Source organism: Engystomops pustulosus, chromosome 5 (genome assembly GCF_040894005.1).
Source record: "Engystomops pustulosus chromosome 5, aEngPut4.maternal, whole genome shotgun sequence".
In the NCBI taxonomy this organism is placed as follows: domain Eukaryota; kingdom Metazoa; phylum Chordata; class Amphibia; order Anura; family Leptodactylidae; genus Engystomops; species Engystomops pustulosus.
In genome coordinates this window covers 156,894,810-156,950,235 of record NC_092415.1, presented here as the reverse complement: position 1 = coordinate 156,950,235, position 55,426 = coordinate 156,894,810, and the positions used below count along the sequence as shown (strand labels likewise).

General features: G+C 41.0%; 1 protein-coding gene across 5 annotated transcripts; it reads left to right on the top strand.

Annotated features, from left to right (window-relative positions):
* Positions 1-236: 236 nt before the first annotated feature.
* On the top strand, positions 237-54,845 carry CNOT10 (CCR4-NOT transcription complex subunit 10). 5 transcript variants are annotated; one of them, XM_072153556.1, is made up of 21 exons: positions 237-386; positions 1,622-1,726; positions 2,301-2,395; positions 2,680-2,841; positions 3,590-3,740; positions 4,470-4,538; positions 11,436-11,581; positions 11,660-11,749; positions 13,342-13,425; positions 13,773-13,890; positions 16,470-16,616; positions 19,496-19,698; positions 21,320-21,441; positions 25,011-25,187; positions 26,357-26,437; positions 40,942-41,055; positions 47,295-47,425; positions 48,967-49,002; positions 50,496-50,623; positions 51,663-51,738; positions 54,627-54,845. In XM_072153556.1, exons 2-21 carry the CDS (start codon positions 1,705-1,707, stop codon positions 54,779-54,781), a joined length of 2,307 nt encoding a protein of 768 aa, XP_072009657.1. In that variant the 5' UTR covers positions 237-386; positions 1,622-1,704; the 3' UTR covers positions 54,782-54,845. The 5 variants fall into 5 exon arrangements, with proteins under 5 accessions (XP_072009657.1, XP_072009661.1, XP_072009658.1 ...); XM_072153557.1 differs by lacking the exon at positions 237-386 and adding an exon at positions 397-525 and having other exon boundaries at positions 1,618-1,726; XM_072153559.1 differs by lacking the exon at positions 237-386 and adding an exon at positions 543-632 and having other exon boundaries at positions 1,618-1,726.
* The last annotated feature ends 581 nt before the right edge of the window (positions 54,846-55,426 follow it).

The window sequence follows — 55,426 nt, the reverse complement described above, 5'->3', positions numbered from 1 at the left end:
CCAAGTTTGCGGGTGGGTTAAGGGGCTGGAAAAAGGGTGTGGTTTAAGAAAGAAACGGAACGTTTAAGAAAAAGATAGATGTATAGTAGGAGGATTATGGCTCAACACATAACACACATACGATTTTTTTTTAACACACACATATATATGTACATACATATACATACACATATACATATACACACACACCCTCGCATACATTCATTTACATTTTTGGGCTTCACAAAAATGGCTACTAAAAGGAGACGTATCATGTATGTGTTCGGGAGCACGGAAGTGACGTTTTGAAGTCGGAAACGCAGAATTTGTACGTCAGCTCGGGCAGCAGAGAGCGCAGGCGCGGAGTCACAGCTGTGGGGCCGCTCGGCGGGTTGTCTTACTGGTAGGTTATGGCTATATTCTTGTTGTGGTCAGTGAGCGGGCGAGCAGTTTGTCGTGTTCGGCTTAGGGTTGTCCCGGGGGACGACGAGTATTGGCAGTTATGTCGTGTAAACGCCCTCGTTAGTTGAGCTATAACGATATACGGTGGGTGACAGCAGCTTCCTGCATGTGCACATAGCTGGTCTTCTGTGTGCACGGGGCTCCGTTATATGTATTGTGCCCATACTGCCCTGTGTACTGCTGGGGCATTGGTGAGGGGAGGATGTGTCTCATTATATGTTCTGTGTATGTACTGCTCATACTGAGGTTTCTTCCACTTCCCTGCATGGACAGGACTTATGGGACACTGATGTCTCTGCCTCATATTATCTGTAACCTTCACTTTGTTATGGTGGTAGTGATACTTATGGATAGTTTTCAGAACATATATATGTATGTATGCATTGTAGAGGTCACACTGTAACTGAAGGATAGAAACATGGATTTGTATAAGAAAGAATTCCCTTCATCCACATTTCTGTATTTTTGCTCATCAGCAGAGCAGTGAAAGAAAGGCAGGCAGCCTACAGACATCTTATGCAGATTCCCAGTTTTCTTATAAGAAACCAATTGGTTCATTAAGCAAGGAAAGCATAATCTGATTGCCTAGCATGTAACAGCATGAGGAACCTCTCCATTGCCACATCGCAAAGCACACATGGATAAATCTTCCTCTGTTGTCCATTGGTACTAAAGTATGCAAGCTGTAGCGTCCACCAAGTCATACTACTAACCCTGCATCTATTGCTGTGCAGTCCATAATTTAGGAAAGCCTTGTATGTCCAGTCTGTACTCTGAATCAACATATATACTTTAACTAAAGAAGCTGTGTTTTAGTGAACCCTCAGCTTTCGAAAGTTTAAGATTTACATAATATCTTAAACTTAGCTTAGAGCCATTAGAATGAATGGGACTATTGTCTTCCGGCACAGCCATTGCCAAATGTACAGAGCTGTCCCTGGGGAACATGTGCATGATGATCATTGGAGATTACTAGAGTTATTTCACAAGTTCTTTCAGGATTGTCATCCCTTCTGGGACCTAAACTTCTGCCTGGTGATATGAACAATGAAAGCTGTATGTATGTAGCCACCTATACCTTCACTTTGTAGTGACTAAATTTCAGACTGCCAAGATCCATGAAGCAGGAAATGTCTAAGATACTACTATACCTTATTGTTTTATTTTCATTTGCAGGTAGCAAAAATAATATTGTGTGCTGACCTGAATCAAATATTGCATCAGATCATTTACCACAAACTGACAATCTGGATTCGGTAAAAAATGGCTGCCGATAAAGCAGGAGGTAAGCCAATGTCTTTAAAAAATAGGATGGAAGAGGGTGTAATAAAAATTACAAATGTTCTGTACATACCTCTCTCTAGTTCAGCATGTTAGCATGGGGAGGTCACATCCACAGGGGTGTAAATGTTACAGCAGCAGTTGAAGGCTGTAGCAGGTGGGTGACTGACAAGCTTCTTTATATAAATGGGGATCGGTGCCTTTTCTCTAAACCTTAGCGCTGGAGAGGAGTAATTATAACACATTTTGTTATATTTATATTAGATTGTTATATTTATACTCCTTCCTCTTACAATTTAAAATTCCTGCTCATGAGCAAGTATTTATATCTGCTTATTTTGGTTACTGGTGGAGTATTTAAGCTCACACAAGCCTTTTATTTGTGTATATTTTCATTGAGTTTTAAGATTTTATAATAATGAGAAATAATTGAAATCCAGTCACTTGTTTGTCACCTTTATCTGTTTGAGAAAATTTCACTTATGCTGGAGCAAGGCCGACACACACACAGCCACTTGTACATGTGGGCTGCTACCTTGTATTTATAGCTTTATAATGTGATTTCTATTTACCCATAGAACAAGGTAGCGAAAAGAATGAGGGATCTGCTAACTGCTCTGGTATTTCTGATCAAGAGAAGGAGCTGTCTAGGTGTTCTTTCCAGGCATTCACGGTAATTTCTTTTATGTATTTTTTTTTTTTTTTTTTATCACAAACTGCTCCTTTATATGTAATGAACGATGGTTTTTTTCATGTTAAGGGTTAACATATATACTTTATCTTTTGTGTGTCTGATACCTTTTATAGAAACTAGAAGAATAAATAACTCGCCGTGCAATAGTCATTTGGAGTCTATTTTTCTTGTGATGCGATATACGAAGTATTAGTGATCAGTTTAAAGACCCTGCATATTTTTGCGTTGTCTCCTTTGTAATGGCAGCATTTTGTGTATATCAGGCAGGAAGCTATGAAACATGTCTTCAGCATCTCGGAGAGCTGAAAGAAATCAACAAAGATGATTATAAAATAATGCTGAATATGGCCGTCACTGAGTTTTATAAAAGTAACCAGACTACAACAGACCAATTAAAGCAGACACTAAATCAACTCAGAAATGAGGTAAGTGATGCAGTCCTGTTCATTGTTATATACATTTAACATTTCACATCTAAGCCTTCAGTTATTGTGAGCCAAAACCTAGTGTGGTTGAACACCCAGAACATGTGCAAGTCTTACCAGTTACTACAAAGCTACAAGGACCTGCACCTGTTTTGTATTTTTGAGCACACCTGTTTGTGGAGCAAAATAACTGAATAACCTAATGGAGATGGGAGCTGTCCCTAACTTGGTTGACTAGGTTGGGAATAGCTTGGGTTGGCTTTGTACGGCAGACTGCAGAAAGAAGTATTGTTATTGATAATTGCTAATACAATGTATATATTTGAGTGTGAGCTGAATAACCACCACTTGAGTATATAAAAGAATAAACTTAGTACTCAACTTTCCGATGCCCTTCATCTCTACCGGCAGCAACTGGCCGTGCACACACTATGTCAGCAAGCATCTAAAGTCATAGTCTGTGCTTCACCAGCATGCACAGATCTGCCCCTGTCAGTAGGAAGGGATAAAGAAGATGACCTGCGGGGGGGATCGGAAATGTGAGTTCAGGGTTTATTATTTTTATGTGCCTGGCACGGGGGTGACTGGCTATATTCTTGGTGGAGGCTGTGACCATGGCATTTCCTACCCCAGGCTTATACTTAAGTCTATACATTTTTTATTTTTTATTTTTTTGTGGTTAAATCGGGGCCCGCAGCTTATATTTGGGTCGGCTTATACTCTAATATGTACATTTAATTGTATATAGGTCCATTCGGCTGTTGATGAGATGGACAGCTTAGATGATGTGGAGAACAGCATGCTTTATTACAACCAGGCTGTCATCCTTTATTACCTGCGCCAGCACATGGAGGCCATTGCTATTGGAGAAAAGCTCTATCAGTTCATTGAGCCGTTTGGTGAGTTACTTATGTAAAATGTCTTTAGATTATTTGCTTCTCTCTTTTATTGCATCTTTTGAAACAGATTCATTATTGTGTTCCTGTCACACTTCTGAAGTGATAGGTATTACTTCCCACTGTCCTCTCAACTGTGTAATTGGATCTAATGCGTTGTGGGATTTTTATACACAAGCGCAGCTAAGTGCACACCACGGTTAGTGGAGCCCTACACTAAGTTTCCTTTATTTATACTGGCAAAAATAAAATTGGCTGAAGTGCTATTTTTGCCGTTATAAATAATGGTTACATGTCTTAAAGAAAACTTGGATACTTGCCAGTCAATGGTAACAGATTGTAAGCAGAGCGGCTTCAATTTACTGTTTATCTTTTATGTCCATTATTTTATTCCATAGTGTAGAATGGACCTGCTAGGGGTGGTGTGAACTTGGCTTAATACAAGTCGGGTTCCCATTAAAGCGGACCTATCAGCTTTCCACAAATTCCTGTTTAAATAATTGTAGTATGCACAACACCTTCACTTTGTCGTTCTATTTTTTTTTTTTACGCCATGGGCTGTACCTAAAATCTTTAAGCCAACACTACCAAACAAATACTGTAAGAGCAGCTGTGCCTAAGTGAGAATAATAATTTTTAGTTTTATTTTTACAATCAATTTTCTATCAAGACGATCATAACATCGCAACACCCTTTTTCCCATCTTGCTTTTCTACCACTAATATATTTTAGGTAGGCCTCTGAAAATGCCCAGAACTTCGCCCCAAAGCTCTAAAGGACCATGTACACCATGCAGACGAGGTGAAGACTCTCACTAATTTAACGTTTCAATGTTTTATCTTTCTTCCCTCTAAGGTCCAGTAGAAACTGGAAGTAAATCATTGCATGCTGTTTATAGGTCCAGTGAGAATCCTTTTTTTTTTTTTTTTTTTTTTCAGGATTTAAGTATATATTTTAGTGTTTATAGTTTATCACTATAATCACTTGTTCTTTATGTATATTTGTAATGTTAACATATAATTAATAGATTATGTCTTAAAATGTATGAAAGATGGTTCCATGGTGTAGCATGCCTGCAATCGAGAGAAAAAGGGACTGTAAGGTTAGAGTCGGTGTCTGCATAATTACAGTTTGATTCTGCAGTTTTGCAGGGATAATTTGGGTCCCTTCTTTAGCAGTATGATTGGCCTGTAAAATCTGGCCTGCTTGCAGTCTTTGAATCAATGGCGTTCCTCTCTTGTGTGCAATGACCCAGGCACAGAGTTCACTAGAGATAGAGAACAGTCAACGGCGAGTCAAGATATGCTGCTATTTTAAAGCAACACATCTTTAGCATTGGGATTGCAGGAACATGTGGAAAGGGCTGAAGGTGTTTCTGCTGGCCTCACATTTCTTCTTGGGCACTGGAGAGAAGGTACAGTGATTTGCCCTACTTTCAACGGTATCGGTGTCTTCAAGAGACAGGTAGCAATAACTTAAAGGTGTATTCTCATCTGGGCATTCGCATTCAGTTTCATTAATATGCCATATATAAACATTTCTTCAATTAGATGTTATTAAATAAAATGTTCCTGTGTGAAAATAATTTCTCATAAATGTAGTCATGTTGTCCCTTAGAAACGAGATGGCTTCCTCGGATACGGCCACCTCTGCTGGATTGAGTGCACAAAGAAACAAAAGGTTATTGTATATATAATGTCCGGGAGTTATTATATGTCGCACAGCCGTCCTGTGGTAATGATTACTGAATCCTGGTGTTCCGGCAGGGCTCAATAGCGCATGTCTGGCCACTGCTGCCAGAGTGTGAAATGGTCGTATCCGAGGAGGCTATCTGGTTTCTAAGGGACAACATGACTACATTTACGAGAAATTATCTTCACACAGGAACATTTTTTTTAATAACATCCAATTGAAGAAATGTTTACATATGGCAAATGAATTTAATTAAATGTAAATGCCCAGATGGGAACACCCCTTTAATGATTAAAGGATATTCCCATTTCAGTAAATGTTATAGTTTGATTAAAGTTATCAATTTTCCGATATATTTTCCGTATCAATTCATCACATATTAATGGATCTCTGCTTGCTGTAATTCTCTAGGAAGCTTCATTGTTTATTTCCAGTGGATAGAAATCTGTCCATTATGCTCTGCTTGTTAAATCACACAGCCCTGATTCCTCTACACTCACCGGCCACTTTATTAGGTACACCTGTCCAACTGCTCGTTAACACTTAATTTCTAGTCAGCCAATCACATTGCGGCAACTCAGTGCATGTAGACATGGTAAAGACAATCTCCTGCAGTTCAAACCAAGCATCAGTATGGGGAAGAAAGGTGATTTGAGTGCCTTTGAACGTGGCATGGTTGTTGGTGCCAGAAGGGCTGGTCTGAGTATTTCAGAAACTGCTGATCTACTGGGATTTTCACGCACAACCATCTCTAGGGTTTACAGAGAATGGTCCGAAAAAGAAAAAACATCCAGTGAGCGGTAGTTCTGTGGGCGGAAATGCCTTGTTGATACCAGAGGTCAGAGGAGAATGGGCAGACTGGTTCGAGCTGATAGAAAGGCAACAGTGACTCAAATCGCCACCTGTTACAACCAAGGTAGGCAGAAGAGCATCTCTGAATGTACAGTACGTCGAACTTTGAGGCAGATGGGCTACAGCAGCAGAAGACCACACCGGGTGCCACTCCTTTCAGCTAAGAACAGGAAACTGAGGATACAATTTGCACAAGCTCATCGGAGTTGGACAGTAGAAGATTGGAAAAACATTGCCTGGTCTGATGAGTCTCGATTTCTGCTGCGACATTCGGATGGTAGGGTCAGAATTTGGCGTCAACAACATGAAAGCATGGATCCATCCTGCCTTGTATCAACGGTTCAGGCTGGTGGTGGTGGTGTCATGGTGTGGGGAATATTTTCTTGTAACTCTTTGGGCCCCTTGGTACCAATTGAGCATCGTTGCAACGCCACAGCCTACCTGAGTATTGTTGCTGACCATGTCCATCCCTTTATGACTACAATGTACCCAACATCTGATGGCTACTTTCAGCAGGATAATGCGCCATGTCATAAAGCTGGAATCATCTCGGACTGGTTTCTTGAACATGACAATGAGTTCACTGTACTCAAATGGCCTCCACAGTCACCAGATCTCAATCCAATAGAGCATCTTTGGGATGTGGTGGAACGGGAGATTCGCATCATGGATGTGCAGCCGACAAATCTGCGGCAACTGTGTGATGCCATCATGTCAATATGGACCAAAATCTCTGAGGAATGCTTCCAGCACCTTTTTGAATCTATGCTACGAAGAATTGAGGCAGTTCTGAAGGCAAAAGGGGGTCCAACCCGTTACTAGCATGGTGTACCTAATAAAGTGGCCGGTGAGTGTATAAGATACCAACAAGCTGTGCACCTGTGTGACCATTGGAAATAAACATAGCTTTTTTTTACAAAATGGCAGCAAGCAGAGATCTAGAAAACAGTTAGGATATGATGCAGAAGGTATTTTGGAATATTGTATAATTTTTCATCATACAAACAATAACATTAATTTGCCAAAATGGGAATACGCCTCTAATGCTCTGTTGGGACTTTTGTAATAAATAAGTTGGTTTTGCTGTTTGGTTGCTCGTCTCCGAAAGGTTTGTTATCACAGTGATGGTGCCTTAACATATTCTACTGTAACCGGATGGAAATATTGCTTATATGACAAATGGTGTGTACTTGGTGCTTGCATATTTATTTCCAGGGAACCCAGAATCCTGTGTTAATGGATCAGAAGTGCCCATCCAGAACCACCATTTCATAAACGTCTAAGACTGATAAAGCTTTCTACTTGGCTGTCTCTGTCCATCCTATAGAAGTAAATTAAGAGGTTGTCTTGCATGCATACTAACGTGCTATTCACAAGGGAAAATTAGATCACTATTTTCATGATTGCAGCTACCTGCATGTGTTAAAACACATTACAGTTTGTAACTTGGGCATAAAAGCACAACACCTTAAAGATCATTGTAGCACCATTGATGAGTGCAAATGCTGTCACTGAGAGAAGAGGAGCAAGGCCTCTGCAGCATCACTATGCAGAGGATTAAATTGCCCTTATTTCTTCCAAAAATGGTGCGGTACCTGACCAAGGTTTTTGCTGTTGCAGTTGAAATGAATGGCACTTGGGTGCATTACCAAGCACTAACCATGGTCGAGAGAGGAGCTGAACTATTCCAAATGTTTAGACTGAAAATACTAAACAAAAAAGTAATTGTAAAGGAACTGTAGAGAGGAAGACCTCTTTATAGGGACTGCTGAAGACTGTCCAGCACTTGTTTTTATTTTCTCAGTTGCAAATGCTGAATTATTTAAGAATTCTGAGAATATTGCAAAAACCACCATTGCCTACAACTTGGGCAATTTATCCTCTATCCATATGTGAACCAGAGAGACCCAAATGAATTGGGAAAACAAGTTCAATGGCAGCCTCTCGATTTAGTACTATCAGGCTGTATCAGTTTAAGATATTCTTTGGTCAGTAGAGTTCTGTGTGAGTCATGAGTTGAATATAAAGTATATGGATAGCAGAGTATTTTCTACTAAATTACCCTTTTTGTTTTGTATACAGTTTATTGCACTTCGTTGCTTTCATCTGGCAATTGATTACACAATGCAGAGCTGTTATGATGATCAGTCAAAGCTGTAGATGCATAATTCATTTGTTGCTGTATTAGGTGATAAAGAGATATTTTACATTGTCCAAAAAGGATTTTTTTTTCTACAGTAAAAATTTAAACCAAAACCTGTTAATGGCAGGTCCACGTTGGCTTGAAGACCATTTTAAAACTATTTACACAAGTAACAGAATAGGTGCTGAATTTTAATTGCAGTGGCTTAATTTGGCATTGGGATCCATGGCAGATATATGACATGCTGTGGTATATTACATTTTGTAGCAGCAGTGTGTGTTGTGGTCTGGAAATTCTTCATAGATAATATGCTTGTAGTAAAGAAGGAGGCATCAAATAATCTATATTTAGCACCATCATATTCCGTAGCACTTTACAACTCTTAAGGGACATTTACAAACAAAATAAGACCTTACAGAGTACAGTCATATGGAACAATAGGAGTGAGGGCCCTGCTCACATGAGCTTTTAGTCTATGCGGATGAAGGCGTGACACATGGCGGGAGGTATAATGGTTCTGCCATTCTTTTCAGGGGAGCAGACTAAAATAGTTTAATAAAGAAAGATGCTGCTGCTTGAACCAGCTGTCAGCCGCCATCTAAAAAAGTCCAAGGTCAATGGGATTGCAGAGAAGCCTGTAGCTTGGTATCTGGTGTTTGCCGGATTAAACATGGGACAATGATAGGTTAGTAAAGAGAGAGCTGAAATCTCATGCAGTTAGCGAGTGTTATAGGATTTCTTAAAGAGGTGGGTGCAACCAGTGCAGTGACTCAAACTGGAGGCATCCATATAGTGTTTTGGTCTGAAGGACAAGCCTGGCTGCTGCATCAAGAATAGATAGGAGTACAGACAGTTTGGTCTGTTAAAGACCAACTACTAGCGAGTTACAGTAGTCTAGTTGTGAGTGAATAAGAGCGACAATTAGCGCTTTAGAGGTTTCATGTATAAGAAATGGGCGGATTCTAGAGATGTTTTTGAAATGCATGCCGCAAAAGCTAGCAACTGATTGATTATTCAGGCCTGCTGCCTCAGGTTTATGTTAAAACCACAGACAAGATGGAGAAGTCCGGGTTGGGGATGTTAGAAGATGGGGAAAAGGCTAAAATTCAGTCTTAGAAAGATTAAGCTTCAAGAAGAGAGAGGACATGATGTTAGAGACAGCAGAGAGACATTCGCTAGTGTTCTGGAGTAAGGCAGCGGTGATGTTACTTGCAGAAGTATATAGTTGGGTGTCGCCAGCATAAAGATGATACAGGGGACCAAATCTGCTGCTTGTTTGTCCGATTGGGGCAGCATAGCGGGTAAAAAGTGGTTCTAGGACGGAGCCCTGAGGAAGCCTAACAGTGAGAGGAAGAGGAAAAGCTAGAGATCCAGAAAAGGGGACACTGAAGGTGCGGTCAGAGAGGTAGAAAGAGTGCAGTGTCCTTTAGGTCAATGCTTCCAAGAGATTAAGAATGAGGAGAGAATGGTCACCTTTGGATTTAGCAGTGAGGAGATCAAGGCATGGTTTAACATTGTTTAGCACGGTAGACTCCTCCTCCTGCAGCCAATTTTCTTGCAACAGGTAGAAATTTTCATACAATTCTTTTCATACCCTATTTTCCATTTTTCTTCACAATTTTGTTAAAGGGGTATTCCAGGAATCAGCATAATTCATATACAAGTGGGCACTCAAAATATAAGCTTATGTGTAATTAGTTATTTAAAATTTTGCTCCCCTTAGCAGAAAATGCTGGTGACATAGACTGTAATGAAGAATTAAAATGCTACCGGCCCTTTAATCAGTCCGTTAATTTCCTCCGCGCGGTCCGTCGCAGAAAAGAACATGGCCGCTGGTCACATGTCCACATCACATGTCCTGTACCTGCCTGGGCAGGGTCATGTGATCACCACTACGTTTGGCTGTAGTCGGTTGGTTGCAGTGCATCCAGTATGATCAGTGTTGTGGTGATGGCAGTTACACATCATTACTATGGTAACAGAGCAAGAAAACCTGTTACATCATCACTGTTAGCAGAGCATAAGTGGTAGGAGGAGTTACTGAGAACTAAAGGATCATGGAACTTGTAGTTTCCAGTGGCGGCCATCTTAGTGATAACTCCACCTACTTTAGAGAGGCCATAAATTTTGTAAATCATAAAATCATATTATTTTAGCTCCGTTTTGTGACTAATGACATTGAGTATTGTTGTATTTATTTATTTATATCATTAAGGATTTTTGTGTCAGACGTTCATATTCCCGGAATACCCCTTTAAGTATGTCTTAAAGGATTATAGATTGTTCATGCAGCCAGTGTAATGACTACATTTAATGACCAACTGCAGCTAGCTGAACTGGACTGTTCCATGCAAAGTGTTGTTTTAAATAATCTACCATCAAAATCAATTCTGATAAGCCCGGGACACTTGTTCATAGATCCAGGAACTGTGACTAGTAATAATGCCTCTGGGGGGCATTAAGAGTCTCTCAGTGCTGCACGCTCATTGTACCAGGCTGTTATAATGAGCAGAACATGTCTTCCTCAACCTCCTTCCTCTGCCTGTGTAATTATTCTAGCAGCAGCAGGAAGTACAGGGGGAGGAGAGACCTGCTCATTAGAACAGCCTGTGAAGCTACCAAACTGATGGGCTTTGGAAACGCCCCCTCCACAGAGCGCTTCAGGCTCATTATTATTAAAGTTGATTTTAGAAGGAAGGAGGCTATGGATAACACATATAAGATTACAGTCACAATGCCTGGATCTATGGGTAAGTGTCCCTGGTTTATCCATCCTTGATTTTGATAGATTACTTTTATACAATGCTTCAAGTGCAGGAAGGTTGATTTGAATGAGTGCACCATTATATGTGATTTCAGTACAGCCAAGCCATTGGTTAGGGAATACTGCTGTCACACAAGACTTATTGCTAGATTGTTCATTACTGTCTGAAAAGTTATCCAAGTTATCTTCTTGTGTATTTTATTGCTTATGTGGTCAACTGCTGAATTTTTTTTTTCTTTTTTTCCAGAAGAGAGATTTGCACATGCTGTATGCTTCTTGCTAGTTGATCTATACCTTCTGACTTACCAAACTGAAAAAGCCTTACACCTTCTAGTGGTACTGGAGAAGATGATCTTACAGGGCAACAACAACAATAAAAATGGTAAAAATGAGGTAAGCATTACCTGCTGCACAATCCCAGTCACGGTGTGGAAAAGTGTATATATGTTTAGATTTGTTTTATATTTGCAGACAAACAATAACAGCAACAATAAAGAAGTCCTACACACAAAAAACGAAGGAGGTCCACAGTTAGAAGCTGCAAAGTCCAAAATCCATCAGGTACAAACAATTTTGTGTTTTTAAATCTATAGTGTTTCATTTCACAAAGCTTTCTCATTTGGACGTTCACATTTAATTGAATTCATCTGCCATATACATACATTTCTTCAATTGGATGTTATTAAAGAAATGTACCTATGTGAAGATAATTTCCCATAAATGTAGTCATATGGTCCATTTAGCTGTCTTTAGATACAACCGCCACTGCTGGAGTAATTGCAAAAAGAAGCAAATTGTTTTTGAATATGCGTTAGTGCGTGTCTGACAGCCATTCTGTGGTAATGAATGCTGAATCCATGTGTTTGGACTCCTCAATAGCACACGTCACATCTGCTCGAAGAGTGTGTTGGTGATCATATTAAAGGAGAATAATCTTTTTCTAAGTGATAACATGGCTACATTTATGGGAAATTATCTTATCACGGGTAGATTTTTTTTAAATAACATAAAATTGAAGAAATGTATGTATTGGCAGATGAATTAAAGGGAACCTGTCACCACATTTTCAGTTAGTGAAAGTTTCCTATAGAGCCTTAACCCTTCTTTTAGCTAAAAATTGTTTCCCTTAACTCCCCATTTATCAACTTCACCTTTTTTTTACCTCGAATCAGAGGGCGAGTGTCCTACTTGGCCGGCCCCTCCGATCTGCTGCTCCTCATGTCCCATGCCACTTCTCAACATGTTATGTGACCAGGGTGACATCAAGTCCTGTAACCTGTGCAACGTCTGCCCCATGTATGTATCTGATCACATAAATCACATCATGTGTCCGTGGAACTCTCCTCTCCCCACCCTCTCTGGATTTCTACCGCTCCCAACCCTCCACGGAGACACACTGTGATTTCATGTGATCATATACATACACGGCGTAGACGTTGGGGAATGTAACTGGACCTTAGATGACTGTATCCTGGTCACATGACTTTAAGTGCCCAATTATGTAACAGAGCTCTCTCAATGTTCCATACAACAGAATATCATAGTACTTAAACCTGTCAATTGGGAACAAGGAGGCAGGACCGTGCAAGTAAATTTTAAAATGCGTGGCTCGCTTATTGTATGACTTAGGTGAGTTGCATATAAGTTTAAAAACCTGATTTTTGTATCATGGCAGCCATGGAAAGGAACCATAAAGGCAATGCTTTTTAATCATAGTCTTTACTTTGGCTATATTAATGTGCATGGCAGGTACTCTTTAAATTAAATTTGATTCTCTCAGAGAATACCCCTTTAATATATGACAGAATAAAATATATAATAAACCAGTAGACTTTTCAGTTTCTCACCCCTCCCCCAACTTGTACTATACCTCTGTAACTGCTGCTAAATTACTAAATGAGTAAGGTATCATGGGGCAGAGAATTGGACTCCGTTTCAGGGCAAATACAGGAAGAAGTTAGTCTCCGTCCACTTCACCTCCAGTGAGAGAGATTTTTGTCAAGCAGCATCAGAACAGAAAATCCTATAACAAAAGCTGCATTCACACTGCCGCAAGGGGGACATAAATATGTTAACAAATTAAATTGCGCTTTAAGACTTGTTGGTACTTTTTTGTGGAGGCTGGAACTGAACTTTTGTGTTTTCACTTTCAGTATAAAGTGAGGGCATATATTCAGATGAAGTCTCTTAAAGCCTGCAAAAGGGAGATAAAGTCTGTCATGAACACATCTGGAAATGTGAGTATATTTGCAAAATTGTCCAACTAAAATGTTTTATTGTATTAAAATGACAAAATATTCGTCAAGAATATTCTTGTGTTTTTAATTATGTTAAAGGGAATCGGTCATCAGTTTTGACCTTTAATAAAATGCTCCAGGTTGTGGACATTTATGCATCCATACCTGTATTTTTGTAGCTGGCAGCAGAAGAACGAAGGTAAAAAGTTCCATCATGTTATTTATGTTGGGAGGGGATATGCATGCTGCTGCACTATTTTTCCTGGAAGTTGGTCTTACAAGGTTTCAGTTTGTGTTTTTCATCCCAGTGTTTTTACCATACACTGATATTTATTTTCTTTTTCCAGTCTGCTCCCTCACTATTCTTAAAGAGTAATTTTGAATACCTCAGAGGCAACTATCGAAAAGCTGTAAAATTACTAAACTCTTCAAATATCTCAGAATATCCAGGATTCATGAAAACTGGTAAGAAGTTTAAATATTTCTTTTTTTAATTCTTTATTTTTGAATTTTTCTTTAAACCAGCAAAGAGTGCATATCATCATACAAGAACATAAATAAAGTAAATTAGACTACAGTATCATGCTTACAGAAGATTAGATAGTTGGTAATAATTACAGCAAGTTCAAATACACACAAGACCAAATGAGCTTGAACTTCTGTAGGCACTTCTTATTGATATACACTGAATGATAGTGGGGGATGGCGCTATTAATTAGCACAATCAATCGCTTCAGGGGAGGGGGGTTCCTGATGTCTCCAGGACCTAATCACTACCTTGCGAGCATAGTAACAACTAGCAAGACAAAACAGAAAAAAAACTTATCATGGTAGACCGGGGGGGGGGGGGGGGGGATACAACGAAAGGGAAATTAAAATGCCTGTTATGGAAGTTCAACACCTCATGCCAAAGGGCACTAACCCAGTGACAGGCCTAAACGCAATGCAAGATGGAGCTGGTAGAAGCCTTGTAGCGGTAGCAGAAATCACCCGACATCGCTCTCATACGGTGGTGTCTCACAGGTGTGTAATAAATGCGGTGTAGAAATTTGGATTGAATAAGGAGGTCCCTTGCACTCAAGTTTTCAAGCTTGGAGAACTCCACCATCAGGGAAGTGGAGCCAAACTGTTCCCTGATGTATGTCTCATTTGGGAATAGCAAATGAAGGCCATGGCTGATGGGGAGAATTTTTCACCTTGCTGGTCGAGAGAGCAGTTCGGTAGTGGGGAACAAGACCTGACCCAGAAATTTGACCCCTGCAGTCCCCCATAATGTCAATGCCGGTAGAGAGATGAAATGCTAGAGCTATGGGTTAAGCCATAAGGGATTTCGGGAGGACAGAGGCAGGCAGTCTGGGCCGTCTTCTGGTATTGGGCCGTACGCCAGCACATTGCAACCAGTTAGTAGGTGCAGCGGGACAGAGGATGGGGTATTATATTGGTACAGCATGCTGGCGAGAGCCTCATATGATCCCATGAGGGCCCCCACAAGTGCTGTGGCCACATAACCCCTGCTCCACATCGATCCATCCGGGGTGCATATACCAGCTCCAATGCTAGGTAATATAGGTACAGATTTACCATGCACGTAGATGAGATTTGGTTGTGGAGTATCTTTAACTTGGGGTATACTTGTATCTTACAAGAGACCTGAAACCGAGTTGAAGGCCTTGCAGTTATCAAACTACAGGATAAAGCCATCAGACATTGCAGAAATAGCCAGTGTATGTTGATGCCAGTGCCTTTACCAGACATGAAGCCTGTCTCATACCAATGAATGAGTGCCAAAATAACCTTATTCAGTCGCAGGGCCAGAATTTTTGCAAGTATTTTAATATCCAAATTTAGGAGTCAGATGGGGCAATAAGAGTCAGGGAAAACTCCGCTTAAAAGGGACAACAATCAGTGCCTCTCGCATAGTCATAGAGAGAGCCACGCTCCAAGGCAGTATAGAAGAGCTCTTGCAAGAAATTTAAATATTTCTCTAGCTAACTTTAAAGTGGTATACCCAAAGTATATTTCTAGGATATGCCATAAATTGCTGGCAGCACCACCCTCTGCCCTTGTTTGCTGCTGGTGCTCCTCTCATACTTGAAAGTAGTGCCAAGTTTTATTGGTACAGGAGAGAGTATTACAGATTTAAATGGTGGGCATCCAACAGCTCAAATCCTCAAAGATGGAGCTCCCGTTCTCATTAATTGGTAAAGGACCATGTCGAAAATCACCAGCGTCCTACCACCCTCCTTGCACCATTAGTTATTTGAGAACACGATCTCGTTCTCATAATCGGTGGGGTTTCAAGAATTTGAACCCACACTTGTCCAATTCATGTCCCCTATTGACATGAACTAGACAAACAAATAGCTGGTCCCAAAGTATTACTTCAGTTGTAAACTAGACCAGATGCATCATCGATATAAGTATGACTGTGGATCTGATGCTGCCCTTTTCTATTCACTGACACTTTAAAGGGAACCTATCACCCAGACCCCTTTTTTTATCCTCCCCCCATCTCCCCATAGGCACTTGTATGCACATTCCCAAACCATTTTTTTATAAATTCATTTAAAACTTTACAACTAAAAAAGTAACAATCATGCTTGTTTTTTATACACTCCGCTCAGCTCCCTTATTTTCCCCCTCCCTTAGGAATGAGGTATTTCAGGGAAGTGTTGCTGTGTGACTCGCTGAAGAGAAATCTTCTCCCTTATTCCCCCTTCCCCCTGTTGGTGGGCTTGGCACTGACGAAGATGCAGATTGGACTTGCATTGGGTGGTTTGCATACATTAGGAGATAACTTTAGGAACTGAATATGAAAGTATATATGCATGAGGAAAGAACAAGTTCAAATAGCAGTTTTTAAACATGTTTATTTAGGGGTGATTAAATTTACTCAGTTCCCCTTTAAGCAATGAGCTCTCATTTATTTTTTAATGTTTCTGTGGTTTGTAATTAACCACATTTTTGTGATGTTTCCTTTGCACTGATTTTCCTCACATCATATTTGGAAGTATTTGATCTCATTTTAGGTTTTCTAATTTTAGGTGAATGCGTTCGCTGCATGTTTTGGAATAATCTTGGCTGCATTCATTTTGCTATGGGAAAGCATAATTTAGGACTTTTCTACTTCAAAAAGGCTATCCAGGAAAATGATAATGCTTGTGCCCAGTTATCATCCACCTCAGAGCAAGGTAGTCTTATATGTTATGTTGCTTATGGAATATGGGACATATATATAGGTATATGTGTGTGTAATATATTTATATTTTTAGTTTAATATACTAAATATATTTTCATTATATATATATATATATATACAGGCGGTCCCCTACTTAAGGACACCCGACTTACAGACAACCCATAGTTACAGACGGACCCCTCTGCCCACTGTGACCTCTGGTGAAGCTCTCTGGATGCTTTACTATAGTCCCAGACTGCAATGATCAGCTGTAAGGTGTCTGTTATGAAGCTTTATTGATAATTCTTGGTCCTAATTTTGAAACTCCAATTGTCACTGGGGCAAAAGAAAAAAAATTGTCTAGAACTTCCATTATAAAATATACAGTTTCGACTTACATACAAATTCAACTTAAGAACAAACCTCCAGACCCTATCTTGTATGTAACCCGGGGACTGCCTATATATATATATATATATATATATATATATATATATATATATATATATATATATATATTATTATATTTGTGTGTGTGTGTAGACACAGACACGCTCTATCTTTTTTGCGGTGTTCTGCCCATATCTGCGGTGTGCCGCTATTGCTGTCTATGGGGACGGACATGCAGCCGCATGTACGCCCACGCAGATGGCCATGTGAATGAACCCTGTGTGTATGCATGTACGTGTGTACGTAGTGCTGCACAAAGCATATCAAATTGGTCCCTGTCCCCATGGGGCTCACAATCTAAACAACCTAACAGTATGAGTGTGGGAGGAAACCGGAGGACCCACACAAACACTGAGAGAACATGCTCTTTGCAGATGTTGATCTGGGTGGGATTGGAACCCAGGATCCCAGTGCTGCAAGGCAGAAGTGCTACCCACTCAGTCACCGTGCCGCCCTGTGTGCGCTATATAAATAATTATTATTAATTATTAAATATTATTATTTACGTGTGTATGTATGTACGTGTGGTTTTCCCACAAATTCAAGTTAGGCCCTGTCCACAGGATAGGCCCCAACTTGCTGGTCAGTGGGGGTCTCAGTGATGACACCCCCAAAGATCACAAAAACGAGGAGTTCAATGGGTTCCCACGTGCCTCAGTCGGACTCCTTGTCGCTTCATGAGAGTAATGGAACACGGCCGTCTGCTCCATTACTCACTTGGGTACGTGGGACCCCATCTGACCCCTCGTTTTCGTAGGGCCTAACTTGAATTTGTGAGAGAACGCCTTTAAGTACACTGTCTAACATGACCTTGAGGACACAGAACTTTTAAATTCCAAAAGACATAATTTTTTTTTTTATATGCGTTAATATTTTTATTTTTCCAATGGATTAATGTTTATGGTAAAAATAGTGTGATGATTCAAATTTATTAACTCTTTCCTGCAACGGAGGAGAATTAAAGCGCAGTTTATTTTTTTTTTTAATTTAAACTTTTACATGGTTCACCGTCCAGTATAATATAAATGATAAAATGATACAATATGTTAGTACGATTAAGGAGACGCCAACACTTCCAGGTTTTCTTATGGTTTCTTACTTTAGCAAATAAAAACTACTTTATGACAAAATTACATTTGCCTATATGTCGCCGTTTTCTGAGAGCCATAACGTTTTTATCAAAAAGAGAATTCTTGGGGCTTGTTTATTGAGTGAAAAGTGTGTGGTCAGAATGGTATTATGGGGTAAGAACAGGATGCAGCTGCTGCAGAAATAAACTTTAATCAGTGTGTATACACATTTATTTCAGAGGCTACTGAGGGCATAGAGTAGCCTCGTTCAGCTTCGAGGGCGAAGGATACTCCATGTCAGTGTTGTTCAACCTTTTTTGAGCCGCGGCACACTTTTTATACTTAGAAAATCCTGGGGCACACCACCAACCAAAATAGCACAAAATGACACTAAAACAGTCATATTATACATATAGTTAATAATATATATTCTAAATTTATTTTACTCCCTCAGTGAATGAGTGTGAAACCTCTTCCTCAACAGTTCTCAGTTTCTCCCTGTTTTTAGTATATGCTGCTGATTATTATGTGGCTCATATACTGCAAAATAAAGGGGTACAATGAGAAGTACTATGGCCATGAGACCAGAGTACAAGTGCCAGCTCATATACTCAGCATATCAGCTGGTACTTGTAGTACTTCAGCCTCATGACTATAGTATTTCTCATTTTACATCGCTGCGAATTGCCGGGAAACAAAACACAGGGGGCACCATAGTTTAGGGAACTTCCCCGCGGCACACCCGACCATGTGTCGCGGCACACTAGTGTGCCACGGCACACTGGTTGAAAATCACTGCTCCATGTCCCCAGTCGCCACTGCCTAGCCGGTTGTCGAATCTCCGGCAGCACACAAGCTCTGCATAAGTGCTTGTGGGGGTGCCATGGACGCGGATAGGGGGGTGTGGAGTAGTCTTTGTCCCCGAAGCTGTATAAGGCATCTTCACACCCCCAGTAGCCTCTGATATAAATTTGCATATACACAGATTAAAGTTTTTCTGCTGCAGCTGCTTCCCAGGATTGGGTGAAAAAAAATTGGGATGCAGCTGTTGCAGGGAGAGGAAATCTTTCAGAAAGTAGATTCCCCATGGTAGATTTCCTTTAAGCTAGAAAACTGGTGGTTTTACTACTGTTTTAGTGTTTTTAAACTATAAGCTTTCATATGCCTGTTGTTATTCTGGAGCTATATAAAGACTATTAATATTATTATTACAAGCCATGATGATTTCCCCCAATGTCTTTTAAATATTGTCTCTACTATGATTCCGATGACACTTGTGCCAAAAAGGCTTTCCATAGGCTTCTTATCACTACCTTTTATTGCTTTTGGTTTTTAACCTTTTATACTGAATTGAATTTGTTGCATTTTACAGGAAAGAAATTTTCTGGTAGACCGATGTGTACGCTATTGACCAACAAACGTTACGAGTTGCTGCATAACTGTGGCATTCAGCTTTTGCACATTGGCAGACCACTGGCAGCCTTTGAATGTTTGATAGAAGCTGTTCAGGTGTATCACTCAAACCCTCGACTCTGGCTAAGGTTGGCAGAGTGTTGCATAGCAGCCAACAAAGGGGTAAGTTAAAAAAAAATTTGATTCATCATGTTTTCAAGTTTGAATTGCTTTATCACAGGGATCTTTACAGAAAAGTAGAACAATTGCCACCTAAAGGGGCTCTCCCAATTTTCTTTTTTAAACTGGAGCCACAGTTAGGCACTATAATGAGAAGTAGTGCTCAGTTGACTTAATATGGTCACCTTTAATGTCATCTCCTGTACTTCAAGCTGATCATAAGAACTGGACTCCAATTGCAAGGCAGTGTCTGAGATAGCTGAGTGCACTGCACCTCAATCTCCAACACTGCCTTTCAAATGAATGGACCAATGATAAGAGGACCCCGATTCTGCAGATAGCAGGGGATCTCATTCTTGTTGAACGTTGAGGTGTCCCAGCAGTTGTACACCCCTTGTAACACGGGATGTGTTACTTTAATAGCTGGTACAAGCCCTTTCAGCCTTCCCATTTATGATGTAATGAGGAGGCTTGTTTACACTGCATAGTCTTTGCTTCTTGTCAGGGAGCAAGTGCAATCACTGACAAGCAGAGATGTTACATCAGTGGAGTTGTCACTTTATCAGCACTTTTCCTTTTCCAGAGGAAACGTCTCTTTATGGAAAATTGTTGTATTTTGGTTATTACTTCATCAACTGGAGCCCTTTTTCAGTGATTTAGTTCTAGTTATTATCTTTTAGTAAAATGACAATTATGATTGTGTCTTAAGGGTAAAAAATGTATTGGTTTTCATGACTGTGATATCACTGTTTGGTTGAAGATGACCGTTTCCTCATGCTTCAGCCGTGTATTGGGCAAGAAACAAATCATTTCTATCGTATACGGGAAGCTCAAGACAGAGGCACATGGAGTAGTGCTAGGACTGCAAGAGAGGAGAGGGATGGATGTGTTGTGGAAGATGGGATAAAAAGAAATTATTCAGTCTGGGGGGTGTGTGTGTTTTTTTTTTTTTCTTTTTTCTTGAATGCAGAGTGACCAGCCAAGTACAAATGTAGTCTTTTAGGATGTTTTTCCTCCTTGCAGTTCCTCAACACAATAAGATGTTATAAAATTCCCTCCTTCAGGCCCCTCTGTGCTATTCAAGTGCACCGTGGCCTCCTATCCCCATATGAACCTTATTCTCTCTGTGGGGTTAAGGGTGCAATCTCTTTGTAATTCCTGGGCCCGGTAGCTATTCCATTGATGACATGAGGCATTTCATGGTGAACTTGGTCTCCTAAGGATTACATAGAAGGAAAATAACTGCAGCAGCGCCTGTTTTTATTATTGTCTCCTATAATCATTCCTTGATTTTTTTTTTTTTTAATCTTTTTCATTGTTTTTGCCTCCCATGTTTTTGGGCATAGCTTATACTTCTGAGATTTTACTTGGTCATTTATAATCAGCAGGGGAATCTCCATTGTCAGTCTTTCTACTGACCTTAATAATAACCAATTTTAATAAACAACCGAGTCAGAAGTGTAGAGTTTATCTTTTTAAATATAAAGCGCATGATTGGTTTAGTATGGTTTTTATTATACATGATCCAGACCACTATAATCATTTTCATCATCTCTTATGTCTTCATAGGCCATATTCAGAATGTGTTTGCAGAAATAGATTCTTAATTTTATTTTTCTTTCAGACACCTGAACAGGAAGCTAAAGGTCTTCCAAGTAAGAAAGGCATAGTGCAATCTGTTGTGGGCCAGGGTTATCATCGGAAAATCGTTCTAGCTTCACAGTCCGTTCAGAATCTGCTATACAAGTAAGATTTTTTTTTTTCCTGTCAACAGAAACATTAAACAGATCCTTTTTTATTTCAGTTTCTTTTGCCTGATCTAAAAAAAGAGACATTTAAGAGAACCGGGCACAAAATATTCACAAATGCAGCTAATGACAAGTTCCTATGGATCCCTCTTAAAGGACACCGTTTTTATTAGCTAGAGATTGTTTGTTTTGTTTGTTTGTTTCCCTTACATCTACATAAATCAACTTTGTTAGATTTCCTGGCATCAGAGAAGGCTTATCCTGCTCGGCTGGCCACTCCCATTTACTGCTTCCTATATCCTAAGCCTCTTCTCAGCATATCATCTGACCAGTGTGACAACATCACAGGTCCTTTAGCCGCCTCACACTAGCAAACTGTACACCGTGCATATATCTGATCACATTAAATCACAGCAGCCTCCATGGACTTTTACTCCTCTTCATCCTCCATCAATTACTACTTCTCGCCATCCACCATGGAACAATGCTGTGATTTCATGTGATCAGATACATAGATGGGGTAGACGATGGAGGTGTAACAGGTCCTTTAATCGGATCATCCTGGTCACGTGATGGCTCATTTTTGGGAAAAGCAGGCCATAAAATTGAACTATGAACTTGGTTGATTTCCTTTTAATGGCATATAGGATGCAAATTGAAAGCTTTAAAGTGTGTGTGTGTGCTCCAATGCCTCAGTCTGCCACTATAAGTGTTAAGCACATTTATCGTGTACGCTGTGAGTCTATCTGGCACACTTGCAAAACGTATGATGATTGTCATGTGAACACAGCCAAATATGAAAAGCCTCATCAACATGAGTGCTGCCTGGTAAGGGCTTTTTCAATAGCTTGTATTTCAGGATTGATTTTTGTATTTTTTTTGGATTATTGACCTGCATGTTTTTGTTGGGCTGAGTTGTATTTTCAATTTTCCCTTTTTTAGATGACCTGAATCTTACTGAAAACCACTTACTTGGAATAGGGGAAAAAAAAAAATCTCATGTTCACATTTTAAATTTTGTGCCATATAAATGTGTTCTCATTATGCCTCTTATGATTGTTAATTTTCATCATCCTTTATATACTTTATGTATTTACCATATACACTCGAGTATAAGCTGAGTTTTTCAGCACAAAAAAATGTTCTGAAAAACCTCACCTCGGCTTATACTGGAGTCGGGGGGGGGGGGGGGGGGGATTGTGTACTCCCAGTCCGACGCCCAACCCCCCCCCCCCCCGGTCCTCCATTATTCAGCGATTCTCCGGCATTGGCTCATTGTACTGCGCCGTCTGTCGCAGGGGTCGTGAAAGCGAGCGGCTGATGTAATGGTGCCTGCGATGGACGGCGTGTGGACACTGAGCAGATGCTGTAGAATCGCTGTATAGAAAAGGACCTGCTGGGAGGGCGGATTCAGAAGGTGAGTTTTTTTTTTTTTTTTCCTCTTACAGGTATTATATTGGGAGCAGGGGCTGCAGACTATATACTAGTGGGCTGTCATGCTATATATACTAGGGGGCTGGCTGGCTGTACACTGCAGTGGGCTGGCTGTACACTACAGTGGGCTGGCTGTCTGGCTGCACACTACAGTGGGCTGGCTGTCTGGCTGCACACTACAGTCGGCTGGCTGTCTGGCTGCACACTACAGTGGGCTGGCTGTCTGGCTGCACACTACAGTGGGCTGGCTGTCTGGCTGCACACTACAGTGGGCTGGCTGTCTGGCTGCACACTACAGTGGGCTGGCTGTCTGGCTGCACACTACAGTGGGCTGGCTGTCTGGCTGCACACTACAGTGGGCTGGCTGTCTGGCTGCACACTACAGTGGGCTGGCTGTCTGGCTGCACACTACAGTGGGCTGGCTGGCTGGCTGCACACTACAGTGGGCTGGCTGGCTGGCTGCACACTACAGTGGGCTGGCTGGCTGGCTGCACACTACAGTGGGCTGGCTGGCTGGCTGCACACTACAGTGGGCTGGCTGGCTGGCTGCACACTACAGTGGGCTGGCTGGCTGGCTGCACACTACAGTGGGCTGGCTGGCTGGCTGCACACTACAGTGGGCTGGCTGGCTGGCTGCACACTACAGTGGGCTGGCTGGCTGGCTGCACACTACAGTGGGCTGGCTGGCTGGCTGCACACTACAGTGGGCTGGCTGGCTGGCTGCACACTACAGTGGGCTGGCTGGCTGGCTGCACACTACAGTGGGCTGGCTGGCTGGCTGCACACTACAGTGGGCTGGCTGGCTGGCTGCACACTACAGTGGGCTGGCTGGCTGGCTGCACACTACAGTGGGCTGGCTGGCTGGCTGCACACTACAGTGGGCTGGCTGGCTGGCTGCACACTACAGTGGGCTGGCTGGCTGGCTGCACACTACAGTGGGCTGGCTGGCTGGCTGCACACTACAGTGGGCTGGCTGGCTGGCTGCACACTACAGTGGGCTGGCTGGCTGGCTGCACACTACAGTGGGCTGGCTGGCTGGCTGCACACTACAGTGGGCTGGCTGGCTGGCTGCACACTACAGTGGGCTGGCTGGCTGGCTGCACACTACAGTGGGCTGGCTGGCTGGCTGCACACTACAGTGGGCTGGCTGGCTGGCTGCACACTACAGTGGGCTGGCTGGCTGGCTGCACACTACAGTGGGCTGGCTGGCTGGCTGCACACTACAGTGGGCTGGCTGGCTGGCTGCACACTACAGTGGGCTGGCTGGCTGGCTGCACACTACAGTGGGCTGGCTGGCTGGCTGCACACTACAGTGGGCTGGCTGGCTGGCTGCACACTACAGTGGGCTGGCTGGCTGGCTGCACACTACAGTGGGCTGGCTGGCTGGCTGCACACTACAGTGGGCTGGCTGGCTGGCTGCACACTACAGTGGGCTGGCTGGCTGGCTGCACACTACAGTGGGCTGGCTGGCTGGCTGCACACTACAGTGGGCTGGCTGGCTGGCTGCACACTACAGTGGGCTGGCTGGCTGGCTGCACACTACAGTGGGCTGGCTGGCTGGCTGCACACTACAGTGGGCTGGCTGGCTGGCTGCACACTACAGTGGGCTGGCTGGCTGGCTGCACACTACAGTGGGCTGGCTGGCTGGCTGCACACTACAGTGGGCTGGCTGGCTGGCTGCACACTACAGTGGGCTGGCTGGCTGGCTGCACACTACAGTGGGCTGGCTGGCTGGCTGCACACTACAGTGGGCTGGCTGGCTGGCTGCACACTACAGTGGGCTGGCTGGCTGGCTGCACACTACAGTGGGCTGGCTGGCTGGCTGCACACTACAGTGGGCTGGCTGGCTGGCTGCACACTACAGTGGGCTGGCTGGCTGGCTGCACACTACAGTGGGCTGGCTGGCTGGCTGCACACTACAGTGGGCTGGCTGGCTGGCTGCACACTACAGTGGGCGATTTGACCAATGCATTTCCCCCCCTCGGCTTATACTCGAATATATATATATATATACGATATGTAATCTCTTAAGAATGACTTGCCTATTTGTCGGGTTAAATTTGTTAATGTCTGTTAAACATTAAGATAATTAGTGGTTCTTTCATAACTTATAGAATTTTTTTTGTGTGTTAGTGATGGAGAATCTTCCGCCATTCCAGTAGCCAGTATGGAGTTTGCAGCTATTTGTTTAAGAAATGCTTTACTTCTGTTACCTGAGGACCAGCAAGATGGCAGTAAAGAAAATGGTGCAAAGAATAACAGTCAGATGGGCAACACAGACTCCAGTGGGGAAGGCACAGAAGCCTGCAGGTACGTGGTATGAACATTGGCAGATGTTACAGAAAGGCTGTATATATACCGAAAATGGAATATCCTGTGGAAAAAAAAGAGCAACAATTTCTTACTACTGAGCCAACTCAGATATTTCTTTATTGTTTTAATACAATACAGTAGCAAAAAAAGGAAAGACAAATAAACCCCATCCTCCCACCTACTATCTTCCCATCAGTGTCTGGATTTTTATAAACCTCCTTTTAATATGTGTTGCTGTCAACTGCTTGAAAATTGAGGTGTGGAGTCCTTTGCATTGTTGCTTCACTTTTTAGTCAAAGTTTTGTGGGCGACAAAATGAAGACGTCCTAGAGGTCCCAAATGGTATCCATGAAAACATCAGCTGCTAATGAAAAAAAGTTTTACTTTTTTTTAACGTGTTAAAGAGACACCAAATTTTATATATTTTTTTTTTCTTTAGCATAATGACCCAAAGAATAAAGTAGATGTGGCAATTGGAGCGCAGTGTGGAGGCTGTATAGACAAAGCCTTTTTGTGTGTGTGTGTAGGGGCAGGGGGGGGGATTTTTTTTTTTCCAGCTTCCCAGTACATTGGATATTAAATTTCACCACAAAAAAATTGTTTGTCCCACATATAATAAGCCCTCATGTGTCTCTGTTAATGGAACATGAAAAAGTTTTAAAAGGACGGACTAAAAAAACAAAAAAAACCTTAGAAATGAAAATAATTACATTGAAGGCAAAGTAAAAATAAGCAGTCTTCAAGTTTACTTTAGAAAACTTGAGCCGTGAACAGGTCATGTAAGAGAAAACTAGGTACCCGTATTTTTTGGCTATAAGGCGCACCATCAATAAATGCCTGCTAAAACATCTAGGTTCATATATAAGGCGCACCTTATTATAAGGATGAATGACCAGCAGGTGGCAGACCTGTGCACTGTTCAAGGCAGCTGTTGTCTGTAAGTACGGTTCATATATAAGGCGCACTGGACTATAAGGTGCATCTTTGATTTCTGAAAAAAAAATCAAAGTAATTTTTGTGCGCCATTATTTACTTCAATTAGGTCCTGTTCACATGTCAGGCCAATCCTCCAGTAATCGTCTTCCTTTTTTTCTAGCGATGACCCCTTCTGCTAAAGTGTAAAGTTTTATTTTCTTTCTTGTAAATTCTGGTTGTTTTTGTTTCAGCAATAAAAGTCATGAAGGTGATAAATTTCTTCCTGCGCCGCCTTCTTCACCTTTAAAACGGCAAGAACTTGAAAATCTAAGGTAAAAAATTCATTCATTTCATGCATTTTGAATATCTGTACCATATGTCTGTTTGGTGTTTTTTGTTACAGATTTCTTCAACCCTTTCCAAAAAACATTAGAGATTTATTTATTTTTTTAAATAACAAACTGCATCGTTACATATAAATATAGACGGTCACCTACACCCGACTTGCAGATGACCCGCTAGTTGCAGACGGACCCCTCTGCCCCCTGTGACCTTTGGTGAAGTTCTCTGGATGCTTTTTTACATTCGTCCCAGGCTGAAAAGTTCTCCTGTAAGGCATCTGTAATGAAGTTTAATTGATAATCCTTGGTCCCATTACAGCAAAAAATTCTGAAAATCCAATTGTAACTGAAACAAAATTTTTTTGTCTGGAGCTAAAATGATAAAATAAAAAATTCTGACTTGCATACAAATTCAACTTAAGTACAAACCCAAGGAACCTATCTTGTACATAACCCGGGGACTGCCTGTATACCCTTAGGGTTCCTGCATTAAAATCCCTGTGAAATCCATACCATGTATGTGTATACCCTTATGTTTCCATCTGGCAGTTATTCAAGTGATGTATAAAATAATTTTTCGATAGTGTCCCTCAGGCCACAAATAAGCAGCCTCCTCATTTCATAGTGGGAACAGAATTTCTGGGACATAACTTGTCCTGTAGATGTAACATTAAAGGCCAGTTTAGCACTGCCTAAAGGAGTGTTGTACAATTTGACAGTCTCAAAAAAACTATTCTGGTAGATCCGTTCCAGATTACATTAGGATTCAATTACCTTCAATGGGGTAAATACTGCTGAAAGGTTCCCTTTAACTTCCAGCCTACTCAGGTATGAATGTCCTTTCTAGAATTCACTCTTTTATGTGAAATTTTCTCTTAGTGAATTTACCTATATAAATAAAGTTGCTCCAAAGTGATATGCAGATGAACAGAGAAGGGTCATCTTTTGCCTCAGCGGAGTCAAGCTTAATTGTATCTTAAAGAATGTGACACCAAAAGCATGTTTCTGGAAACTATAGAACTGAAGAGAGGGGCGTCTGAACTGGCACTCACCCGTCGGCCTCTAAATTTCTTTCTTCTCGGGCAGAAGACGACTTCAGGCTCTGGGGGAGATTTATAATTGGTTTTGCTGGGCTTTCTGACGTTAAAAAGTTGCATAGGGGGGTTTTGCTACTTTTCATTCCTTAAGATTTGTACAGGACTATTTCTGCCACTTTACTATACTGGTGTAAACCTAGAAATACTGCTAGTGCAATGCCGTGCAAAGCCAGATTCATGACTTACTTTAAAAAGTTGCATAGTCACTCCAGCCCCCTGGTGGTGTATGTGCTGGGACTTGTGATGCATTTTGCACCTGTTTGCGAATTCATATGTTATTGTTCCCATGTTCCTGTGTAGAGCATAGGAACATTTATTAAAGGGCCAAAGCCACTATAAGCCTTATGAATCTAATGGAAAGCGAAACTCCAAAGACAGACATAGAACTGCCCCAAGGAGCCGCCTAATGATCCCCCCCCCATCATCCCTAGTGTGTCTGCTACTGGATGATCAATCTTGCTTAGTACAACACTCTCAAGTCGGACTTTGCACCTCCTATTTGTTGTTCTAGCGAACCAGCATAATTTTTGAAGTAGGGACTTTTCCCCCGCACAATCCCGCCCCCCTTGTCAGAGGCCCCACCCCTTTTGTTATATTGGTCATAAGGTTTAAGACCCTTGATCATTCTGGTTCTGTTTAAATCTTACTATACAATTCTAGTATATTCAGTTGGACTCCATAGAATGTATCCTTGGGTCTATTTCTTAATAATAATAATAATTCTTTATATAGCGCACACAGATTACGCAGCGCTGCACAAGCATGTCAATTGGTCCCTGTCCCCATGGGGCTCATTATTTCTTCAGTCTTCTATTTAGCAATATGATTACACGCTATGGGACGTAGCTGTACATAGTCTTTTGCATGCATTTACATTATAGTAGTGAGGTTTGTTGTTTTTAGGAGGGGTTAGTATATGCATACGGACTTTGACCCAAGATGCTTTAGGTTTGGTGGTGTGTTCCTCTGCTGATTCATTTCCCTGTGATGCCTGTGGCTCTGTCTGGTAGTCTTTCCTACCTTTGTGTCTGCTCTGTGCTGCCTATAACAGTGGGGGCCCTAGTATAGGAGCAAGGAAATATTCCCACATGGACTGTCCCCGCCTCAGTAGCTGCCAGATCTTTTCCATTCCTCTTGGGCAACGGTTCAATAAGTCTTTGCATCACCTGGCTGCACTTTGAGATTCCATACGTTTTAAAGTGTGAGAACAAGCGAGTCTTGTTTGAATAGGTCATGACCAAGTGATCTGATCATGGCAGCCATGGGGCGATGAAGGGGGGAGTACAAGTCTATTTTGTTTGCAAGTGGAAGTTCAGTGTAATCCCTTTCTTGCCTGGGAGGCCTGTAGTGCGCTGCAGACTTAAGCAGTAAGCTGCAGGCTCCCGGTGGGGAAATTGCGCTTTCAAGGATAGAAATTCTCCTGCATGGTTTTGAGAAGATCGGCACACTGCATTGTCTGGAGATCTAAATCTGCTTGAAAAACCTCTGCGTCCCCAGATGTTTTAAATTCTTAAAGCCTATTTAAAATAATATGATATCAACTAATGTTTTAGAAGCACAGGCTGAAGGTCTGTAAGCACAGTTCATGGAAAGAAGTTGGGTGTCAGCTACAGTTTTCTAGATTGTGAAGGATAGCTTTCAGTTTTCATTTGCGGTTAGAGTAGGAGGAACTAAACAGGTTGACAGTTTTGTGGGGAGATATTCAACATAACTTGTATTATGTCAAGTTTCTGCATTTTGCATGTTGAGAATCATAGAGGTACTTGCATTCTTATATGGAATTCCCCTTTGAGTATGTATACAGAGGTTTCTATCTATCACAGAGCAAGATCACACACTGGCCTCCGAAAGCTTGAATAACGTGGAATTAAAGTGGTCTTCCAATAATAATCAACATTGTTTATGTAGCACCATCATATTCCATAGCGCTTTACAAATCATGGAGGACATATACATATAAAATAAGACATTACAGGGTACAAACAGTCATAATGAATAATAGTAGTGAGGGATCTGCTCGCAAGAGATTACAGTCTGAGGATGAAGGGGGCGACACAATATGTATAAGAGCTTGTATATTGCTCCAGGCAGTCTTGTCAAGGAAGCCGAATAAACTAGTTCAATAAATTTTGCTGCTTGAACCAGTTATTTACCAGCTGCCTTCATGTATACAAAGTCAGTAGAACTGCAGAGAGGCCTGTTACATGGGATTTGATGTCTACTGGATAACAGACGGAAGGAGTACACAGGATGGGTTAATAAAAGGAGAGATTGCAGTTTCTTGCAGACAGGGAATGTGATGGACTTGCCTAAAGAGATGGGTTTTAATAGCATGCTTGAAGCTTTGGAGGTTGGGCATCAGTCTGATAGTCTGGGGTAGAGCATTCCAGAGAATTGGTGCAGCTTGGGAAGAATTTGTAGAACTTATTGGTGGCCAATACTGTGATGCTCCAGTATGTCTGTTTTTAGCCCATGTTCCTGATGGGAATTTCTGTGGGTCATGGGACCCACTTTATCCAATGGCTGACTGGCCCAGATGTGGGCTGCACTTAAGTTTTGCAGGGGGTCTCACATCCTGTGTTGTTACCTGGTCCAAGGCGGCTAGGTCTTGTGACACACTCTGAAATTCCGGTCTGAACCAAAAGTAGCAGAGTGACACAGAAGCCATTGTGGGGCATGTGTGTACTTTTGGGTTTCGTCAGTAGTGTGACCATATGGTTTTACCCTATAGCCCCTGACTTTCTTCATCCATTAGTATACTATGTTCTTTGTACAAGGCAGAAGGGCACATAATCCGCTTAGTTCAGATTTCCCTGCAGACTACAATGCTAAGCTATAATGGTAATATTCTGCCCACTGTATTGGGGGCTATCTATATACATTAATAAGAAGTGAGAACAGGAGTCTGATGGCCTCTGTCCTTCATCCAGGCCGAATGGAGTCTATGGGCTGTGGCTATTTTTGTAGCTTTGTTTTGACTGGCTAAGAGCATATCTCATATCGGGGAACATTATAGAGAGCAGAGCCTAACAGGGGGAATAGACTACAGGTATTTAGAATTTAGCAGGTATTTAGCATATTTAGAAGCAATATGAGGAATGATGGACTGTATCTTCCAGTACATCCAGGTTTTTCTATAGAATTATATTTTTCTAGAAGGTATCAAAGGAGAGAACCTTAACTTTCAGAATATCCACATTGTTATTTTGGGTTATACATGACCAGTATGGAAAATGGGTATAACGGGGAACTACATTTACCAGCATGCTGAGGCAGTATTGGGAGTGGATGCATAATAGGGTGAACAATAACTCCCAGATTGTCAAGGCTAATATTATGGACTCTAATAGAACCTTACATGGAGCAATGTAAGTGGAGAAAAAAAATATAACTCCAAGAACTTGATGTATGATGGCTTAGCCTTGACGTCATCACAGATCTTGTAGTCACCGCACTATTTAGCTCCCAACACAAGAGGTCAGAAGTGGTGGCTTCTGCTAAGTTATCCAGCCTCCCCCGACCCTACTGAACCCCCACGCAGTGGACATGCTGTGCCTAGAGCCAAATGGTCATCTGCCCGGCTCTGTAATCACGGGAATGTTCCTGATGTGAAATGCAGCTTAATATCAACAATTAAAAGTTTTTGGTATCCAAATACTTTATAATGAATAGGATCAGCAAAGTATTGTTAAGTTGATGTGTTGTGCTCCGTGTACCCACCCAGCTTTGCAGTAGCCCAGATATTCTGTCATTCCTCATGTCTTTCAGTAATTCCTGGGGCTTGGGGTGGTTATGAATATAATAGGCAGCAGGATATATGAGTACCATGGCACTGTGCATATGTAGTAGTGTAGAGGGTCTGGCTATTGTATGGTCGGAGGCTTGTTTTGCTCTGTTTGCCGGCCACAGTGTGGTGTTACCTAGCAGCACTACGTAAAACCCTGCATTCTCTCTGTGGCATGTCAGCAGGAGGAGAGCTGCTCAACATTCAAAGTATTTTCCCTTTGATACCTCAAGTGGAATTTTTTTCCCCTCTTCTCCCATCCACTTTTCTTCTTCCTCTCATACCTCTATTAACTCTTGTTTTGTATTAGATTGAAAAGAAAATGGGGCACTTTATTGGAATCTGAACAAACTATTGCATTCAATTCAGATTGAAATTGGTATTCACAATAAGTGTACATTATGATGGGATAACAGACATTCTATCAGCTGAATAGCTGATCTACATTCTCCTTGATAAATATATGTAACATAATATTGAGATTGGAAAAAGGAGGGGAAAAAAATGGGCTAGATGTTGTACTACACAGGACTAAATAATTTTGAGGTGAGGAACAATTGGTCTGCGTTTCAATGTTTTCGTCTAGGAAAAACTTGCTTTGAAATACGAGCAACGATTACAAGCATGTACCCTCAATGAATTATGCCCGCAATCCAAGATATCAGTCTGTGTGTGTGTGTCTTTTTCTAAAACTTTCTGTCTTATCTAAATTAACTTGAGTCTATTGGGGAGCGGAATATTCAGCCCATTCCCACACACTCACAGTAACTTGACTTACTGCAGACAAGATCCAGAGGTTACTGCGCATGTGTGGACACAGGCTGTGCGGGGTGAGACTTTAATGGCTAAAGGGACCTGGTGTAAGCTTAGCCCCTGGCGCTCGGACGGCCGGCTTCTCGCCCCACTTGCCTCTGAATTTAATTTTCATAAAAGACTATGGGGATTAGAAATATCTCAGTTGGTGTATTCCTGATCAAATGTGTCCTTAAGGAAAAAAATGATACAATAAAGATAATTTTTAACCCCTTACTTTACAGTTGTACTTTACTTTCTGTTGCGGTTTTTGGTCCTATTAACCAGTCATTGTCAGTGTGGACACTTAATGATTCATCTGTGCTATGAGATGCTGTGTGCTGATAATATGCTTAGATTATCAGGGTACAGAGAATATCTTCATTTTCATTTAGCTACTGAAGATTCTACTAATATCTGACAAACAGAAAAAGAGAAAAACAGATCAAAGTAATGTATGTTCAACACAAAGAAACACTTGGTTTTGCTATCTCACCTATAAGTTGGCTCGGCTATGCCTCTCTCTCTCTGGTCTTGTAATACAGGGGGGAGAGGCAGAGAGCACTGCAGCATGTAGACAAGAAAAAGTATTCCTGAGAAGAATCCAACCAAATTGTAAACACCAGGACTGGTGGAATTAAATCTGAGAAATGTAACACCCGCAATCGGAGTGACAAAAGCTGACTGAGCTAATGCCCTGTAATAATTATTGCAGGGTATTATCATGAACAAGCAATCCGGTGATTGCTTGTTCATGACCCATGCTGGAAGAAATAAAAAAAGTAAAAATAAAATGTTATTCACTATAAAATAAATTGATAATCAAATGACTTATGATGTGATAAAGGTCAAAATCATAACACATATTGGAAAAAATACGTCACTCGATGTTTCGGAGTATATGGGTGCAAAAGTAGGTTACTACTCCATATATACAGAGAAAAGATAACTTAGCACTCCTTATAGGTCAAAAATTAAGGAGAATTTATTTAATTCAGAGTAAACAGTATAGCAATCCAACAAAAATTATTATTTTGCAACGTTTCGGTCTTATACCTTGCAATCCGTGCCTGAGGAATGTCTGATTTTATAAGTAGAAATGGAGATGAGATGCGGTGCTATGACCGCTGGAGCACAGGTGGAAAGGAGGAAAAGCGGGTGCTCCTGCTGGATCCGATCCCTCCTGCCGCAGCCCTGGGGTCCAGCGAGTGCCCTGAGGCTGCCAGCTCCTCTTTCTGCCGGGTTCCGCCTGGCACTTGTATTGCAGTGTAAAGGCTTGAACAAGCGATCGGATGAATGCTTGTTAAAGCCAAAGGGTAGAAAATGTAAAAAAAAGTAAAATATAAAAAAAAATCAAATCATTTTGTAATTAAATAAAATAAAAGTCCCATAATCTCCCCAGTTACACATAAAATGCAAATAAAGTATATAAAACACAAAAAAGTACATATTTGGTATCACCGCGTCCGGATTAATCTGTACAATAAATCTAAATCAATATATTGAACCCGCTCGCTGAGCATCGTAAAAAACATAAAAATTTCCTGTAATATACTATTTTTTTTTATCTAACACCATCACAAAAAATGTTCTAAAAAGTGATTAAAAAAAAGTTATGTTCCCACATGATACAACTGAAAAGAACAACTCAAGATCTGACAACAGAAAAATACAGAAGTTATGGCCCTAAAAATTTGTCGATAGTAATAAAAATTCGATTTTCTCCAATATTGCTTTTGCTGAGTAAAATTGAGCAAAGAAAAGCTATATAAAAGAGGTATCACCGCAATGGTAGTCAACCAGAGAACAAAGATAAAATATTATTTTTACGTTACGGTGAGTGGGGGAATTAAAAAAGGGCTAAAAATAGTTAATAAAATCTCATGAATAAGCTATAGACCCCCAAAATAAATTATCTATACATTGTATCTCATCCCACAAATGATAAGCCTCATATGTTCACATTACCAAAATAATTAAAATGTATAGCCTATACATTGTGACAATACAAATCTGTGAATGGCGCTGCTTTCATTCTATGCCCGGCCGTGCGGCCATACAGCAGTTTACCACCACATATGGTATATCGGTACACTCGGGAGAAATTGGGCATCAAATGTTGCCGAGAGCTTCATCATTTAATTTATTATGAAACTGTCAGTTTTGGCCTAAATGAATGTATTTTCCCAAAAAATTCAAAAGTTTCTAAATCGCAGGTCCATATTGTTTTAACTCTTTTAAAACACTTAAAGGGTTAATAGACTTAATAGAAGTTTTTTAATATAAAATGAGAGGACGCCTAAAATATAATCGCAACATAAAGCAGACATTCCGGAAATGTTAATTATCAAGCTTTTTGGGTAGTTTTACTTCCTGTCTGGAAAGCAGAACATTTCAAACTTGGAAAATGAAGAATTTTTACGAATTTTTGCCAAATTTTCAAGTTTTTCAGAACGAAACACAAAACTTATCACTTAAATTTTACAACTAACATGAAGTACAATGTGTCATGAGAAAACACTCTCAAAATCACCGGGATATGTTAAAGCGTTCCGAAGTTATAACCAATTATCGTGACACATGTCAGATTTGAAAAAACGTGTCTGGTCATTAAACTGAAAACTAGTGTCGGTGATAAGGGGTTAAGAATCTTGTCTTACTGAGAATACCCCTTTTAAGGTGACCTGGAATGGATTTGCTTATATTTTTTTTCCTTCAAATTTTTCTGCTTTGAGAATTCCTAAATCTGTTGTTTTATGCTGCTGTCGCTAAGCCCCGCTTACTTTTTCTCTTGCCTTTTGTGTAGATGGTTAGTAAATTACCTGTAAGGTAACAGATTGTACAAAAATCTTTTTACAGCTGACAATGTTACAGGTGCTTCAGATGCCAATATCAAAATTAATTTTACCTTGTCAAAGAGCCTGTCTACGTTGAAAATGGAGGGGGAATTCTAGAGGCTGTAATCTATAATTTTTTTAATGTATATTGTTTTTATGATAATAAGTTGCCTTGTGTGTAAAGGAGTCCATGGAGGAAGTGCAAGGTTTAGGATTAAGTGATTTGCCTGTGTTGCCTGTGCTTAGGCTTCTTCTGCTCCAGAAGTCTGTCTAACTTGGTTAAGCAAACACTTAGCTGATGTGACATTTCATCTTGGAAATGCTGTTACTTAGAATTAATGGCAAACTCCCTCAGACACGTGGCACAGTTTTCTCATAAGAATTTTCTGTATATTTGTGTGGTCCTGGAAAAGACTAGCATAATCCAGGACTTTTTGAGGAATTGTGTGACTTAAAAAAGAAGTGGATTTAGATTGATGGGCAGACTTAAAACTTGAAAGTCATAAGTGTATTATATAGTTAGAAGCTAAATCAAATTTCATGGGATACAATTGGAATTGATATTATATGGATTGGCGGGGTCTGCAGATTCTTGATCTTAGGGGCTATATTGTCAGTATGGTATCATATGTTCTTGGTTAGTCGGTTAGTAGTGCATGTACATTGCATGTCTCTCCATCTGTAGTGGAGATGTGTACATGCATTTTTGTAAAGAACACAGCTCCTGGCAGAACTGGAATGAACTTGCTTCATTACTGAGGAGCTTTTGTGTGTGTTCATATTGGATGTGACATCTGGGAAGGGACACAACAGTACTTGCACGAATGGGCTTGGGGACCTGTTTTGGAGCATAATTAAAGTGTGTGTCTCCTGGGAATGGAGGAATAAAGACGCCCCAGGCCTTGCCATGAAATATATGGCTTGTTGCTAGACCAGGAGTGGGCTTGACAGTTACCAGAAGGTTGCACAGTTACCAGAAGGTTGCAGCTGTAATGGCCCACCTACCTTTAGGGAAGTCGTTTTCTGTGTTCTCACGATTCTACTTGCTAGCTCCACATGAAGCCTACAAAACGTGATCCCCTCAGCTTCCTAAAAGTCACCTCCACAGCCTCATATTTCATTCTGTAGCTTGAAGTCTCTACTTGCTAGAAAGAGAAGAGCTGTTTAAAGAGGTGAAATAATAGAAACCTACCGTTTTAAGTGCACATTACTACTCTACACTTTCATTTAAAGTGGGGAACAAGATCCTTCCAGCTGTAATAGCACTGCAATTTGACTGTTTTGGGGCTGAAATTTTGTTTAGAAGATCGAGCAAAAATTGGAAAGGAAGACTTTGATTATAATCTTGATATTCATCTGCAGGGATTTCAAGAAAATACTCCAAAGAAATGGTAAAAAAAAAAAAATATATATATATATATATATATATTATTCATGGTTCCCATTTTAATTAACTCTACCCCCCCCCCCCCCTCCTCCACACTGTTCTGCTTCATGGTCTCTCTTAGGATGGTTGCCCATTGTGGATTGGGTCTGAGAAAAACGCTCTGCACGCTGGAAGGATTTCTCAGACCGAACCTCCTATCTTCTATCCTGGACAAAACTTGAGTTTTGTCCAGGATGTCCCGCCAATGCTTGGAGACATGCTTACTAGAAACCTATTTCCTATCTCAGCCAGCGATTGACCAAGTGTCAAGAGACCAGTAGGAGACCAAGTGGTAGTAATTGGGATGATATTTTTAGCACATTATTTTTACATGCTCAGTTCAATTTCCCAGATATGGTATATTATAGTAAAATATGTATGGTGTTTTCCTAGTTATAACATGGATTAAAATATTAAATCTGAAAATTGCACACCAAACACTTGGGTTTATTTCTGGGGTGGGGGCTTTTAACTTTCTTCAGTATTTGTATGGATGCTGAGACTACAAATCCTATACTGCCTTGCATAGCAGGCTGTGTAATGATCTCCTCCTTCCCTCTCAGCTATTGCAATATAGCCTAGTCAATTAACACAATTTTCTATGCAACCTACTTCATATCCTCATAAGCATAACCCTTATCCACAGCATAGTCCCCACTCTCCTAGCCCTGCATGATATACACTAATTGGAGATTACATAAAGTAAATGTTAATGTTTTAGCCTATTTTCAAGTGAGATCATAGCTTCCTTGCTGTCATAACTGTAGTTGTCACGGAAAAGATGACATACAAGTCTCCCATTTGGTTCAAGCAGCGAGGGAATAAATAGATTTCTTCATTATAGGAATGTATTTTCTTTACTGTTGTCTTATTTTATTTGTGATTTAGCATACTATTTGTTATTTTCTCTTACTGTGAGCCTTACATGAAATAGAATTAGCATTTTAAATGCATCCCAGCCCTCCAATTAGTGCTGAATCCAGTAAATGAAGGGGTGCCTGTTGGGAGAGTCCAGTGCAGAAGTCACTGGCTTAACTTAATATGCTCATATCCTGTTGTGTGATTGTTTGAAGGGGTAAATGTGTGGCTCGGATTTCCTTGCAGGAATGTTTTCTGTGTGATCCAGGAAGAGGACGTGGTAAATCTCAGGTCTTATCACCTTGGGCTCTGCACAAGGCATTTGTTTCTCGCATGTTTCCAAGTCAGCGGTGCGCTTACAAAACAATTTATTTATTAGGTGCCAACATACGCCACAGCAGAGCATTGTGGTAGCAGCGGACAAGCGTGCGGGATGTCTGAATGTACAATGTGGAGTTGTATGGTGTAAACCAAAAATGTGTTCCAATAGAAGTCGCAATTAATGTTTGAGGGAAAAGCCGTCGTGTACATAGGCTGCTAGTGGTGACTAATCTTCTGAAACGTATGTAAGGGTTTCAGTTTACTGATGGATCTTTGAAATGTACAGTTTACTTTGGAAAGGTAGGCAGCTCCGTTTGGTAACACCTCAGTTTCCTGCATCCCAATGGAGAACACAGATTGACAGTAGTTTTCATTAGTTGTAAGTTAAACGGTCGGTGAGTTATTGTTGGCTTACTAATATTGCCGCCTTAATTGTGTGTTTTTAGCTTCTCCGTAATCTTGCTGGAGGTCATGAGATGCAGAATATCTGATGGTGTTCTGCCCTGCTGATTATTCATCATGATAGTCCTATCTCCTATAGGATCCATAAAGGCATCTACAAAAATAATCTCCTTGTTGTAAAATACTATTCATAGCACAATGATTGTGTATTTAGGCGAGGTTATGGCATCACATAGCTGACCCATAATATTTAGAGGATTTTTCAGCTAACATGGTGTTATAAACGCCAAGCATCTAAGGTTGTGTTAACTTTTTATTTACTTGCAATGCTGATCGAGGCAGCCCTTTATTTCATGTATTATGTCACCTTAAAGGAAATCTACCATCAAAATCATGCAAATTCAGAAGGAGGGCAAATTCAAACTATCGTAGCTTATTTCCAGGGTCTCTCTGTACAGGAAGTATGGTGGGTCCAGCAGGAGGACCTCCAAAGATAATGCAGTTCTGTCAACACCTTACTTCCCCGCAGTTCCAAACAGCCAATAGTGTCACTTTAAAAAAGCGCTGAGAGCAGCATCTGTTAAATTGAAGATTAAGTATTTGGTGAACTCTATCCTTGGACAATGGCCTGAGTGCCTGCAGAAAGGGCTCAGGGTGCCACCTCTGGCACCCATGCCATAGGTTCGCCACCACTGACCTAGACTATACTATGATAAAAATTTCACAGCAGTATTCTACTACTTATTCTATGCACACCTATGTGAAGAAAGCTGCCAGGCCATATGAAGCTCAGTGGATTTACTTATTGAAACCTCTACGGCATTGAAACTGTTACTTGACAGGAGAATACAAAGTATCATGGGAAATGTGGGCAGGATGGAATAGATTTTTAAATAGGGCAAAGAAAATTACTATGTTAGAAGTTAGAAATTACTATGCTAATCTTCTTATATTTCCATGGCCTCTTTCCTTCTAAAATGTTATAGAATTTTTTTGTACTTCTTGTCTGATATCAGTGAGCGGAGACCAGGATAATATAACTCTGGAAAGTAAAAGGCGAGCTGCACAATATGTTTGTTTTAAAATGGGGAAGTGGATATTCCAGTTCATTAAAAATCATTTTGAAACAGCTTTTATATAGTCCATTGATAGACTTGACTCCTTACAGTGCTAGAATATTAAGCTAAATATTCTCCAGGTTGTAAGGGGTTAATTTTCCTTTTCTCCTCAGTTTGCTATGTACCGACTTCGGTACAGTTTTCAGATACACCTCTGACAAAAAGGGAAGGAGAATTAATTAATGGAAAATGTATTAAAGGAAACCTACCATCAGAAGTCTACCTATACAGGTAGATCTGATGGTAGTTGGCTGGTAACATGTTAATCTGTTTTACCTAATCCTAAAATCATTCCTAAAGTAAATTGCAGTTTATCTAGCTAATATGCTAAGTATCTGCAGAGGCTGCTGTGGTTTGGATTAGCCTCTCCAGGCAATGAGAGCAAAGGCTAATACATACCCCAGTAGCCTCTGCCAATAATTAGCATATTAGCTAGATAAAGTGTAGTTTAGGAATAGGTAATAATGGATTTGTGCTTAGCATGTTACTAGCCATCTACCACCAGATCTAACTTTTTTCTTTTAAGACTGGTGTTGTCTTCCGCTGTTTTACTGCACGCCGGATTTACTTAGAGGCTCTGGTCTAGTAGAAAGAAGGAAAGGCACACTGCTATTCACAATAAGTGATATTGTGAATATCTCTGGGCTATGTGGCTGAATATATCCAATTGCTATCAACAGCAGCCTAGGTAAGATGGCTGCATTCAAAAGTATGCGTAGGAAATACTTTATCCTAGCTGAAGTGTTATATTATCCGCAAAGTTACATCCAGTATCATAATCTTCGTTTTCCAGAGTGGCCCCCATTTTATAATTTATTATAATTGATTATATGCAGTATTCTGCAAACTAAGAGCACCCCCCACCCCACTGCCTTTTTCTGTAGAAAGTTGCCAGTTACTTGTGCTTTTATTTCCTTGAACAACTTTAGGTTTTAGCATGACTAGAATAACTATAAACTCCAACACGTGTTAACCTTTGTGAAATTTGCTTTCTGTGGCAGCCTACAGCATCTGAAATATCCCAGCTATTACATATTCTAGTGAAAGCATGTGACCAGAAGCCACACACCACTACGGACACACTGTTATGACTCTATAGTTTCTTTATTTGGCCTTTTACTTTACTTTCTGCTATTCATTTAGCTATTTGATGTCTAAAGGTTTCTGTGTGTGACATAAATGATATGTACATGGTTTGTGTACATTCTGTTTTTCACTCACCAAGCCCATCTCCTCTACTACAAACACATTCTCAACATGTATACTATATTGCATTTTTCTCAAAAAGATACCTTTTTGTAAATACAGGCGGCCCCCCTACTTAAGGACACCCGACTTACAGATGACCCTTAGTAAAAGACTGAGCTCTCTGTCCAATGTGACCTCTGGTGAAGATCTCTGGATGCTTTATTTTAGTCCCAGACATTTTAATTGATAACTACAATTGGTCCCATCACAACAAAAAATTTTGAAAATCCAATTGTCACTGGGACAAAAAAAAATATTTGCCTGGAGCTACAATTATAAACTAAACAATTCCGTCTTGCATACAAATTCAACTTAAAAACAAACCTAAAGAACCTAACTCTTACATAACCCGGGGACTACCTGTAAAGAATTCTTCATTATGCCTTGAACACATGGAAATGTCAGCAATGTACCTGGCTAGGACAACCAACCAAAACATTGCTGGGCTATGAGGTGACTTTGATGTACCCCTACACATGGTGCCTGGGTACGATATAAACAAGGCTAACTAGTGGCGATTGCAACTTATTTGTCCCCAGAAGTTTGGCTAATTCTACATTTTTACCAGGATCTTATTTCTAGATTATTTAAGTATCCCTCTTTCTTCCACAGGTGTTCTGTCCTTGCATGTAGTGCATACGTAGCATTGGCATTGGGTGATAACCTTATGGCCCTAAACCATGCAGAAAAACTACTTCAGCAACCCAGATTGTCTGGATCATTAAAGTAAGTTTGTTTCCTATTACTATTTCCTCATTTCACAAAACATGCAAATTTCATGTACACACTGATGTATGTATGTATATATGTATGCGTGTGTAGAATTTAGCTGTAATCTTTTTTTACACTCACAAGGTATAATGTTAAATAATTAGGATCAACTCCTTAAAGGACATCTACTACCAGGATGAAGCACACGTAATGGTGTGGCCCCCACTTCTGGCAAGATCTGTTCTTCTTTTAGCTTTTACACACAGAGGCTTTTAAATTTATGCATTTGTGTCAATGGAGCCTGGAGCCACTATTTGCATAATTTTAAAGCCTTTCTTCTTTAAAAAAAATAATAATAATAATAGGCATAAGAAGCTTATAGAATAGTGGAACCTGCCAGAGGGGGCACACACCAATGTTAGTATCCATTTTCACTTTTTGTATTCCCATTTTTAAGTTCCCACATTCCAAAAGCCATAACTTTGGTATTTATTTTTCCGTTTACAGAGATGTATCAGGGCTTGTTATCTGTGGGACAAATTATTCTTTCTAGTGGTGACATTTTAAATTGTGTGCAATCTACTGGGAAGCTGGAAAAAAATTACCAAACTGGTGGAATTGACAAAAAAAGCTGTTGCACCATTTTCTAGTCAGCTTTCAGTTTACAGCTTCAATTATGCATTCCAGACAACACATCCCCTTTATTCTATAGGTCAGTATGATCATGGGAATACCAAATTTATAGAGTTTACTTGTCTTTTGGTATCTGAATAACTCTATATATTAAAAAAAAACAACAACTTGGCAATGAAAACTTGGCAAAAAATGTCTTTCCATCACCGTACCTGTATTGGTTTTTGAAGCTGTTTAAGCTGTCATTTTTCTCAGGACAAGTTAATGTTTTCATTGATGCCATTTTGAGAACTGTATGACCTTTTTATATCACTTATTTAAATTTTTATGGATCACAAATTGGTGGAAAAGCTTTGGTGTGGACATTTTTGAAGGCTTCTCCCATGAAAAAACTGAATGGGATAATTTTAACTGGATAATTTGCCTGGATAACCAATATATTTATGATTTTATTTTGAGTTTTTTGTTTGTTTTTTTTGAAAAGGGGGGTTATTTCAGTTTTCAATTTTAAACTACTCGTGTAATAATCTCTTAATAGTACAGAATTGCAATATATTGTTAATATACCAAAAAGCGACCAAGTGATGACCCTTGATGATGATGTGGGGATTGCTGATTGGCAGCAATATGGCCACACCCACATGAAGCCACTTTATTATAATAATAATAATTCTTTATTTATATAGTGCCTACAGATTACGCAGCGCTGCACAAAGCTTGACAAATTGGTCCCTGTCCCCATGGGGCTCACAATCTAATCAACCTAACTCCTCCTCCCTCTTATGCTCTGCTCCCATTGATGATGTAACATACTTTCATGCTCTGTTACCATAGTAATGTGTAACTGCCGTCACTTCACTTAGATGACATCTCACTGGTGCACTGCAACCAACCGACTACAGCCAAAAAAGTGGTGATCACCAGACCTGCACAGGCAGGTGCAGGACATGTGACCTGGACATGTGACCTGCGGCCATCGTCTGTCCTGTGTATGCTCCACGTGTAGGATATAAACGGACTGGTTAAAGGGCCAGTAGCATTTTAACTCTCCATTACAGTGTATGTTCACAGCATTTTTCTGGTAAGAGGAGCAAAATTTTAAATAACAACTAATTACGTATTAGCTAATATTGTAAAGATCCATTTGCATATTTATGCTGATTCCTGGAATACCGCTTTAATAAAGTTATTTGCATAGTATACCATTGCCAGCTCAGATGAAGAGTAATTGTTTTTCATTTTTCATCTTCTGCACAGCAATGGTATCTCTTATTATCCCCTTATTTCTTATATTTATCTTATATTACCTGGCATTAGAGGGGGGGGGGGTGTCCTTCTCAGCCAGCGCCTCCTACCTAATTCTCCCTATGCCTTATGCTTTCTTACTAGTCACAGATCATTCATGTGACCAGAGTGACAGCAGCTTCCATGGACTTCTACTCTTCATCCTCCATGGAGGCTGCTGTGATTTCATGTCATGTGTGGTGTACAGTTTTCTATTCTTAGATGTCTGAAGGATAAGCAATGATGTCACTGTTCAAATGTCTTGAATGTAACACAAGGCACCGTGTAAAAAGATTGACACAATATTTCCCATCTGTACATAGAGCTTTATATGTCTGTAGTTGAATATTAGCAGATGGTCCCTAAGTAGGAGGCAGAGTAGTGATTTGGAGAGACACAGAGCTGTCAGTCACAATAATGGGCGTGGCTCACTGGTATCTCTGACACTTCTCCACTCAGGAGAGCCGGGCTAATTTGATTATCAGATAAATGGCTGTATTTAAGGTACAGTACCCCACTGGCAGCTAATTTTACATGATATGGGGAGGACTTGTAACCCTTTATCAGCAGGCATTGTTAGTCAGGGGCAAAATCTGGTGACAGGTCCTCTTTAAGCTCAGGACTGAAATGAACACAATCACATTGTGGTTCAACGGTTTGAGAAAGCGCTAGTAATCGCGAAATGGCCCGTCGCTAGGCCCCGCAACTACCCTGTACCATGCACCGATAATAAAGGACTATTGCACGTTATGGTGAGTGCCGCTCCTCTTTTCTTCACTACAAGTTTTATGGCTGAATATTTCCTTTCACTTATTCTAGAAGGAGGCTTGCCTTGTGCAGTGTGCGGTTTTTTTTTTTTTCCTCATGTTTAGTTTTGGAGCTGGTCAATTTCATTTATAGCAAGGGAAGCTGCTACCCCACGGCTGTGGATGGTAGAGAGCTGGGTTACTGAAAGCGTTAAAGAAAGCAGGAGGTGGGAGCGTCGAGAGCTGGCAGAGAGTGACCCTTAAGTGTGAAGTGTTGAACCATAACTGGTAATTTCCTCACTTGTTTTTACGCCTGTCCCACAGTGACAGCTTTGTTACCAAATGATTGTTTTGTTTCTGCTCAGAGCACAGAGGTTGTGAAATCTGTGCATTATGGTATTAATTGCCTTAGTGAATGGCTGCTGCCGCACTAGTCTACAAATTCATTTGGGTAAACGGTGTCCTTTATTATAGAAGGCGTGTTCTTTTGTCTTCAGTTGACTTTTTGCCATACAGCTAACAGTGAAAAAATGCACTAGCAAAATGTATTTTACTTTATACTAGTAATATGTTGTCACTTTAAGGCTGCACATGTCACCCAATCACTGCAACACCATGGTCCAAGGTTAAACATGGTCACTTACATGCTCAGAATCAAAAATATGCAGTAGAAGGCCTTTGCAATGCGTGCATGGGGCAATGCTACTGTATTATGTACGACTACTGTACGACAATGCTACTGTATTATGCTGTAAATCCACATGGAATGCTTCTTTAAAGGGAACCTGCCTGGAGAAATTGACCTAATAAACATGTTTCTTTCATGGCCCATTGTGTTGGCCTCATCCAGAAAATAATCAAAAACAAAGAGAGATGTAAAATGTTTGTATGAAGCAAGAGTGTTTAGCACTGAAGTCAAGCTCTCCAATCCTCAGTCCCTCTGCTATAATATATCAGCCTGCCTCTGGGCAAATCTTAACCGACTCTCCAGAAGTCTGAGTGAATTATGTCAGTCAAAGCAGAGTGGGAGTCAGGGAGAGATGGACTTCAGCTTGACTTTATACAACTATTTTTACATCTTGCTTCAAAGCTGATTGGAAAAAAAAAAAAGATGATGCGTTATGTGTTAAGCTACTGCAACACATACTGCTAGTGGTTTATTAGTTCAGTTTCTGCAGACAGATTACCTTTAAAGCACTGCATATTTCACACAAATCAGCAGCTTATTTCAACATACTTATTTCCATACCATACGAAAAACCACTCCACTCCCAGGGAAGCTTAAACAATCCAACACAAGTTTAAAGGATTTTGCTACTATGATTTCTGCTACATTAACTCCTTCTCCACCACGTGCACATGCCCCGTACACACGCATATTAAAGAGCAGAATCTCCTCTTTCATATAATATCTGGATTGTTTTTTTTCGGTGATACAGTTATTCACTATTAAAATACTTTAAAAAATTAGATTTTTAAATACAGATGTCTATTCCTGACTTTAACAGTGGACATCTCAGGTTCATCATTATGATATTGAAGGGGAGATTCTCCTCTTTATAGGAAACCTACTACTTTAAGCGTTCACCAGAACTGTGTGTCTGGGTGCCACAGATCAGGAGATATGATTGTTCTACTGTCGGTTAAAGGCAGAATGGATGAAAGACCGAGCTGGAAAAGACCACATGAAACCACATGCTCTGAACCTGAAAAATGGTGATATTTAGCTTGAAGTTTATTACCATTTTACTGCTTACCATATAAAAAATGTGCTGAAAAACCTCACCTCGGCTTAAACATGAGTCAATACAAAAATAAACTTGCATACCTTCCAGTGCCCCTGATGCTCGGCGCGGCTTACGTATCCCCTTACGTATATTTCCTTATATGTACCCTGCAGTTATGTATGTTATCAGTGTGATATAAACTGGAAGATCTGTCTTGTGAACAGAATGGTGAGGTAAATAAAAAATTCAAAACGATCACACAGGAATTATAAATGTTCTAAACTAATAAAATCTAAATAAGTCAAATATTTCCAGACAAATGTAAATCTTCATTGTGAAGTTGTTGTAGTAAAGAATTTTTAGCTTTGAAATTGTATAAAATCTCCCTACTCTGATGTACTATGGCAGGGGTCGGGAACCTATGGCTCGCGAGCCAGATATGGCTCTTTTGATGGCCGCATCTGGCTCGCAGCCAGGGCTCCTATCCAGGGGCATTACTACAGCCGTGGCATCTGCTACGCTGCCTGTCAAGACCAGGGGCCCTTATCTGGCTGTAGTAATGCCCCTGGATGTATTCGGCAGAGCAGTGCAGGGGTCCGCGGGGTTAATTCAGGGGCGGCGCCTCCCTCTCCTTCCCTGCAGCAGTCTCCTCCATGTGTGAGCGAGGGAGGGGAGGAGACTGCCTGCAGCCAATCCCAGCGCTGGATGTAGCAGCGCGGGAGATTCAGACAGAGGAGACCAGAGCTGCATACTGAGGAGACATGCAGCACCTGAGGAGAAGGAGTCAGCAGCCAGGAATCAGCCAGAGATAAGTCCTCCCTCCCCCCAGTGTCTCCTCACACTCTGCACTAACCCCTTAGTGTCCTGTGTGCAGGAGCAGCTATGTGTCCCTTACAGACCCCTCTGCATCATCCCCTCATATCTTCCCCCACCACTGCATTTCTACATTATTGTGAGGTTCTGCAGCAGCTGAGATACAAAATAGCTAGGACCTAAGACAAAATTGTGGTGCACGTCAGTAATAAATGTGGCACATGGTCCGGCTTAGCAGTAACAACAGTTTAGCAGTCTTGTGGGACACAGAGCAGCCGCCACATAAAACTGGCGCAGACACTTTAACAAATGTGTATTGGGATGTTCTGCGGGGGGGGTGGCGTGTGTATAATAATGTTCTGCGGGGGGGGTGGCGTGTGTATAATAATGTTCTGCGGGGGGTGGCGTGTGTATAATAATGTTCTGCGGGGGGTGGCGTGTGTATAATAATGTTCTGCGGGGGGTGGCGGGTGTATAATAATGTTCTGCGGGGGGTGGCGGGTGTATAATAATGTTCTGCGGGGGGTGGCGGGTGTATAATAATGTTCTGCGGGGGGTGGCGGGTGTATAATAATGTTCTGCGGGGGGTGGCGGGTGTATAATAATGTTCTGCGGGGGGTGGCGGGTGTATAATAATGTTCTGCGGGGGGTGGCGGGTGTATAATAATGTTCTGCGGGGGGTGGCGGGTGTATAATAATGTTCTGCGGGGGGTGGCGGGTGTATAATAATGTTCTGCGGCGGGTGGCGTGATCCCCGACAAAAATGCGGCCGCGGGACCCTCTGTAAATAAGCCCCATTGTACGGCTCTCGCAGAATTATATTTTAAAATATGTGGCGCTTATGGCTCTCTCAGCCAAAAAGGTTCCTGACCCCTGTACTATGGGATATGGATAGCACCTGTCGAGGTCATTAATATGAAAATATAATAGAGCCCCTTTGACACTTAAGCACATTTGGAATGCACGCAATCACGTTTGACTCGTTTTCTGCACCAGTCCTACTACTAAAATTTTAAGGTGTGTTGGTTTTTTTTGTTTTTTTTAATGGCAGGTTCTTGGGGCATTTGTATGCCGCCGAAGCACTTATCTCTTTGGACAGGATCTCGGATGCCATCACTCACTTGAACCCAGAGAATGTTACAGACGTGTCCCTTGGGATTTCATCGAATGAACAGGAGCAAGGTTAATGAAACCACACTTGACTAAATTGTGCTTTTATCTTCCTCTCTGATGGAAGCAGTAATGCACACATGTGATCATAAACACATTTCCCCACCCCTTGCTACATAATTTATTGGCAAAGTATATTCAGACAGTCCGTACATACTTAATGTAATGACTCACGTATTTGTAGCATAACCTTTTAAATGGTTATAATCATTATGTGCTTTGCCTGGAGAACAGTGCAGATTAGATGGCCCTTTCTGCATGACATTGAAGCATAATGCACAGTATTGTCATATATTGCAGAGGAGAGAATGTGTGCTTACTCATCAGGTCTATGATTATCATCCACTGAACATAAACAATTAAGAGGTTTTTTTTTTTTTTATTTATGGGTATTTAAAGCTCTTGGCTTTTAGCTCATTTTACAAAAACTGTCAAATAACAAATCTGATAAAACAGTGTATGAAGAACAGATAAAAAGCATCTTTCTTATACGTAAACTATTGTTACTGAAATGACTGGTTTTAAAGTGAACCTGTTGCAGAGTTTTTGCTGTTAATTGTAATGTATGGAGCCAGATTTTTGCATTCCTAGCTGAACTCCTAAAGACCATAACATCCCCAATAACCTCTCCCTTACAGAATACTGAACTTTCTCTGTATTACTGTGTGCGCACTGTGGGCTGTCAATCTATGTGTAGGTGTGATAGGGATTTTTATGCAGGGCCCAAACAGCCCTCTTCACTTTTGTAAGGTGAGTCCTAATTAACCATTTCATGGTTGTCCTGGTACCAGGAACTCCAAAACAAAACTAAGACACGTCAATCTCTTAGTGTATGTAAAGATTTTCTCCCGTTTAATATCTCAAAATGCATAATATCACAGACAGAAGAGTAGGCGTGAATAGTATTTATTGGTTATTAAAAGTTATTGGTCATCAGCACATTCTGGGGAAAAAATTGTGCTCAGTTCTCGGGGACCTTGTACACAGATATTGTTTATACTAATTTCCTCTGCCAGAAGGTGATAAGTGGACTCCAGAATCATATTATTATGCAGCATCAAGGACAGACTGGCTTCTCATTAAATGTCAAAGGGTATTAGCTGCCAGGCAAGCAAACAGGTTACATAAAATGAAGTTTGAATCATGACATTAACTTGACAATGGTCAGGGAACATGGCCGCTGTATCTAAGATGGCGGACAGTAGTCAAGATGGTGTCCGAAACCAGTGCGATCTCCTTAACAAGGTGGGATCATCAGGACTTCCACTGTCTCCTGGGAGTCATGTCAGAATTTACAATTACCGTATATACTGGTTTATAAGCCGAGTTTTTCTGGTTTCTGGCTGGTAAAACCTCTGCTAGCAAAACACCTGCAGAAAGCTTTTTAAAGTAAATTAGAAAATTGCTTATTTTTTGTTTAGTGCAGAGTAAGGCAAAAGTTTTTATGCTTTACAGTTGACCTTTAATGGTAAATTATACTATGCAAAATCTTTGCTTTACCCCTCACCATCTTGTGATAGACTAATCCAGTATTTTATTTTATAAACTTGCAGCATCTGATAAAGGAGAAAATGAACCAATGGAATCTGGTGAGTCAAATGTGCTACTCTAAGTAAGCTGTCCACCTGTATACAGTGTTCAAGAAAATATTTAACAAGAGCTACAACTTAAAGGACACCTGTCATCAGGTCTCTGTCACTTGTCCTGTCACTACTACCTGTTGGAGCAGCTCACAAGGATCCCATCCCAGCCTTTATCTAGTTATTTCATACATTAATCATTGTAAAATCACATATTTTTTATCAAGTAAATGAGGCTGGTCACATGGTCAGAGGCAGTGATGTCACCCCTGTTACCCCTCCCCTCTCCTCCTCCTGCTCATGTCTGTGTGTAATGTATGGCTAGTGTGTGTGCTGCATCTACTGACATGATGCATCCTCCTAATATACAGGTGAGAGACACAGACATCAGCTACACATGAATCTGACATGTTCTGCTGTAACATTGCTGCAGCCTGGAGCTGCTGTATCTCTCCTAAACACACACACATGCACACACAGGCTGCAGGGGCGTGGCCACCAGCACCAGGAAGCACATCATTATACAGCATCACATCATTATACAGGCTGTCAGTCATGCACTGGGGGTGTGGCTGTGCCTCCCACTCATGAATAGAGTGGACAGCTTGAATATGCTAATGCTTCATTGGACATTTCACAGGTCATTTGCATACAGCTTTAGGACCTCATTGCTTAGGTTTACAGGCATGTAGAGGGACAATGAAGGGATAGAGGCAATGCTCTCTAATGGCAGTTTATGAAAATGTATTTAGTTTAGGGGGGTTATTTTGCATGACGGGTTCTCTTTAAAGGAAAACTATATGGTCTTAGACTGTTTTTGGCAATAATTAGTGGCTTTTTGATAAAATGGCAGAAGGTCAAAGTTTACCATTAGGGGTTTGTACATAACCTACTTGTACAAGCTGTGGGTCATGTGTCCAGAGACTGGGACAGACAACCTTTGCTTATAACTGTGTGCACTTCTCCTCCATGGACCCCATGACACTGGTTGGAGTGGTGTGCCAAGGACATCTGCCCGACCCTCCAATCATGGGACTGATGTTCAGGGAGGAGGCGTGCAGACAGTAATAACTGCATGTTAGAGCTCGCCCCTGAATGGCCAGAAGTGTCCACGGAGAAGTCCTCAGAAGTCCCAAATGTGACTGTTGTTGGGTCACGTACCCAAAGTTTATTAGGGTACAATATTGGTGACATATCTGCACACATTAAGGAATGGCTGCAGGATTCACCCCGGAGATAAAGCAACAGCCATTCTGCAGGCATCAGAAATAAGCTGAAATCCACTTGCTTCTGGTGTGGATCATGACACATGATCTGCTGCTGCTGGTGGGCAGAGCTCTACCTCGATGTACAGCCACAGACATGTGCACGGCGAAATCCACTTGATTCAGGTTGAACTCTTGCAGGACCAAACGTTCACAGGAGAAAGATTTACCTCTACTGATTTCTACATCAATAATCTTTGTTCTGTGCTGATCACTTTACTGTATTTTTTGTTTCAGTGGGAAAGCAAATGCCCCAGTGTTATCCAAGTTCAGTCACCTCAGCCAGGACCATGATGCTATTTAACCTCGGTAGTGCATACTGTTTACGAAGCGAATATGACAAAGCAAGAAAATGTCTTCACCAGGTAGATCTTATCACCTCTAATATCATTGATTCTCTATTGGGAACTATATGCTATATGCTCTGTCACAAATCATGTTTTTATTGGTCATTTTTTATTATTGTTTATGGTTAGTTGCATTGGAGCAGGTGCATTAGGGGGTGTGTATTCCTGCTTGGGACCTTCTCTGTGCCAGGGAGTGATGCACAAGTGGCTTTACTCACATATAACTTGATCAGCCAGTTCATTTAGGATGGCCTCACGCATGCCCAAAATCATCACTAGAGATTTATTTTAGGAAGGCACAGCGGATAACACAGTTGGAATTTCAGGAGCCTTAAAGTAACGTCAAGAATCAGTACTGCACCACTTACCTGATTGCAGAGTACAGACACTACTTCTATATTACACATGATGCATAAGGAGACAATCCCATAACCTGCTGTGGACAGTGTAATACAGCAAGTGAGCACCTCCATCATTATTACGGTGTGACACAACCCTCGCTCATCCTTGGCAGTAATGTTGGATAAGAGGTTCTTGTATGTATCAGTCTAAGCAGTGTAGTTTTGGTCTTGGTGGTGGTTGTCTTTGAAACTTGAAGGGAACCTGTCAGGTTGTTTGTGACCACTAAACCACTTAAACAATATGTATCCAGAGAAAATGATCGGCGGCCAACTTTGTTTTGTATTATTTATGGGCAAAGTTGTAGTGACAATGACGTCTTTACACTTCTCAAGGGTGTTGAAATTCATTGTATGTATCCAGTATGTATGTGGTCTTGACTGACTTGTCCTGGGTGCACAGATATCTCTGTGGGATGAGTGGGGTGTTATAGTGTCGGCGGAGCATTACAGATAATGTGGACAGTATCTGATGGTGTGGAGCCCACAGGGAGTCGTCATGGCAATTAGAGATATAAGTAGTAGTATTAAATCTCCGGATGGGCCTTGGCGGAGATCATATTTCAGCCGTACATTTAGATGCATCTAGAGATTAGCCTCTTGCTTTCTAATTCATTAGGTAATTGCCTTTTTTTTTTCTTACCATGACCATTTTCAAGGCTGCATCCATGATCCATCCCAAGGAAATCCCACCAGAGGCAATTCTGCTGGCAGTCTATCTAGAGCTACAGAATGGTAAGAATTGTGAAAAATTACTGTAATCTGGCATCCAACAATCGACAGATAACATGTTTCCACCAAAGAACTGCAATATGATGTGTAGGGAATTTAACCAAAGCAAAAGCCGGAAATTTAGACAAAATCAGTTGGCAGACTCTGTAGATTTTCTTTCTTTTAAATCTTTTTAAATGATTGTAGCAAAAAGTATAGTACTTTTAATAGATCCTCTTTCTTATGACTTCAGATCATTCTTTCCATTGTCTACCACTGGTACATCCTTCTCCCTCTGAAACAAGTCAATGTCATCAGCAAAGAACTCCAATCTTACAATATCTTAATAGTCTGGATTTGTACTTGGAGTAGACACACCCAGACATGACACATATTAACACATTCCCAGGGTCTCGCTTCCTTGGTAAATGCACTTTATGTCCTGGCAGCCCTAATGAACACCGCAATGAGCGGCATTACATTCTGGGGCTTCATCTCCTAATATTTATGCACATAAACCCATACAATGAGCCCTTTTTGGTGAGACGTACAGGTCTGGAGATGGAGCTTAGAGACCAATGTTGCCAATATTTGCATGCAGATAGCTATGATTGTTCAGCTATCCACCATAGCATTAATTGCAGAAAGCCGCTGCCATTCCCTGCAGGAGCCACATTACAAGTGATGACAAGAAGTATAACTGAACGGTCCCTTATTTGTAAAAAAAAAAAAATTAGGTCCCTGGGTTTTCCTCTCTGGAAACAAAGTAATTCTGAATATTAAATCAAGTCGCCTTTACTTTATTCCCAAGATTTATTACAAGTATATTTTTCTTGCTCCGATTATTTGTGAACTACATATATTTTCCTCGGTCCCTGTAGCCCTTGGATATAGAAGCTTCCTAAATTGTAAATCTGACATGCCCTGGTAACATTAGTGTGATCTATGTAATATAAATCGCTGCTCCTCAAGCACATCGCCAATGGTTCCCTGTAGAGCAGGCAAACTCCTCTGGAAACGCCTATTAGTTGGTTAGCAAATTACTACATTTCAATGGAAGACAAGGTATACCAGAAAATATATTTGTTATTTCAGAACTTTGGCCCTGTGTTTTGACAAGTCGAAACATAGATTACTAGCTGTAGTTCCCAGCATTGCCTGGGATTGTGAATAACTGCTCTGAGCTATAACAAAATAAAGTGGCTTAATGAAAAGCATCTTGGATATAAAAATTGCAAACCAATGATAGAAATTTGCTCTGCTTCTCTATCCGTCCGTGTTCACATTACCATTCCCTAGTTCTGTAGCCCGACTACTTCTACTGACGGAATTGTTCTAGCGATTAGGGTCTTTAGAGGGCGGTCCTGCAGTGTTGAGGTGTGTATTCCGCCATGTGTCTACACATCAGTTATTCCAGGAATGTGTGTCTTCCCTCTGCAGCGGGGTCCCATCTCTGAGTCTGATGTACATGCTGATAACTTCCCCTCTCCCCCTGCTCTGCCCCTGTGTCAGTCTTTACTGTAGTTCTGGTATTTTATTTAAGAATTACCAAGCTTGGAAAAAATAGCCACTGTTGTCTTCTCATCCTGCAGAGCAACGGATTGTGGGAGGGAAGTACTTGCAGAAAGGATGTGACTGGAGTGGGAGATGCTGTAAAATCAGATTGATACTCCAGTCACATCCAGAGCTGTAGTCATCTGAGATTATATAGTGGTATATAGATGGTTGCAGGTCTGGAGAGGGGTTGATTTTATGATGATGTATGCATTGCCTAGATAAAGGCTGGGATGGGATCCTTGTGAGCTGCTCACAGGAGAGGTGATAGAAATAGTGACAGAGACCCGATTATAGATTTTTGATTGGGGGAGTGAAAAATAGACATGAAAAAACAAAAAAGGCGAGGTCCTTAAAGGGTTAAGACAATAGAGTAGGACAATACATACATTATCATAGTGTATGTATCAGTCTAACAAGTCGTGTAGCTACTGATTTAGGCTTTTTTGCGGTTTAAAGGAAATCTACCATCAAAATCGAGCATGATAACCCTGGGGCCATGCTGCAGATATACACTGTGCAGAAGTTCCCCCCCACCCGCTTTGTGCAGAAACTTAGATCACACTCGCAGTAAGTGCGGCAGTGGCCTGAGTTCAGAGCATGACACTTGCGAGTGCTGCCTGCATCTCCCGGCCCGAACGCTGCAAACCAGAACTGAACTCTGCATGTTAGGCGATCTAGACAGCACTCGCTGCCGGTGTGATGCGAGTTCAGCAAGTGTCGAAGGGTCCTTGCTGCAGTGAGATTATCTCAGGAAGAGGTAGGGGGAAGTCTTGAGAAAGCAGAGGAGGAGTGTGAGACTGTATAACACCCTGTGAATCTGCAGCATGGAGGGTATCTGGAAACTCCCAACCTGACATTACTTCCATTCCATTTGCAGGAATAATGATTTCCTTCATTTGTTGTCAAAATTGTTTATAAAAATTTTATGAATATAATTTTTATACAATTTAATAAAAAAATCCTTTGGAGTCTTGCAAAACAAAGATGATAGCATCAGTGTGCTGCAATTACGAGGATATCCCATCCATGTACTGTGTCTTCTGGTTTGTAATCACCACTTCTTTTGAAAGGGAAAAACAAATGCAGAGACAAAAACCTTCAAGATCCATCAACAGCGACACTTTTTTTTTTTTAGACAGATTTACATCCCCCCCCCCCCCCTTTAGTAGAACAAATACTGCTGATCCATTCTCCATTCTCCACTGTGAACCAGTGGCAATATAATGTATAAATATCCACCACTAATCTTTATTTTTCACTCCCCACCTTCAAGCCCATAGTGGTCCAGCGTACTCGTTAGTTGAATGTTACCAGAACCATGGTCAATAATCTTACGTCTCTTGCATCTTTCCTAGGCAATACCCAGCTGGCTCTGCAGATCATCAAAAGAAACCAACTCCTGCCATCTATTAAAATGTCGGATCTTCGAAAGAAACCCTTATTCCAGCCCATTCATCAGCCAATGCAGCCTATACAGATGCCCGCGTTCACCTCCGTTCAAAGGAAATGATGCATGCCTCTTGTAGGACTGTCAGATGTAACCAGTCCGTCAATAAATGGCATCTTGGACTTTTCTTTTGGCATATCTTGGTATTTTTTTATATTTGCAGCTTAAAGAACATTTGGGGTAAAGGATTTAATTGATTCTGAGCCAAAATCTCTCCAGAGCTACAGAGATTATTGATTAGATCTCAAAATCAATCAGTCCTGGCAATAAAAACCGTACATGATATGATGTGGATTTGTAACAATATATTTTTTTTTTCCTTAAATGAAGCATTTTTTTATAGCGTAAAACAAATATTGGGGAAATAGGACTGAGGGGGCACCAGTTTTCGTGGCGTATAAAAGTGGCAGCATTGATACATCGGTCGTTTACAGCAATATTAGCACCTTTTTTCTGCCACTTATTGTAATAATCTACCGTATTTTTCGGACTATAATCCTTTTATTTTCTCAGAAATCAAATGTGCCCCTTATATATGAACCGTACTGACAGACAACAGCTGCCTTGAACTGTGCACAGGTCTGCCACCTGCTGGTCATACATCCTTATAATCAGGTGCGCCTTATAGTCCAGTGCGCCTTATATATGAACCTAGACATTTTAGCAGGCATTTAATGATGGTGCGCCTTATACTCCGAAAAATACTGT

Excerpts from the sequence above, each read along its gene's own strand:
- CNOT10 (XM_072153556.1), top strand. The coding sequence starts at position 1,705 with ATGGCTGCCGATAAAGCAGGAG. Across the intron at positions 4,539-11,435 it reads ATGTACACCATGCAGACGAG|AAGAGAGATTTGCACATGCT; the intron begins GTGAAGACTCTC and ends CTTTTTTTCCAG. Across the intron at positions 25,188-26,356 it reads GAAGGCACAGAAGCCTGCAG|CAATAAAAGTCATGAAGGTG; the intron begins GTACGTGGTATG and ends TTTTTGTTTCAG.